A 72,089-nucleotide genomic window follows, 5' to 3' on the forward strand; every position below is an offset into this window, starting at 1 on the left:
CCAAAAGAAAGTCATCTACAACAAACCCTAATTATTACAATCCTGCTGTAATCTTAGACAAAGATAACTATGAACGTCTAGTACTCAGACTAAAAAGGGAGGATATTCAAGAATATCATGTTGGACCATGCTCCACAAATAATGAGCCATCACAAGCTCATTCCAACAACTGATGTTGGGATTCGGAATTTCCTCAGTTGTGTTTGTTAAAATGGGGAAATTCTTAAAAAGGAGCACAAAAATGTGAAGAAAGTATAATTCTATACTCTTGAATATCTAAAGTATTTTTCTATTCTTGAAATATCTTTTCTATGTTTAGAAAAATACTTTCGATTCTTGGAAAGTCAATATGAAAAATTCGAAAATATATTTGAGAACAGTTAAAGCATGTTCGGAAATTCTCTTATGATGTTTCCGAAATAGTGTGTTTTCCACAAATAAAATACCGCGTTTAGGTATCTCATTCTTGGAAACCGAGCTTGAACTCTTATATAAGCCATCTATAGAACCAGTTCTTGTGTTCTGTCTATGGTCAAAGATGGGTGAAAATACTATAAACATTGAATCTCAACTTCGAAAACTTGAAACCTTTCCAGTTGAATTCAAGTGCTACTTCTCAAGCGAACATAAAAAGAATCATATTTCTTTTGAGCTGATGCTTATGTTAATGAGAGATTTTGAAGTCGCTCGTGACCTCTTGGAAGCTGCAGTAGTGAATGAAAAACTACTCGAGTCAAACCTCTTGAAGTCGATTGTGGAATTGAATCTTTTGAAAGAGAAGAGAAGACTCAAGAATCAAAATACCGATGAATCTTCGGTAAACAATGGGAGGTCTCATAGAGATTAAGTTATTTGCTGTAATACTTAATCTAGAAAAATAGGCCGCAATTATTGATTTCTTTCATTGATTGTATTAAATCTATTATGAATAAAGTTATTTGATTTATAATTTTTCTTGTGATAGTTTTTGATTTACATAGCCTGTGCTTGAATGCTTTATTTATTGCTATGTATGTTTATGAGATGTTTGATTTCGGTTTTATTACCTTGATATTCGATCTCATATGTTGTGAACCCTTATGGTTTGGGTGACTTTTTGATTTAGCAAGATTAAGTTCTAGCCCATGTTGGTAGGCTTTATCAAAGGATCATGAGGGGTTCTGATAGAAACAATATGTGAAAAAGTCACAATATGTTGAATCGGTTTTGGTTTAGCATAAAAGCATATGTGTTTCATGGGTTTTCAACTTTTGCTTGCAATAGTTAAAAACCGCTTTTCAACCTTTCTCTGGTAAAGGTTGGTTGTTGTTATTCTTTTGTTTTGCAGAAGGATGACAACATAATGGTATTTCGATATCAATTCTCCCTGGAAGAAGAAGATGCAAACATATTGGAGAAGTGGATGCGAAATTGAGGTAAAAATCTTGTTAGTTAATTGTTTTCCTGTTTAAGAAAAGCCTAATTTTATTGCTCATATCTTTTTGCTTTTGCTTAACAAAATTTTGGTACAATTGATGTTTTATTCCATTATGTGTGTATGGATGCGTGTGTGATTCAATTGGTTCCGGTTAAGAAAAACTATTGTTATCTTACTTTGTTTTGTGGTATCAATTGTTTAGGCTTACAAAATTTTCGGTGCAATTGCAGTGCTTTAATGTTTATGTTGTTTCAATTGCTTCCGGTTGAGATGAATAATTATGCAAGTTGATTTGTTTTGGTTTGTATGAATTATTTATGGCTTGACAAAAGAATATGTTTACGGGATGAATTGTTTAGTCCAATTCGATTCCGGATAAGAGAAACTAAGTTAATTCTGATCTTAGTTAGACTTATCAAAGTGGAGGTTTCGGTTACTCAAGTCTAATCGAATGCCTTAACAAGAAATGCTAGTTAACTAACCTAGTATTTGGCTTGTTTAAAACTTAAAGGTCTAAGTTATATGAATAATTAGAACCTGATGAGAAAAATAGAGTTATCTTTATTTTGGTCTTATCGAATGAAGCGATTGTATTTATACAATCGGTTTAGCAAAGGAACTAATGTGATTAGTTGATTTTTTGGTTTTCTAAACTAGTTGGGAAAATTTCTTCGGGCAATTATTTCCATGATAACATATCAAAACATAATCACTTTGTAGTTTCGGTTTTGATATTGGTTATCAAAAATGATGTGTGGAACCCTCGTGCTTGACTCAACAGGTTGCAAGTCTATTTTGAGATTTGTAAGATCCTTTTCGTGTTGTCCTTTATTTTTTTCGTTTCTTTGTCATTTTGTGACAAAAAAGGGGAGAAATATATGGAGTAAACAAGTGATGCTGGTGTCAATTTTATATTGATTGGTGTCACTAGGGAAGAAGGACATTGGTGCTTGAACGTTTATCTAATGAAATAGTAAAAGCATAGACTAAGGGGGAGTAACATATCATATGATTTGGTATAACAAAGACGCGAGGATTGAAAATCTACCTATCTCACCTTTAGGGAGTATGAGCTTTGTTATTATAATGTCAACAACGACAATTTTAAGGATTGAATGTATACAGATTATGTGCTGCTGAATTCGGGAATCAAGCGTATGTGTAATGAATTCTTGTAATTTGTTTATCCATATGATGTAAGAGTTTTGTCACTAAAATTGAAAAAGGGGGAGATTTTTAGAGCATAACTCGGTTGAACCCACCAAGCGTTGGTATGTCAAGTTTGGTTGTCATATTTTAGTGAACCAAAACTCATTTAAGAGTCGCTTGATTAAATGTACTAGAGTCAACTTCGTATAGGTTAGCTTGAAAGTATTAATATATGAGACATTACAAGTATTGCGAAGACTTGAAGAAGTGAAGAAGTAAGGAGCTACAACCATAACATCATCCTTCCACTTTAGGTTAGTGATATTTGACTTGAACTGTTTCATTCTCTAACGTATCTTTCAAGTCGTGCATATTGAAAACAAAACTGCGAAGCATGAACACTCTAGATAGACATAGTATTAAGGAATACAATACGAGGTTTATTGCTTAACCATTAAACTTTTTAGATAAGACATCAACATAATCGTTTAAATGCTATTGTGATTATGTATGGGTATGAGGTGATGATTTCATCCTAGGAAACAATGTTTTACATATGTTTTAAGGAAGTAAGTTCATGAACTTAGTTTGTGAATCAAAAAGTGAAAAAGAGGGGGTCTAACAACCACACCCAACAATTCGATTAGCAATCTGTATGGAAAAACTCCAATATACTTTCTAGAGAATCAACTAGACAGTCAGACTCAATCTAGATAAAATTATATCAAAGAGTTTATATCTCAATCTCTCGATTTGATCTTTACTCAAGCAAATAGAAATCTGCAAGTCTTTATCAAAGAGAGATAACTTGGATGGTACCAAAGACTAATATCCTAGTGTCAATCAATTTAAATCAACAACCAAAAGGTCGGATATTATAATTGATTGAACTAATGCACAACCTGTATTATTTCAATTAAAAAGATAAAACAATATAATGCGGAAACTGAAATAACACAAACACCAGAAATTTTGTTAACGAGGAAACCGCAAATGCAGAAAAATCCCGGGACCTAGTCCAGATTGAACACACACTGTATTAAGCCGCTACAGACACTAACCTACTCCAAATTAACTTCGGTCTGGACTGTAGTTGAACCCCAACCAATACCACACTGATCCAAAGTACAATTATGCTCCTACGCCTCTGATCTCAGCAGGATACTGCGCACTAGATTCCTTTAGCTCATCTCACCCACAACTAAGAGTTGCTACGACCCATAGTCGAATACTTTAATAAACAAATCCGTATCACATAGAAAAGTCCACGGCAATAGATTAATCCGTCTCCCACGAATATACCTATGAGTTTTGTTCCGTCTTTTGATAAATCAAGGTGAACAGGAACCAATCGATAATACCAGACTTATATTCCCGAAGAACAACTTAGTATTATCAATCACCTCACAATAATATTAATCGACGCAGCGAAAAAAGATATTGTCGAATCACAAATGATGAGACGAAGTTTGTTTGTGATTACTTTTCTATCTTGCCTATCAGAGATATAAAATCTCGAGCCAATTATTACAATCGTACTCGTAACGATAAAAGATGCAAGATCAGATCACACAACTACAAGAAAAGTAGTATCGGTCTGGCTTCACAATCCCGATGAAGTCTTTAAGTCGTTAACCTGGTTTAGAAGAAGAAACCAAAGGTTAAAGGAGAATCGACTCTATCTTAGCACAACTAGTATCACACAAAATGTGTGGGGATTAGGTTTCCCAGTTGCTAGAGTTCTCCTTTATATAGTTTTCAAATCAGGGTTTGCAATCAATGTTAGCTTGGTAACAAAGCATTCAATATTCACTGTTAGATGAAAACCTAATTATATTCAAGCTAATATTTCTCAACCGTTAGATCGAAAACTTAGCTTTTCACACACAAATGAAATGTCCAATTCTAGGTTTATGAACCGTACCCAAACATTAACATTTGTTGGTTCAATAAGTCAACCAAATGGTTATCCATATGATTACTTTCATATCAACCATATTCTTCTTCACCATAACTAGTTCAAATGACTCAAATGAACTAGTTAGAGAGTTGTTCAATTGCTTAGATCTTCTGTAACTACACAAGACACAATCAAAGCAAAATCGGTTTGATTCACTCGAATCGGTTCATGAACTTTATAGCCACGGTTTGCAAAAGCATTCCTTAGTATATTTAAACATTAGTTCAAGAACAACCGGTTTTAGATATAACCTGCTCAAGTTCGCGTACTGGTTCGCGGACTTAAGCTCATGGAAGGAGTTTACAAACTCCAGCAGAAATTCTCGGGTCGAGAACTTCCGTCACTTCGCGGACTTAGTTCGTGGAATTGGCTCACGCCACTTCCATTTCTCTTGATCAACAAAGTTCGCAAACTTTGGTTCAAGGAATAAAGACTTATACATATATGTGTTTCCACAACAATGCTTATATTCTATCAATGGTTATGTAATCTAAACTCTCATTTCAATCATTGAAACATTCTCAGAGGACGGATATAGCCGTTATTCACATACCATTTTTCGTCAGGGAAATTTTCAAAGTGGTTGAAACATAAAATGACTTTCGTCACTAGGTAAAGATGAATTCGGCTAAAGCGAAAGCTTACCAACACATATTTCGAGAAATAGATAGGCGAGATAAACTCGGCTCGAAATAGCAAATGTGCATAATGAAAGTCTATATATCAAAACGACTTTTATCTCAAGAGTAGGAGATATAATAGATAGAATTTTGAGTGACAGATAAGTTCAAATCTCCACATACCTTTTAGTCGACGAAGATCCACCAGTTCCTTGAGTAGTCCTTTGTCTTGTATGATGATTTCCATGGAGTTCTTGAGCTCAACTACACTTTCTATCCTAGTCCGAGACCTTTAGCTATGTAGGCTAGAAATCAAGACTTATAGTTTTGATCACTAATATTGACAAACATGCTTGAGATAGCAACGCATGCGAGTTCGACCGAGCAATGATCTAACAATCTCCCCCTTTGTCAATTTTAGTGGCAAAACTATTAATACATATGGAATACAAAAAATAAATAAATTAACTTTTGTAGCTCCTATTCCACATGTCTAATCTTCAATTTACTCGAAATCTTCGTCACTTCCAAGTACTCCAATGATCCCAAAGGTTGTAAGTTTAGCATCATCGTTGTTGAAAATACGTATCTATAACAACAAGAAAACAATAGTTCTTAATCATTGTTATACAGTGTCATAGTATCATTACACAACGTCAAAGTTCAATTGTATCACAACTTCAACAACAATACTATGGTGATATGTATCACTCCCCCTTAGTCAATACTCCATCTCACATGGAAACCACTCCCCCTTACATAATGATCCGAAAACCATATGTATTTTTAGTGCGAACTACATATTAATTCTCCCCCTTTTTGTCAATAAAATTGGCAAAGGTACAAGAACGGGATCCTCATGAAATTTCCGAAAGATACATTTCTTGACCAAAAGAAAGCAAAAATATCAACTTGTTCTTTAGATGCAATCATAAAGCCGAAGCTAAATGCATTCATCAAGGAGTTTAAAGATACAAGATAACCCCTATAATATTCCACCTCCGCAATTAAGCGCAAGTTCAAAAAGAACTCTCCCCCATATAATGTCATTCCCAAGGGAACAACAAGAGCGACCTTAATTTCGAAAGAGAAAAGAAGGATTTCTATGGACATAAAAAATCACATACAAGTATGAATTTGAATCCAAAGTATTAAATTAACCACAAGAAGTTCACGATTAATTTAACACAAAATGCTCAATACAAGTAAACTTATGGAGACTTAAGAGCGCTCAATTAGATTAATCACAAGTAAACCCATAATTAATATAATCGAAATACACAATCAAACTAATCACAAAGTAATCAATTTAATTGGTCATACTCACATAAGAGAGTCTATGGAGCAATGACTAAGTTAATCATGAAAACAATCAACCCAGTCATGAACGCTCAACATAAGCAGACTTATGGAGTCATAACTAAATAACCAAACAAGATGATTAATTTAGTTCAAAATGCTCGACATAAAGTACCTTACGGAACAACAACATAGCTAATCAAAAATAATCAACTTGGTTGTTTAATGCTCAACATAAGACACTTTTACGGAGCCTTACAGTAATACATAAAATATGGATCAGAGAAGATCAATTACTGTGGAATACACAAGGATTCATTCTATTTTCCATCACTATTTGCATAACGACATTCAATAGACATAATCCTTGCAAACAAAAGATTTTAACCTATGTTTCATCAATAAATGACAATATAGGCTCAACTTTTGTATTTTTCAAAAGTCCATTCATTCTTTCATCAATACATGCATATTAATTCATGAACGACTTTACTTTTGACAAGATATGGGACAATCAAGTTCACGGATGCAAACACACATATCCCATAACAATATTGAAATATATAAAACCATAAAGATTAATACTGCAAAAATCATCTTCCAAACAAGTTTAGAATTTAAACCAATAAATCTAAAAACATGAAGATGAAAACGTTGGACATAACTATGTGTAATCACAATAATGGCTATTCCAACCTCTAGTTACTCTTCTAATAAAAACAAGAAAATATAAGATGTACTAGAAAAATAAAAGAAATAAACAAGCTAGGGAACAAAAGCAGACTCCAGTTCCATGGCCGAACACGAACTAAGGTCAAATAGACGGTTCAGGATCCTCACGAGTCTGAATGTCTTTGAGCTTGTGATTAGCAGCATCCATTGCATCTTCAGAGAAGAGATTCTCTTTGTGAAGATCATTTATGTGATATTTTATGAGACCAAGGTCAGATGAAACCTTTTTCAACTCAGTTTTCAACACATCAAGACTTGTCAGAGTATCAACGAGATGCAGTTTTGCTTCCTCAAAATACTTAAGAAAGTCATGGACCACTTCAGCAGAAATCATATCATCCTTATCAACATTCTCATGAGTATACGCATAGTAACACGAGGCATTGGGATGACTTTCATATACAAGAGTTCTTTTCTTCCTCCCTTCGGATTCAAAACCAATACCTTTATCAAGAAAGCCTTTAGCAAAACCACACGATTGTGAAGAGGAAGACATTCTTGAAAAAACAAAATAACCTAGAGTATGCAAACGTGACTCAAGGGTTTGGTATTTAAAGGTTTCTTAAGGAAGAAGACCTTTAGGGTTTCCAAACGGTTGACTTGTGATGGTAACAAGTGTACACATACGAATACAACATGGCCCATAAAGAATAAAACAACAAAAGAACTTTTGCTACATGAGAATTCATAAATGGCTCAATAAATTCCTTACCATAGGAGAAATTTAGAGCACACTTGTAGCTGCTCAGAAATATGCAAAAGAAATGCAAAGAGAGAAACGATAAAACAAAAATACATCCTAGGAAATATTGTCTGCAGGCACTAGTTCAGCTATAAACGATAAGAGGATAGCTCAACTAAGAAGAACACCAAATTGCCATAGTATACCTGATTTTTACACATCTTGCTCAACAGTATTTTTATGAGCAAGTTCTCAACCCTTGTGATTAATTAGCACAAGTATGAGCTATGAGCTCATTAAAAGAACTGTGTTTATGATCGAGTCTCTTTTTCCTTCTGAATATAGAGAGAGATTACCTTTTATGTGATAAATTATCATAAAACTTACTGTCATCAAAATACGAGACATAGTTAGAGTCCTTACAAGAAGAATTTTGACTTGCGGAGGATGAAAACCTGTCAACGATTTCTTTATATCCTTGGATCATCTCTATCAGGTTATCATCAATTTTTCTTCTTTCTCCTGCAATTTCGTTCACATTAAGGGAAATGTTATTTCCATAGGAAACGACTTGATCCTTCCTTGGACGATTCTTGTTCAGACTACTATTCTGCTTTAGAGCATTTGAGGAACTCATTGAATTGACCTTCCTGGTAACATACACAAGGTAAGTACGAAAACCAACTGGTTTAGACATACGAATGTCAGTTACACCTTTGAGAATTAAGTCTAAGGTGTGTTGAAGTTGAACAAGGGAGGTCTTATTCAACCTAGAGTTTCTCTTTTGTTTAGCAAAGCCTTTGTGACAGTACGAACCTTTTTCACAGGTTTAACTGGACCCTTTAGTCAAATTATGCACTTACAGTGCCTAAGAGCATCCACAGTGGGCGAGTATAACCAAAAATTTTGGATGAGATCGTGACGCAGTGGGACGGAGTAAAGATCAAATCCCAGCCAAAGATCAAATTCCAAACCATATTTGGTCGCGACCAAATACCAAATCCTAATATAGTCGGGCGTAAATTTAAAGTACGCTTGTTGCTGGGCGTAAATTTAAAGTACGCTTGTTAACGGGCGGAGATTTAAATTACGCCCGATGAAAATTCAAATTAAAAAAATAAAATAAAAAATGAGGCGTAAACTTAAAGTACGCCTGTTGACAGGCGTAAACTTAAAGTGTGCCTGGTGATTGATTGGGCGGACATTTGAGATACGCCCGATGAAATTTTTTTGGGGCGGAGATTTAAATTACGCGCGACCAAATTTTAATCGGGACCGTTACGTGACAACACGGACTAAACCCAAAATTTGATCTTTTTTTTGATCTTTGATCTTTGGTTTTGATCGCACCACTGCATTTGCTCTAAGACTCTAATACTCAAGTGTTCACAACATTTTAGGGTGCCCATATAATAAATGTTAGTACCCAAATACATGAAAGCCTGCCTTATCTTAAACTGTTGGGTGCTTATATAGTTAAGCATGCATCTAGACAGGTGCCTACACATGGAGTTTAGTGTTCTTGTTTTTGGACGCGTGGTGTTTGGCCTTAAAAACTGAAAACACCGACTATTCTTGGGGAGATTTTTTCATCTTCTTCCTTCCTCCTTTTTCCCTTTCTCTGTTGAACAGACTTATGCATGAGTAGCTTTACAGAAATCTTATTAGATGGAGACACAAAGGTGTGGATGTAGTTGGTTTGATTCGTAGTCGAGATGGAGAATCTCTTCTTTATATTCTTGAATTGTAAGATGTTGAAGTAATCATTTTCTTACTGAATTGAACATTGAGATCCATGTCAATTGATGGGTTTGTATAACTACGTTGATGCATGCTTCGATTTAGTTTTCTGTTATAATTTCTTCTCTGAATAGAAACTTATGTTCATATGGGAACTAGGGTTCTCACTTTATTTCCTTTCATCTAACTTAAGTAATTTCAGAAATTGGTTTTGGAAGATGGGGAACGGCAGAGGATTTGTTTGAGAAATCAAATGAATCGAGCTTGGAATATTATTGATTCATTGTTGCTAATCTTTGTGTCGTTTTCATGGAAGGTATGGAACTTCCTCTTTATCTGGTTCTACTAAATTTAATTTAGTTGTGTTTGGATATGTTTTTCTTGAATTGAATATGGGTGTAGACCAATGGGTATCTAGAAAAGAGCATCAATTAAATGATTTGATGAGTTCATATGGAAATTTTGAAATTTAGGGTTCTTCAAGAAAATTAGAGATTTTATATAATCTTGTATTTAATCATCAATTCAGGCAAAACTATAAGATAGGTTTGTAGTGTTTCAATACTAATCATGTTCATGTGTGAACTGGTGAACAGGAAGCTTGGTTTGGATGATGGAACCGTAATTTGAGTTTTGCAGAGAACCATACTGCTGAATGTAAACTACATGGGAGAGTTTTTATACTAAAACGAGGCACTTAGATTGCATGGATTTTGTTAATTTTCGGATATGAGGAATCCATTTTTGTGATTACTAATCTGTATAAATTTCAAACAAAATGTACCATGGTAATTACACCAACTAGGGGACTTTCTCCAGTTACGCCTGTGTAGTTCAGTTTGGTTTGATCATATTAAATAAGTCATAAATCAACATCTAACCATTAGAACTCAACTAATTTTAGATATGTTATGCATAGATATGCCTGGAAAGCTCGGTTAAATTTTCAGTATAAACGGATCAGTCAAACTGGTAGAAACTGCTGCAGTACAGAGAACCTATCATCAGAATTCGTATAACATGGCAAACCTTTTAGGGTAAAATGAGGAACTTATACTACTAGGATTTATCTGATTTTTGGATATGAGAAACCCAACTGGGTTATGTTTCATCTGTAGAAATTTCAAAGCAAATGGATCATGGGAAGTACCCCAAACAGGGGACTTTGTACAGTGATGCCTATAGGGAATTCAGTCTCGTTTGAGCTTACAAAATCACTCGTAACTTGATATCTCACTGTTACCTTCTTTTAAATTTTATATACATGGTAATGGTTATAGTTATGTATGCTTTGTAAAAATCTTGTTATGGTACGATCCATGGATTATTGTTTTTCTGTTTTATGATTGAAGTCATATCTCATGAACTATAACGGCTGAACTCGATTGAGTGTTTATTCTCTTCGATTATGTGAATGACTACTCTCAGGTTTGGTCTCACGGATTGTTTAGCTGCTATGTTGATGATCAATTATTGTATGAATTTGTCTTTTGGAAACGTATGCAACGAATTACTATATGAAAATGCTATTTACTGTACCTTGTTATCATAAGAGAAATGTAAACTGGAAGTCCCGCTGCTGACCTGTAATCATTATTATTACTTGTGGATTTGTAAATAATAGCACCCTTGTTCAAGTTTGGTTTCCGGCACATTTGATGTGCATTTCAATTACTTGTATTCTAGATGGTTATTGTGTTGTTCACCCTGAATTTTAGGCCAAGTTTCTTTAGGAAATAGCAAGCTGGAGCTGTAGTCCTTCTACACGTCTTGCTCTGTTGTGGTTGGAGAATCATTTTGTTCATAATTTTAGGTACTTAGATTTGTGTGCTGGGCACAAAAAAGATATGAAATACGCCTATATCATGTTAACCAATATAACCAAGGATCATCTTACTATGTGTCTATCCATTATTCGGTAAGATCTAGAGTAAATTAATGTGCTGGTCACTTTGATTTATTTGAAAGTAAATCAAGTTTATTCCTTATGTCATGTAGATGGATCCTTTGGGTTAGAGTGAGATTTGTAAACTAATATGTATTAATATGTTGATTAAGTTTATTTGATAGAAAATGACATTGGGAATCTATATGAACTGCTGGCTTGGTGAAATTAAGTTTATTTGATAGATAATAAGAGATAGTTGCTACTATGGGTAGTTCATACTATCTATTCATATAAGAATGACGAACTACGTTCGTGCTTGATCCCTTCGAGCAACGGAGAGGGTACGTCGGCAGCCGCTATGCAGTTCAGCACAACCATGCAAGGTTGTTCATATCATATGAAAGTGTTGGTTGCTGCTTGACAGTTCATACCATATATTCGGAGATGATTGCAACCCTAGCAGTTTATAAAATGTTTTGGTAAGAGGTAGTTGCAGTACTGGCTGTTCATACTACCTAATAATGAGATGATACCTAATAATGAGATGATTGTTGCGTCTTCGAGATAATTCATACCATTTGATAACCATACAGTCTGTGAGACAAGAGATGATTATTACCATTTAAGGTAATTCATATCATCTGCCTCGGCTAATGAGTTAGGCAATGGTTATTATCGTGCGAGGTAACTTATATCATCTGAAAAGGAATGGTTACTGCAAGGCAGTTCATACCATCTACTGGGCCATAATTGGCACCCCCACTATATCTGGATGAACCGTATGGGACGGTGAGATTGTCAGGCCCACTGGGGCACCCCACCTATGGGTGGCTACCCGGAAGATCGTTGCGGCAACGATGACTGGTAACCAGAACTACCCTGACATTGGCACTGGCCATTCCTCACCCGTCTGATGCGGTGTGTGTTGTCAGGCCCACTGGGGCACCCCACCACTTTGGTGGCTACCCGGAAGACCATTGGCACTGGCCGATGGTGGCTGGTATCCATAACTACTCTGACATTTACTTGACCCTTAATCGAATTGGTCCGAAATTTTGAAAGTCTAGTTTCTTGAGTGGCATATCAGAGAGTCGGAACTGGCCAAGCGGGTCGTAACCCGACCCATTGGAAGCAAAAATTCTCTGGTCCGCTACAGTTGGTATCAGATCAGTTCCGGTTCATTCGGGACTGTGAGTTGCGGACTCGTCATTGCTTTTGTTGTGATGCGAACATAGGTAATCTTCCTTACTTCTAAGTTTTATTTTGAACTTTGCGGACAAATTTCTTTTAAAGGGGTTAATGGTGTGACGGTACGAACCTTTTTCAGAGGTTTAACTGGACCCTTTAGTTAAATTATGCACTTACTCAAGTGTTCACAACATTTTAGGGTGCCCATATAATAAATGTTAGTACCCAAATACATGAAAGTCTGCCTTATCTTAAACTGTTGGGTGCTTATATAGATAAGCATGCATCTACACAGGTGCCTACACATGGAGTTTAGTGTTCTTGTTTTTGGACGCGTGGTGTTTGGCCTTAAAAACTGAAAAGACCAACTATTCTTGGGGAGATTTTTTCATCTTCTTCCTTTCCCCCTTTTTCCCTTTCTCTGTTGAACAGACTTATGCATGAGTAGCTTTACAGAAATCTTATTAGATGGAGACACAAAGGTGTGGATGCAGTTGGTTTGATTCGTCGTCGAGATGGAGAATCTCTTCTTTATGTTCTTGAATTGTAAGATGTTGAAGTAATCATTTTCTTACTGAACTGAACATTGAGATCCATGTCAATTGATGGGTTTGTATAACCACGTTGATGCATGCTTCGATTTAGTTTTCTGTTATAATTTCTTCTCTGAATAGAAACTTATGTTCATATGGGAACTAGGGTTCTCACTTTATTTCCTTTCTTCTAATCTTAAGCAATTTCAGAAATTGGTTTTGGAAGATGGGGAACGGTAGAGGATTTGTTTGAGAAATCAAATGAATCGAGCTTGGAATATTATTGATTCGTTGTTGCTAATCTTTGTGTCGTTTGCATGGAAGGTATGGATGATGGAACCGTAATTTGAGTTTTGAATTTCATTGATCTGACATATAAATTGAGTCATAAAATGAGATCTAACCGTTGAAATCTTATGATTTTTGGATATGTTATACACTAGAATATCAGTGAGACTCGTCTAAAATTTCATAATGATCTGACTTAGGGAAGTGGTATAAACTGATGTTTTGCAGAGAACCATACTGATGAATGTAAACTACATGGTAGAGTTTTTATACTAAAACGAGGCACTTAGATTGCATGGATTTTGTTAATTTTCGGATATGAGGAACCCATTTTTGTGATTACTAATCTGTAGAAATTTCAAACAAAATGTACAATGGTAAGTACACCAACTAGGGGGCTTTCTCAGTTACGCCTGTGTAGTTCAGTTTGGTTTGATCATATTAAATAAGTCACAAATCAATATCTAACTGTTAGAACTCAACGAATTTTGGATATGTTATGCATAGATATGCCTGGAAATCTCGGTTAAATTTTTAATATAATCGAACCAGTCAAACTGGTAGAAACTGCTGCAGTACAGAGAACCTATCATCAGAATTCGTATAACATGGCAAACTGTTTAGGGTTAAAATGAGGAACTTATACTACTGGGATTTATCTGATTTTTGGATATGAGAAACCAAACTGGGTTATGTTTCATCTGTAGAAATTTCAAAGCAAATGGATCATGGGAATTACCCCAAATAGGGGACTTTGTACAGTGATGCCTATAGGAATTCAGTCTCGTTTGAGCTTACAAAATCACTCGTAACTTGATATCTCACTGTTACATTCCTTTAAATTATATATATATTGTAATGGTTATAGTTATAGTTATGAATGCTTTGTGAAAATCTTGTTATGGTACGATCCATGGATTATTGTTTTTCTGTTTTATGATTGAAGTCATATCTCATGAACTATAACGGCTGAACTCGATTGAGTGCTTATTCTCTTCGATTATGTGAATGATCTCAAATTTGGTCTCACGGATTGTTTAGATGCTATGTTGATGATCAATTATTGTATGAATTTGTCTTTTGGAAACGTATGCAACGAATTACTATATGAAAATGCTATTTAATGTACCTTGTTATCATAAGAGAAATGTAAACTGGAAGTCCCGGTGCTGACCTGTAATCATTATTATTACTTGTGGATTTGTAAATAATAACACCCTTATTCAAGTTTGGTTTCCGGCACATTTGATGTGCATTTCAATTGCTTGTATTCTAGCTGGTTATTGTGTTGTTCACCCTGAATTTTAGGCCAAGTTTCTTTAGGAAATAGCAAGCTGGAGCTGTAGTCCTTCTACACGTCTTGCTCTGTTGTGGTTGGAGAATCATTTTTTTCATAATTTTAGGTACTTAGATTTGTGTGTTGGGCACAAGAAAGATATGAAATACGCCTATAGCATGTTAACCAATATACCCAAGGATCATCTTACTATGTGCATATCCATTATTCGTTAAGATCTAGAGTAACTTAATGTGCTGGTCACTTTGATTTATTTGAAAGTAAATCAAGTTTATTCCTTATGTCATGTAGATGGATCCTTTGGGTTAGAGTGAGATTTATAAACTAATATGTATTAATATGTTGATTAAGTTTATTTGATAGAAAATGACACTGGGAATCTATATGAACTGTTGGCTTGGTGAAATTAAGTTTATTTGATAGCTAATAAGAGATAGTTGCTACTATGGGTAGTTCATACTATCTATTCATATAAGAATGACGAACTACGGTCGTGCTTGATCCCTTCGAGCAACGTAGAGGGTATGTAGGCAGCCGCTATGCGGTTCAGCACAACCATGCAAGGTTGTTCATATCATCTGAAAGTGTTGGTTGCTGCTTGACAGTTCATACCATCTATTCGGAGATGATTGCAACCCTAGCAGTTTATAAAATGTTTTGGTAAGAGGTAGTTGCAGTAGTGGCTGTTCATACTACTTAATAATGAGATGATACCTAATAATGAGATGATTGTTGCGTCTTCGAAATAATTCATACCATTTGATAACCATACAGTCTGTGAGACAGGAGATGATTATTACCATTTAAGGTAATTCATATCATCTGCCTCGGATAGTGAGTTAGGCAATGGTTATTATCGTGCGAGGTAACTTATATCATCTTAAAAGGAATGGTTACTGCAAGGCAGTTCATACCATCTAATGGGACATAATTGGCACCCCCACCATATCTGGATGAACCGTCTGGGACGGTGAGATTGTCAGGCCCACTGGGGCACCCCACCTATGGGTGGCTACCCGGAAGATCGTTGCGGCAACGATGGCTGGTAACCAGAACTACCCTGACATTGGCACTGGCTATTCCTCACCCGTACGATGCGGTGTGTGTTGTCAGGCCCACTGGGGCACCCCACCACTTCGCTGGCTACCCGGAAGACCATTGGCACTGGCCGATGGTGGCTGGTATCCAGAACTACTCTGACAATTCTGACATTTACTTGACCCTTAATTGAATTGGTCCGAAATTTTGAAAGTCTAGTTTCTTGAGTGGCATATCAGAGAGTCGGAACTGGCCATGCGGGTCGTAACCCGACCCATTGGAAGCAAAAATTCTCTGGTCCGCTACAGCCTTTTGTATTGCAAAAGAGGCATACTTTCTGATTACAAAAGTGATTATACAAAGCAGTCTTAACAATCTCGTTAGGATATTTCTTCCTTCCATGTGATGTGGAACATCCTTGATCACTAGGTAATTCAGACACATTCTTTGCAACAGGAAGGGATTCCAATTTTACTTATGTAGCTGGAACTTTTTAGGCTTAGCAGAAGTGCTTGGTATATTAGACTGCTTAGAGCATCCTTGAATAAAGAGTTTACTCAAGCGATGTTAAACTTCCAAAGCATCCTTTTTGAGGCTAGCCTCAGGAGTCATACATGAAGAATGATCTTCAGTATTTTCTTTGAATTTGTAGTCTCTTATTACACCAAGCAGAACATCGACATGGTGTTTTAACCGATTAAATCTATCAGCTTGGATTCTAGCAAGATTTAGAATCAAGACACTCTCTTCAGTTGTTTCCCGTTCATTTAGAGAGATAGACTATTTTGAAGGGTAATTGGAACTACTCATGTCGGAGCATGTCTGTCTTGTTGGAACACATGGTTCGTTTATATTCGAGATTGAGGAATCTTTCTCTTTAATAGAATTAGACAAGACAGAGCTTTTATTTCTGGTGACGCGTTTATCAGAGATACTGTGGTCCATCCTCAGATCGCTACAAACACAGACTTGTAAGGTCTTGAACGTGTTTTCCTGCTCTGATACTAATTGAAAAATCGAGGGTCTAACAACCACACCCAACAATTCGATTAGCAATCTGTATGGACAAACTCCAATATACTTTCTAGAGAATCAACTATCCAGTCAGACTCAATCTAGACAAAAATATATAAAAGAGTTTATATCTCAATCTCTCGATTTGATCTTTACTCAAGCAAATAGAAATATGCGAGTCTTAATCAAAGAGAGATAACTTGGATGGTACCAAAGACCAATATCCAAGTGTCAATCAATTTAAAACAACAACCAAAAAGTCGGATATTCTAATTGATTGAACTAACGCACAACCTGTATTATTTCAATTATAAAGATAAAACAATATAATGCGGAAACTGAAATAACACAAACATCAGAAATTTTGTTAACAAGGAAATCGCAAATGCAGAAAACCCCCGGGACCTAGTCCAGATTGAACACACACTGTGTTAAGCCGCTACCGACACTAGCCTACTCCAAATTAACTTCGGTCTGGACTGTAGTTGAACCCCAACCAATACCACACTGATCCAAGGTACAGTCATGCTCCTACGCCTCTGATCCCAGTAGGATACTGCGCACTTGATTCCCTTAGTTGATCTCACCCACAACTAAGAGTTTCTACGAACCAAAGTCGAAGACTTTAATAAACAAATTTGTATCACACAGAAAAGTCTACGGTAATAGATTAATCCGTCTCCCACGAATATACCTATGAGTTTTGTTCCGTCTTTTGATAAATCAAGGTGAAAAGGAACCAATCAATAATACCAAACTTATATTCCCGAAGAACAACTTAGTATTATCAATCACCTCACAATAATCTTAATCGACGCAACGAAAAAAGATATTGTGGAATCACAAACGATGAGACGAAGTTTGTTTGTGATTACTTTTATATCTTTCCTATCGGAGATATAAAATCTCGAGCCAATTATTAAAATCGTACTCGTAACGATAGAAGATGCAAGATCAGATCACACAACTACAAGAAAAGTAGTATCGGTCTGGCTTCACAATCCCAATGAAGTCGTTAAGTCGTTAACCTGGTTTAGAAGAAGAAACCAAAGTTTAAAGGAGAATTGACTCTAGCTTAGCACAACTAGTATCACACAAAATGTGTGGGGATTAGGTTTCCCAGTTACTAGAGTTCTCCCTTATATAGTTTTCAAATCAGGGTTTGCAATCAATGTTAGCTTGGTAACAAAACATTCAATATTCACCATTAGATGAAAACCTTATTAGATTCAAGCTAATATTTCTCAACCGTTAGATCGAAAACTTAGCTTGTCACACACAAATGAAATGTCCAATTTTGGGTTTATGAACCGTACTCAAACGTCAACATTTGTTGGTTCAAAAAGTCAACCAAATGGTTAGCCATATGATTACTTTCATATCAACCATATTCTTCTTCACCATAACTAGTTCAAATGAACTAGTTAGAGAGTTGTTCAATTGCTTAGATCTTATGTAACTATACAAGACACAATCGAAGCAAAATCGGTTTGATTCACTCGAATCGGCTCATGAACTTTATAGCCACGGTTTGCAAAAGCATTCCTTAGTTTATTTAAACATTAGTTCAAGAACAGCCGCTTTTAGATATAACCTGCTCAAGTTCGCGGACTGGGTTCGCGGACTTAAGCTCATGGAAGGAGTTTACAAACTCCACCAGAAATTCTCGGGTCGAAAACTTCTGCCAGTTCGCGGACTTGGCTCACGCCACTTCCATTTCTCTTGATCAACAAAGTTCGCAAACTTTGGTTCAAGGAATAAGGACTTATACATATATGTGTTTCCACAACAATGCTTATATTCTATCAATGGTTATGTAATTTGAACTCTCATTTCAATTATTGAAACATTCTCAGAGGACGGATATAGCCGTTATTCACAGACCATTTTTCGTCAGAGCAATTTTCAAAGTGATTGAAACATAACATGACTTTCGACACTAGGTAAAGATGAATTCGGCTAAAGAGAAAGCTTACAAACACATATTTCGAGAAATAGATAGGCGAGATAAACTCGGCTCGAAATAGCAAATGTGCATAATGAAAGTCTATATATCAAAACAACTTTTGTCTCAAGAGTAGGAGATAAAATAGATAGACTTTTGAGTGACAGATAAGTTCAAGTCTCCACATGCCTTTTAGTCGATGAAGATCCACCAGTTCCTTGAGTAGTCCTTCGTCTTTTATGAAGATTGTCATGGAGTTCTTGAGCTCAACTACACTATCTATCCTAGTCTGAGACCTTTAGCTATGTAGGCTAGAAATCAAGACTTATAGTTTTGATCACTAATAGACAAACATGCTTGAGATAGCAACTCATGCGAGTTCGACTGAGCAATGCTCTAACAAAAAGGAAATCGCCAGGCATTATTGGGACTGCTATTTATTGCATATCTTATGAACGACCAAAATGTGTGATTAGTACACAACCGTTCATGACTTGTTTGTGTTCTTAGTAAAACTATTTACATAAGGCCTGACTTATGTATTGGTATGACTTTTATTAGTGAAACCGATCTTAAGTAATCACCTGATGGTATGATCGAGTTTGTGTAGTTTGTAATACCTAACTATGGGTAAAGGGGAATCGATCCTAGTAAGAGGTGAAACACATCACAAAGGGGAATCGATCCTTGTATGAGGTGCAACAAGGTTTATAGCAGAAAGGGGAACCGATCCTATGGACATGTGCAACACGTTTTTAGGAAAAGGGGAACCGATCCTATGGACATGTGCAACATATAAGTTAGATACCATATATATGTGGGGAACCGGTTCTAGTACCTAGTCAACCGAATTTTGGGAAGCTAGTGTGACTATGCACAGTACTCACATGGAGGTAGAACCGAAACTTGTTTTGGTAGAACCGTTAAACCCATGATTTTTGATTGAGTGTTCTTGATCACTCACATAGCTCTTGAAAGTCAGATTAACCAATTCTAAACTTGTTTGGAAGCGTGGTAAATCAGTTTCAAGTGTGTAAGTATGAAAGAGGACTTACAAAGTAAGGATGTCGACACACTTTGAACACGTGCATTAATGCGTATCTTTTATTGTTCAAAGATATTCCTTAACAGCTAAAAGGAAGAAAATCCCAGAATCGAAATTAAATAAGTTAAGACTCTTTTAATGAAGGTTTGTAATTATATATATGGAAAATAAGAATTAATAATGTGCATTTACTAGTTAAAGATTTTTCAAAGAGATTTTCGATCAATATTTTGGACAGAGCATTCTCAGGAATTATGAAAACCCAATTTGGAAATTATTATTGAATATCTTGAGAATATTTTCGGTTTTGGAAATTCCTTGGTGTCCAAACTTCCTTGTCTATAAACACTTGAAGTTTGCATTTCTAGAAAACTAATCCTTCGTGACAGTAAACTTCCTCTGTTGTACTGTTACCGGTGAAGCCTCCTATTCGGAGAGGAGAGTAACCTAATTAGGGGAAATCTCTTACGACCGCTCAGTTTAAAGTCTTCTATGGGATTGAGAAGCTCTATTAGTACCGTTGGTGGGAAACTAGATAATTGCGGTTTATCTTTTGTTTTCGATTGATTTGATTGACTAACGGTGGTTCAACTTTGATTGCACCTAGTTTTTTTATACTTGAGAATCTTCTCTTCTGATATAAAATTCACTCAAACTAGTTCAAAGTTTCGACAGGGATCTTTAGACTGTTGTTAGTTCTAAAGACGATCTTGTGATAATCCATTATTAACAAACTCCGTTCTGTATGTGATTGATCACAAGATATTCAAGTAGTTGTGTGCAGGTGTTTATTGAAGATCTAAGAAGATTTGAAGACAAAGAAGAGATAGAAGATTTCTGACTTGGTTATATAAATCTTTGGTGTGCACAATACTTGTTTCGGTAAAAAGAGGATCCAAATATAATCGGTTTATCCTTGTGGTAGATTGGATTGATTAGTTGAGTAGATCAGCATCAATACGGTTCTTTGTGATTAAAAGTATTGATTGCAAAATATTACGATTACCTTGGGTAATTGAACATAAGATAGATCTAAGGACCTGAAGAAGGAGTTTATTGAGATAAACAGAAGAGCCTTTCTCCGACTCATATCACTTGGTTAAAGAGAGTTGATACCAAACAGATTTGTTGTTCCTTTACTATTTGGAATACGAACCAAAGGAATTGTTCCAGGTAAGTGACTTATTCATAAGTTGGAGGCGTGGGAATACATACAGAACTAGGTGAACTATAGGTTTAGTTGCTTGGTCTCAACTATACGAAGTTGGTTTATTTTGTATAACGGCTTAATCATGAGAGTATTCAACTTTGGACAAGGTCCCGGGGTTTTTATGCATTTGCAGTTTTCCTCGTTAACAAAATATTACTCTGTCATTTACTTTTATTTTCCGCATTAGAATTGTTTTATTATAATTAAAGTAAATTACACAAACGTTAATTCCTTTTTACTTGATAAGCAATCCTATTGTGTTTGGTTAAGTCCGAACCTTTGTATCAAGTAAACATACTTCGTTGTTGTATTGTCTCGATCTCGTATCCGTAGACGATCACACGAAGTGTGAACCGTTTAGTTGTATTGTCTCAACTTAGTCCATAGAAAGTCACTTTCGGAGAAAGGACTTATAGGAAGGAAAAGTTTTAGTTTGAGGTATATTTGGGTACCCTCACCTTTTCAGATGGAAAAACTAACGATGAGATTGAAAGACATAAGCTGAGAAACTTGCTAAGTCTTCTTCTAGAGAAAACTTATGACCGCGAACTCTGATAGCCATTTTTTTGAGATTGAAAGATTTTGAGATCGAATGAAGAAGATTGAAGTGAAATTATGAAGAATTTGTAGGTGAGGAAGGTGGAGAAGATATGATTTTGGAGTTTATATCAATTCAATTTAGAGGGAGGGGATTGATAGCTATTGGATGGACTAGCCGTTGCCGCCTAAGTCTGAACCGACCGGCTTTGTGTGAGCCAGTTGGCCCTGATTGATCCGATCACCGCAGGTTGATTCGTTCGACTCAATCAGAGACACAATGTACAAAACTTTTATTTGAGGGTTTGTTGATCCGTTTTAATGGTTTGTTAGGCCCATTACAAGTGCAAAATGGGCAAATCTACTTGTTTGTACATTCCATTGGAGTTGCTCTAATGGGTCGTAAATTTGGCAAACTGGACCAAATTTCAATCATAATCATAAAAAGAAATCACAAGCATAAATCGAAAATCACACACACACACACGCACTAGGCACAGAGGCGGTATCCAATGTAAGTTTGAATATGCGGGTTTGAATATGCCATATTTTATGATGTTTTCTTGATGACCATACCGCCATGCAATGCCCTTGGATGTGTTCCTAGTGACCGCAGAGAGGTTGTACGAGCATCAAAATGTTACTCGAAACGGAACCGGGACAAAGTAGGTACTTGCGTTGCCAATTCGAGAATTGTCGTGAAAAAGCACAGTGGTTGGAAGATGCAATCAAGGCCAAAGATGATAGAAAGGTAAATGAACTATGCAAAAACTTCAAAGACAAAGGGATAATTAAGGTTGAACACGAAAAAGTGGCGCCATGCTCAATCCCTGGTTGTAATATTATTATGAAACTGCATCGTTCTAGAGATAAGAGCACATTTGGTGAGCATTTCTGGAAATGTCCTGGGTGTCAGTTGGTGGAATGGGATGATTAAGTCTATTCTATGTTGCTCAATAATTTTTGGTGTGTTATTATGTGTTTATGATGTAATGTTTTATCCTGTGTTTTAGTTTAATCAAGACATGTTTATGATGTAATGTTTATGTTTTATGTTTATATAGTGTTTATGATGTAACGTTTTATGTGAGGTCGTATGTTTTAGTTCGAATTAGCGATCCAAAATAACGCTTATGATACTAGATGTTGTATGGGTATGCTAAGGTTTCTGAAAAAACCTAATTCACACCACGTTTTGTTTATAGCTACATTTCTCAACTACATGAATTAATGACTATCTGTTGATAATTCAATGTTATTGATATGATTCAAATAGTAGGTGTCTCTTTAAACAGTTAGCGAATTTAGTTAACAGTTTTAGTTTAACAACGTAGTACACTTAAATTAAAACATAGTTTAACAACGTAGTACACTTAAACTCAAATCCCAAATATAAGTGACAAAGATGCTTAAATAAATAAGTTCATTTTATTCAGATAATTTAACAACGTAGTACACTTAAATTAAAACGATACTAACAATGGTGAGCCCATAAAACCTTTTAGTATCTAACAACGATGCTACCTTGTCGATGACCCATCGCAACAAGACCATAATCCGAAGGGATCACCTGTAGAACAAACATCAACTGAAAATATTTTTTTTTATATGTTTTTGGAATCACATTTGATCAAATACTTGAAATAAACCTTTTCCATATTGGGGAATGTTACGTTTATGTAAAAGTTTGTCCTGTCGGGAGAAAATATTACCACATTCTTCAAAACTAATGCTGCTCCCACCCTTATTTGGTTTCCATACTCAGGATGTTCAACCACTTTGCGATGGACGTTTGCTGACATTTTACCATTAGGATCCTGCAAGAATATAGAAAATCCAACAATGAGTAATGGGTGTGATTAATTAATCACAAAATTATACTGATTTACTAAATGGATAACCCAACAGAAGTAAAGAATCACCTTCACCGTCAAAATATAGTCATCAAGATAATCTCTTTGCTCCTCCACCAATACAACCAACCCGATGATTCTTTGGTTTATCGGTTTTATAGATCCCAATGCAGTTCTCCACTCTGCGTAAAATTGTTGTGCAAGAAACCAAGGGTTGCTTTGGAAATGAATATTATTAACACCTCCAGTTTCATCCCTTGATAATTATTGTAGGACTTGTGTAGATACATACATCTTCCTCTCCCATTACTCTCCTTCTATGTCTAAGATCTTCTAACTCTTTGTGCTCTCCGGCCGGACCATGATTTTTTTCCGGCTACTTGAGGCACCACGGGTGTTAGGGATGAAACTCTCCGATTGTTTTACCATTGGACATGGGGTTATGTCAACGACAACTGATTTATTACGGTTATCATATGGGTTTGATGTGTTACCCAAAACCAGTGTGTTTGTTGAGAACTTTATTGAACTTTGATGACTGACCTCCTAATAAGTATCTAACACCGCTGCAAGCTCGTGTTCATCAAAACCTTCCCAAGGATCAGCATCGGCCATATGTTGATGATGAATATGGTATTACTAAGCCAAAAAAAATCCTTCTGAAAAAAAAACTTATTTTGAAACTATTTTTTATTTGAAGCAATTGTAATTCTCATTGTCGACGAGTTTGAGTTTTTATAACCAAAAAAATAATAATTAGGTAATATAGACATTGATGAAGATTCCTAAAAACATATTGACAGTGAACCTAAAAAAAAGGTAGAAAAATAACAAAAAAAATAGAAGAAGAATGCTTGTAGAAGTATCTATTTTCTTTTAGAAACTAGGTGGGTGTGTATGTGTTCCAATTTTATGTCGATTTATAGCTAACCATCCACATTTCAAACCTAACTGAAAACTAGATTTTCTATTTTACTCCACGTGATTGATCATAAAGCAAAAGCTCCAACTGCATAAATCAATGACTATCTATAGACTATTCAATGTCATCGAAGTGATTTGAATTATCACTGCTATTGGTGGACAACTCACTGCGACGTGCATTGAAAACTCACTGTCATGGACCATTGATGTTTATTGAAAATGTAAATGGCAGAGACTCCCGTTACATCCCCATCTCCATAGTGGGCACTGCGGACCCATGGTTTCTAAACAACTGCTCCAGGTGACACTCTCAAATCCATCTGTCTTTTAGCGTTGTTCACGGAATGTTTGCCAGCGTTTGTTTGTTGCATACGCTCTTTATGGGTTTATTTAAATATATTAGTCGCATGGTGCATTTCTTCCGGTACAAATGATCCCATTTTGAGTAATGGGTGAGAATTACGAAAGTAAATATAATATCAATACTCTAATATCATCCACATTGCTGACATGTTATTATCATCACCACTACAAACCTTGTCCGAGTTGTTTAACAATCTACCATAAATAAATGAGCCCCAATCATACCTACCAAGGTTTTGTAAGCTTTCGGAATCTCCCAAAACAAGAAACCATGCTTTTGAAACGTTAGACGAAGTCGTTCCGGTGAATGCTTGACCAATAACCCAAAGAAGAAAAATCCTTATTAATTCCTCCCAGTTATCAAAGTTTTCCAAGTTTTTCCTACTTTTTATATAAGATGAAAGGTGAGAGATACATAAAACTGAGGATTTACTATCCCAAGGTTTTTTATAAGTTCTCGCTTCTTCGGGGGGGGGGGGGGGGGGGGGGGCATCATCTTCAGAATTTTCTGGTTGATGTTGTAGGTTTGGCGATCACACCGCTGAAGTACAAATCATCTAAACTTTCACAAACTTCTCTGGATAACCTCCTCGAGAAAGTGATAGTCTCACATATAGGAATTCCAGTTGACATTACAAATTGTAAAGGTTTCAATCCTATTTCAAAGCCTGGGAAATGGAAAGTCTTGGTTGTATGTCGCCATCTAGATACTAGAGCATTTGTGAGTTGCACATTTTAATTCTTAAAAATAAATGAAAATATCGAGGAAAACCCACAATTATCTAGTACATGAAGTGCGCGAGGATTATTCAGTACAACGATATCATAATAATCCTTAATTCTTCCCCAAATAGTCGTCATTTTCATCTTCGGTGCTTCTTTACCCGATATATGTCCATCTCTACCTTTTTCAGACAATTTTTGGTTCATCGGGTACTCCGTATCATTATCTAAATGCACAAAACCAACAAATATTAACGTATGAATATAATTGTTTGAAAAACACAAACATATGTCAAGCTTTTGGTGCAAAAACTTAACTTGATACTCAAAACATATCTTTCTAGCAAATTAGGATTCCAACATTGTAACAATTGTGTATTGTCAAAATTACAAGACATGCAACATCATTAGGATTATTTACATATCAATGTCACTTGAAATCAACCATGTTCATCAATAACTAACCAAAACTAATCATGTTAAACAAATTTTAAACAAATACAACGCACTAACTAGTAGTGGTTGCATTCAATTTGTGTTAATCAACTCTAAATTTATTTTTTTTTAAAATCAAAAATCAAACTAGGGTATAAGGTTACGTTGGATTACCTTTAATGATTGAGTTGATACAACGCCTTGAAATCAAGTGCAACTATAAATTCAACGTTTCTTCCACAAACCCGAACAATAAAATAGTGGAAAGGCGATGGTTTTGGATTGACAGAGGGGGTGAGAAGAAGAACTGGGAATAAGGAAAAAATTGGGGAAGAAAACTAACTCTGTCGAGTTCTCTGGATGTTTTGAGGTTAAATTTGAAAACGAGCAATGATTAGCCGGTTCAATTGGGTTTGACTGGTCAAGATAAGGATAACGGGTAACGGTTGACCTGTGTAAGGATAACGGACGGAGGATGGCTATCTGTTATAAGAGAAACAATTGATGAGTTATCGTTTGTTTATTGGCTAAGAACGACTATCCATTAGCCGTCCCTAGATTTCTCATGGATTTACCGCTAGACCCTCTTTCCAGGCTGAGGTGTAAAGGCATTTGTGAAGAGACTGGAGATCTCCATAAGACCCAGTCTAATACAATGGGTGATGATACCCTTGCATACATCCCGAGATAGAATTTATAGAAAATGCCGATGCCAGTGTAATACAAATGGGTGATAAAACCAAACCCTTGTACTGTATTATGTCCCTGAGCCTTGGAACCATTGTCAATGGTTAAACTGAACCGTTGTCGATACAGTCATATTTACCCTTACAACCCGCTAGTAATTCTTTTTGAACGATTTTTTGGGGACCATGGTTTTTTTGGGGGACCATGGTTTTATTTTGGGTAAAGGCATTAGAAGTAATTCTAGGTCACCCCATATCTAGTTATTTATTTAATACCTAATCTACCCTCTTAATTAATTTTAGGTTATGATTAGTGAATGATTAGTTAAAAACAATTAGTGAGATTAAATTAAAAGATGGGTTTATTATTAGTTGAGTAGAATTATTGAGAGAGAGTAGAGTTAGAGAAGATGAAGGAGAAAAACATGGAAAATAATATTTTTTTCCAATTCACTAAGTTTGAGTATTCAAATGATGAAAACTCATCTGATTCTTCATCTCCATCCTCTCCTAGAATATTTGTTAATCTTCAAAATGATCCGGATTTGAACTGGATTTTGAACAGTTCGGTTACTTTATATGAAGAACAAGTAACCGAACTCATCTGAAGTTGTAGTTCGGTTGCCCAGTGAGATGAACAAATAACCGAACTCATCTGAAAGTGTAGTTCGGTTACTTGTTCCAAACACGCAGGTTACCGAACTCTCTAATAATTTCTAGGAGTTACAGCGTTATGTTCGGTTGGTTCTCAACTAACCGAACTTTGGTGTACAAAGTTCGGTTGGTTCGCAAACTGCATGCACTTTTTATCTAACCGAACTTTACGTAATATAAGAGTATATAAGTTTACAAAGTTGAACCTAACAGCTAACCAACCGAACTCTGAGTTCGGTTTTTGCAATAAAATTGTGAAGTTACCGAACTTAACAAACAAACAAAAATGTGAAGTTCCAACATCTATTGGCTAAGTTCGGTTACTTTGTAGTTTTAAAATTTTTTGCGAACAAACCGAACTCTATTGGCTAAGTTCGGTTATTTTGGAACTCAACATAGTGGCCACAACAACACAGTTCGGTTAGACTGGATTTGTTTTTTTTCGGTTCTAAGGGTGGAGTTCGGTTACTTTGTAATTTTAAATTTTTTTGCGAAACAACCGAACAGAGAGTTCGGTGACTTAGTTTTAAATCCAATAGAACCGAAATGTTCTTCGTGTTCAAGTTTGGTTAGTAAACTAGGGTTTTTTGGAAAATCGACCTAACCGAACATGGCTCTGTAACTCCTATTAAAACCCTATTTTGATGATTTCTGTTCGATTGAAGCAATCAAAATCAAATTAAAGCGAAGGGTTTGTTGGAAAATACCTCCGGAGTGGTCCCATGGCAGAATCAGGTTGCGGCTGGCGTCTTTTATACTCGATAAAATTATTATGTAACCGAACTTAATTGTGATTGCATTGGTGTTGTTACATTTCTTAAATAGGCGGTGGTGGTGGTGGTGGGAGGAGGTGGTGGTAATCGGTGGTTGGTGGTGGTGATAATCGGAGATGGTGGTGGTAATCGGCGGTGGTGGGCGACGGTGGTGATGGTGGTAATCGGTGGTTGGTGGTGGTGATAATCGGAGATGATGGTGGTGGTAATCGGCGGTGGTGGAAGGAGGTGGTGGTTATATATGTATAGGTTGGTTATTAGGTTGGTTTTAAATTAAATTAGGTTAAGAGTAGGTTAGTCATTTCAACGTTTTAGAACACCCCTTATCATTATAGGGAAGGTGGCCTAATAAAATCATGCTCCCCTCAAAAAAAAACATGGTACCTAAAAAATCATTCTTCTTTTTCTTCTTCCCTGTACTCCAACTTCATCTCTCTACTCCAACAGCCCGCTAGTAAAACCCCTTCCATTTTGTACACAGGGCAAACCTCATTTAGTTTGAAGTCCTCTTGTTCAACTCTTAGGTCTCCAACATTCAACTCGCAAATAAACCCTAGAAAAAGGTTAGGAAGCATCATACAACAATCCCGATATTCTTTTTCGGATTTGGATTTGGATCCTCCAAGTAATTTTCTATCTTTAAGGTCAGTGATTATATAGATTTCTAGGGTTTTTCTCAACCTTTTAAACTCTTCGATTGAGTTTGAAATTGATATATCTATTTTTATTTAATTTGTGATTTATATAGGAAAGAAGTCAGGTCTACTGACGGAAGATGTGACGAGGCTATACAGAATTAGGCTCACAGTCATGCAGATGTTCAATGACCGAGGTTATCTGGTTGGAGACTTCGAAATCAAGGAGATGAGAGCTCAGTTTCTATCTAAATTTGGGGATATCATCAAGAGAGAAGATCTTGATTTTAGAAAACAAATGATGATCAGGTTTTGAAGCTCAGTAATCCTTACTTTAGGCATTTTTATAATCTTAAAAATAAGAACACACTGAATTAGTATGGTTATCTAGTACAGATATACGTTTTTCTTCTATGAGGAACCGAAAGTTGGAGTTAAGACTATGAAGACTTACACCAGCCCGATGAAAAATGATGATGTGCGTCAGGGCACTTTTGTGTTCAACAGAATTTAACTCCCTTTGCCAGGACATGCATTAGCGAAATTTCTTCCAAATTCCATTTGGTGGTCTTCCGGGTGAATTGCCATTTTTATTTTGTTTCATTGTTATACATTTTGAAGTATTTTTTGTTGTTTTTGTTTTGAAGTATTTTATGCATATATGCTTATAATTTAACTCTTTTCACAAAACTTTTAGGATGGTTAGTGAGTACTGGCTACATCTATATACTGTGGAGATACTAATAGGATTTGTGGGCTTACCTTGTAAGCTGCAATTTTGCTGACTTCAGTATATTGTGTGTAGCAAGTGATGGAACACAATAGTGCTTTGGAATTTGATCGTGTAACATGGGAAGAGTGCTTACACTAGGGGCAGGACTCAAATCAAATAAGGGTTCATTATCTTGACTTTTGGGTTTTTGAAGTATTTTACCTTGGTAGCATATTGTCACTTTTTAGTATAATGACTATGCTAAAGCTAGAAGTCACATGATTATCATCATTATTGTCGCTTGGTTTGTGTTTATGTGAATTGCACTATGGTAGAAAAGAGAATACATGTCTTTTCTGGAGCTATGTCTATTGTCATAGGTTTGGGGAAAAAAAATTAGGCTTGGGAATTTAGTTTCATACATTGTACCTCAAATTAACTAAGCATATTACTAAAGACCAAAGGTTTTATACAGAGGGCATGGAATGGTAATTCTTGCATATATATACTGTTGCCATCTATTTGAGTAGTGAGATGAACTAAAATTTTCTAACAATCATGTTGCAGAAAGCAGAGCTTCTCGTGGACATCAAAGAGCACGTTCTTGTCCCTGAATATCAAGTTCTTACACCTGTAAAAAAGAAGACTTTGCTGGAGCGGTATATGCTGAAAGAAACACAGGTTTGTGTTGATTGAATATGCAATATTACCTGCTATGGTTCATTTTTGTTTGATTATATATCTCGCATACCAAATTTGTATGCACAGATACATACATGTAATGCATCTTCAAATGTTATTACAGTGATTAAACCATTATAAATGCGGGCATCTTCTAGTTTATGGATAACATTAATCCGAAACCTCAACATGGTAGTTGCCATGAACATGCTATACTGTTTGTTTTGGTTGCCTGATGGATGTTGTTGTATGATATTTAAGCTGGAGGACCATTTCAACATTTTCCTGGTTTAGAAGGCTAAAGGACCATCATTTTGATCTTTCAAAGGGGTTGTGTAGTCGTAGATTGTAGTTTGCATTCGGAATGGTTAGGGATATAGATGATTTAAAGTGTCCATAAGGTACTAGGGCCAAAAATAACTAGTTAGAGTAGGCATAAAGGGGTTAGATGTCTTTCGGCTACTGGACTCTCGCCATCCAGGGTTTTCCCTATCATACCAGGAGATTTTTGCTTAAAAGGATCATGTGCCATGCACCTTTTGATCTTTTTGAATTCAATCTTGAAAAGTCAATTGGTTAGAGAGCTGAATTATCGAGGCAAATTGTTCAAGTTTTTGTTTCATTTGTTAAATCGCTTTCTTTTGGGTCATTCAGGTTCCAGGCTACTGCTCTTTAAATTTAACTTTTCTTCCTTTTCTTTGTTTCAAACAAGGGATTCTAATGTATGTACTCTTGTGATGTCAATTGTTGTTGCAGCTTCCTCGAATTCAAATTACGGATCTGATTGCCCGATATTATGGATTAAAACGTGGGCAAGTACTGAAGATTATCAGGCCCAGTGAGATGGCAGGCAGATATTCCACATATGGCTATGTTGTCTGAAAAAATTTCCTCATAGAAGATATGTAATATGAATTTTCCTGAATTTTCAGTTTGATATGGGCATTTCACCTCCCAAACACGACTAAGACTAACACCAAGTAGATGATTGTGGTACATGTTGAGTCTACATGACCAACACCTTTTGTACCTTTACTTTAGTTCCTATCATGAAAGCCAAGTGTTGGTATGTCAGACGATATGCAGATCTTAGGTAATAATAATTAGAGCTTGTATTGTCAGCAAGTAAAAGTACATCTGCTTTTCTTCCCGTTTAATGATATCAACTGAGCAATTACCTTTGGGTTAAGTTGCACTCTGTTTATACTAATTTTGTACAGTAACTGCTATTACCTTTGGGTTATAGTTATTTGTCAGTGGATTACATTAAAATATCATTTCGTTTTCCTAATATAATTACGTGGTCTAGACCATGCGACCAAATGCCAGTCCCAGAATGCCGTAGGTTGTAGCTGCTGTCAAATTGGAAAAAAGAATCTGCTTAACAAGAATGTTCGCACACACTGGCGCCATCACTGGGGAAGCAGGGTTCATAAAATAGCTAACATAACACTGGACATGTTATCCATAATCTGTGGATACAGCCACCCTATCGTTAGGCTGATGTGTCTCTTTTGATTGGTATTGAAACCCAACAGGAGGAATACCGAATTTATGAATAGAATCAAAGTTTTTCCCCCAGAATTTATGAATATCTGTATGTCGGTATGAATGTACGAACATACCAACAACCAAGATCTACAAATTTAAATTTCGTCAAGAAGCAACTATAGTTCAGCTCCGCCTTTAGAAACAAATAAAATATGAAGAATGGAACTCCGGTATCGAATCGAGCCATAACTCTATGGAGCCAATCCAACGCGACGATGTCATTTCAATCGACAATCAAGTCAAAGGAAAACCCTCAATTTAGCTAGTGAATGACCTCGCTGATCACATACGCTATCTCTTAAAATGCTCTCGCTACTTCCAGAAACGGCCTACATTCCCAGTCAAGGTAAGCTGCAAGGTCTCGATGCATAACCAGTTCTGAACAATCCATCCATCAGGTATATGCCATCCTTGCATCTTTCTCCAAATTGCCAAATGTTTCTCATCTAACATACTCTCACATGTCCAACATCTTACCAGTTCATATTCTCTATCAGGTTCAACTTTGCTGTCCACGTCTTTAGAATCCACCTCATTTACATTATTCATACCCAGTGAACTTCCTATTCATTAGGGAACTCATCTTCATTTGATTACCATTACACCTGAATCTTAATATGGATATTACTGGTAGCTTAGACAAGAACTTATTGACAACCTCCTTTGGTAGATAGTGCTGATTTCAAATATTGCATGCCAGTTTCTAGGGACTGTGTTCACTACTGCAGGGCCATTGAGCATAGTTATGGGAAATGAACACAGCAAACATAAAAAAGAAAAAACACAACAGTAGAGATTTTTGCAGAACTTAAAACTAGAAGAAATACTGATGCAAGGCAACTAACACTGGGCAAATCATAGGAAAACCGAGAGATTTATTCTCAAAGATAGAAAACCGTACTTGTCGTCCACCACATTGTCACTCAAGAAAGAATTAGAAAAGTAAAAATTATTGACTGCCTTTAGCAATTCATAGCTAGAGAAAGCTGAAAAGGGAAATTGGGACTTTTTTTGTTTTTTCTTTTCTTTTCTTTTCTGCAATGGGTATTGAAGAATGATCTTCTTAGCCTTTCACTCAATGCTTTGAGTCTTCTTCTTCGCAGAACTTGGAGTACTGATCAGAGTCCATCAAAGAGCTAACTTCACCAGAGTTGCCCATTTCCACTTTCATAATCCATCCTTCTCCATATGGACTCGCATTAACCTGAACAAGTAAAGTATCTTACGAAATTTATTTATGTGAAAAGTGAAATGGCAAGTGCCAAAGGCTTAAGGATGAGAGTCATAAGACTAGTACTACCTAATGCTGGTAAAAGTGCAACAACCCTGGTAATGGTTCATGTCTTATCAGTGTATTTCAGACCCATAATTCTTTTTTGCAAATGGTGTCGTCTATAGGCCTGATTGCAAGCCTGAATTACCTAGTGAGCAAAATTGACCACTGCCAAGGCAGTGATACGACTGAATTTTGTGGCAGTTCACTTAAGGCCTACAAGATTCTTGCAAAAATGGTGTCCATAGGCCTAACTGTAAGCCTGAACTAACAAATGAGCAAATTGACCATTACCAAGGCAACCGTTATGACTGAATTTTGCTTCAGTCACTTGAGACCTACAAAATTCTTGCAAATGGTGTCCATAGGCCTAATTGCAAGCCTAAACCACCTACTAAGCAAAATCGACCATTGCCAAGGCAATGATACGGCTGAGTTTTGCTTAGGACATTTTTACAAGCATTTGATTGAATATGGTAAATCAAGCTTCACTCCTAACAATTTCAAATAACAATATCCAATAGAATAATAAATTATTCCTTAAAACTTACCAAACCAGGAGAGCTGTTGAGTTCTTCATTAACTTCAACAACTTTCCCTGAAACCGGAGAGTTTATATCACTGGTTGCCTTAACACTCTCTACAGCACCAAAACTCTTTCCTTGTGTTACAGTAGTTCCAACTTCTGGCAATTCAACATACACAACATCTCCTAAATGATCCTGAGCATGATCTGTAATTCCCACTGTTGCAGAACCACCATCAACTTTAACCCATTCATGAGAGTTGCAATATTTCAGATCCTTCACAACTGCAAATTTAACACAATACACAAATATCACATAAACGTTTATGATCCATAGATCTAACAGGTGACAAAGAGAGATTTTTACAACTAGGGGAAATGCCCCACATCTTGTTCTGATCAGTGCAAATGGAAAAGCAAGAATCAAAGGGTTATATAAGAGATTTGATCCTTACCAGAAGCAAACCCTCTGTGAGCAATAGAGAGTTTGAGATGAGAAGCAACTTTTGATACCCATAGTCTAGAAGCCATTGGAGATTTTTTTAAGAGAAACCCTAAGTTCGATTGAGTAGAGTGGGAGGAGGGCACTCTGTAGTCTGCTGCTTTGTAAAAAAAAGGTTCTTTTCGCCTCTCAAAAGAGTCCCCTTTGATTGTAAAGTCTAGAGAGTGGGTGGGACGTCGAGTGGGCTGGTGAGAATGAAACGGTTCCAAACTACTAACGTGGGCCTATGTCTTTTATTGGGGGCTATCATAATTTTGTGGGGTTTTTTCGAGTTTACCCCCTAAACAAATTAGTGATCAGACTTTACCCGTGGTGTTAATATCATTACTAGCATTCCCCCTTAAACTTAAATATTGGACAAAAACATGCTTCTGATCTAACCATTAAGTCTTACATGGGAAGAAACCATATTATTATCCATTCTCTCTCCTCTCTCTCTCACTTCTTATTCTTCTCCAACAAAACCATCAAAAACAATCATCCCCTGCTTATATTTAGTCCATTTTCGGACTAAATCTGAGCAGATTTATTCGTTACTCCTTGCTTTCTAGATTAGTTAGTAGATTAGTTTAGTTTTTATTATGTTTTCTACTTATCTACACCGTTTTGGTGATTTTATCTACTCTTTTGAGGTTTATTTTCGCTTTAATGGCGATTCCGGGTTATTGGGTTGGGTTTTAAGATCAATAGTGATGCTCTCCAACGACGAAATCTCCATCTTTGTTGTCTTCGGCGACAAACTCTTCATCGGAATCTTCATCATCAACTATCTGGCGACGAAATCTTCATCGGTGGTCTTTTTGACGACATAAGCTTCATCACTAGTTACAAGAGATTTGAGCAAATCATTCCTACTTTGGGAGCATTTCTTTCTAAAGAAGAAAAATAAACTAAATTATTGGAATTTAATTCCGAGAAAAATCATCCTTCTTCCGATTTAATCGGATCTTATTCATACTTGTATTTGTCTTACTCCGGTAATCCTTCTCTTTCTCTTGTCGGATTTCTCGGTATTGTACTTTTACGGTATGTTCTTGCTACTTTGTGTTCTCTTATTTTCGATCTTAAACTCATTGTAACCTTGAAATCTCATTAATGAAAAGGTTCCTTGTTCAAAAAAAAAAAAGTCTTACATGGGAAATACATGACTCAGATGGACTTAGGTCACAAATAAATAGAAAAAGCTAGGGGTTTTGATGAGGCGGAAAGTTTTTGTGTTGATTGTGATTTTGTATCAAAAAAGGGATTATAAATTAATTGGAGTGTAAGGAAATGAAATTGACAGCATGATATTTGTATCAAAAAAACGATTAAAAATTTGTGAAGTTCATAGTATTCCATTTATTATGATGCACCAGAGATAAATGGTACATCTCCGGAGACGCTTGCTGTTGTTGATAGGTAATGACGATATATATAGGTCATGCACGTTCTAGTCACAACAATGATAACACCTTTCTTAGAATAATATGAAAGAGAGTTTGTTTTCCATTGTACTATGTCCTTCCTTTTATAGGCTTTTCCCCAAATTCCTATTCTCACGACAATATGATACATGTCACGGTTTCTCATACTATTGGTTTTAACTGTCCGACTCTCATTTAAGAAAAGTGCTATGAGAATCCAAGTCTTTCCTGTAAAGATAACACAACGACTTTCTACAATTCTAAAAAGAATTATGTCATACGAACAAATGACTGCCTTGTTGATCCAATGAGTAAGAAAACTTCTTCAAACATTTCTTCCGTAACTAAAGGAAGTGTTGGATCAAAAGCGTCAATCGTTCCAGAGTACATTCAAACCAATAATCGTGTTTCAGAACTAAAAAGCAGTATAAATAGACTCAAGCGCAGCCAGGAAGTCGGCAGTTTCAGGTATCTCTTGTCCTCCTCTTGTTAATTCTCTTGTGACCAATCCTATTGACTTTTCTGAAGATCTTCAAGAAAGAAAAAGGAAAAATGTCAATACCCTTGATGAGGCATATGTTTGTCAAATTAAAACTTGACTGCTCACAAGTGAGCATCCTCGTTGAGACCAGGTGAGGATGCTCATAATTCTCAAGAAACTTTTCGTCTTGAGAAAGTGGTCTTTGTTGTATCTGTTTTTTGTTTAGAAATGAAATGATCATCTTATTGTTGATCCCTGCTCCGGTTAATTATTACATATTGTAATATTGTTGATCAATAACTCTTGGGAATTTTCTCCTTGTTGCTTACCTTGAAAACTCTTGTTTTCTTCCTAATTGGAAGGCCTTGAAAGGGTATATATAAATGAACGTGATAAAACGGGGGCCTACAGTAATACCGCAAGTGCACGGTCGTCGGTTGTAGCTAGTGCAGGTACGGGTCGATCCACAGAGATCGGGTGTGTTTTGGAAGTGTTTTAGCTATTTGGGTTCCTAGATTGTTGTTGGGTTTTGAAGCCTTTTGGGCTTAAAGTACTAATGGGTTTGTTCACAATAAAAGGAACTGAGCTTGGGCTCAGTTGGTCTTTGAAATGCAAATTGGGCTTTGGCCTTACAGTGAGTTCAGGTTTTTGGGTTAAGCCCACAATTAAAGAAATTTGGCTTTAGCTCTAACCTATCAATACACTAGACTTTGGCCTTAATGAAATTGGGCTTGCTTTTGGTTTTAGAAACTGGGCTTGGTTACTGAGGACTGGGCCTTAGGCTTCACTGAAGTGAATTGGGCTCAGTTGGATTGGCCTTTGCTTGGCTGCAGGAGTAGCAAGTCTGCACAGCAGCAGCAGCAGCAGGAACTGGACTTGGCTTGGCAGGAGAAGAAGTGGCAGGGTAGCAGCAACAGCAGCAGCAGCTTGGCAGCAGCCTTGGCAGAGGAAGAGAGCAATGCAGCAATTTGGAAGTGGCAGCAGGAACTGCAGAAAGGCAGCAGCAGCAGCTGCAGGACAAAGGCAACAGCAACAGCAACTGCAGAGCAAAAGCAACAGCAGCTGCAGCAGAGAAATGGAAGTGGCAGCAGCAGCAGCTGCAAGAGAAGGAAAGAAAGCAACAAACAAAAGCAATACAGAACAAGAATGAACCAAGGCCTAAGGCCAAGGGCAGGGTTGTGGTGAAGCTGACAGAACAAACATAGAAAAGAAATTGTGGAGGGGAAGTGCAGGGAGATGGATGAGAGTTTCCTTTACCTAGCCAGTTCACCTAGGTTAAGTTCTTGTCAAATGTCTAGTTAACCAACCTTACAGCCTTAGCTAACCCCTAGTATTGGCTGTCTGTTTAAGGCACAACCAATCACAGACTAACTAGGCAGTGGCTTACTAACTAATGTAGCTAATAAATTCCTTAGAACCACCACTGACCCCTAGCATTAGTGGTCTTCTTACAGCACCACTAATCACAAATCAGTTGGGCTTTTAGGAGTCTAACTAGCCTAAACTATTTTAAGCTCAGCAAAAACCATCCTAATAGCTATCCATCATGGTTCAGTTGTTTTCTCATCCTATAGGGGAATTAGAACATGTTGCAACACACAAACTAGTTAACACAAATATGACATGAACACTACAATCACACACAAAACACAAACAGGAGACAACATAACATAACAATTTTTACAACATAACAGGAGCATACAAATTAACAGGAGACAACAGCATTAACAGAACATGGACATTAACATAAAATGAAATTAACAAATGAACTGAAATTAATCATGTGAACTGAAGCTGAAATTGTAAATTAAAATTTAACAGAACTTGAAAGTTCTGGATGCAGGCTAATCCAAACATGGTTTTTACATCATACCCACACCCATATATATAGTCCACAACACAATTTCCTAAATACAAAATTAGGGTTCTTCCCCAAAAATCAGTTAAATTAGGTTTACCTAATTTCTTTGAAATTGATGCTTGAAATCGTCGACCCATGCTTTGTAATTGCTCCTACTCCATTCCCATGCTCTAATTGCAACTCTAGGTTACCTAATTTATCAATTTTTTCACGCCTAGGGTTTCAGGAAGAGAAGCGTGAAAAAATGAGAAATTAGGGAACTAGAGGGCTAGGGGTGAGATGGGTTTTGGTTGTTGGGTGATAGGGTGATGATGGTGGAGGTGTGGTGGTGGCAGTGAGTTGGTGGCAGAGGTGGAGAAGGTGGTGGACATGGTGTCTCTGCTGTGGAGATGATGGAGGAGGGGCTCGACTGTGTTTGGGGTAGGGGGCGTGTTTGGTTAGGTGGTAGGGCTCGGGTGCTAGGGTGTGAGGCGGCTTCATCGAGTCTTGATGTTTTGTGACTCTGAGCTGCGAGATGCGAAGATGGTAGGTGGATCGGACGGTGATGCGGAGGCAAGCGAGGAGCGACCGTCGGATCAGGAGATACAACGAAACGAACGGTACTTGATGGAGTTAGGTACTGTAGTGTAGGGCGGAGATATCAAACGTTGATGAACAACAAGGGAGCGACCGTTGGATTCAACTACCATCTAATCTGAAGGCTTGGAATTTCAGCGCTGTGGTGCTTGGCAGAGACTTCAGATTTTGATGCTCTATGAAGGAGCGACCGTTGGATGCTCCTGAGAACTGATCTGATGGATGAGAAAGGAGGCGCTTTTGTGTGTAGAAAATGAGGTTGTGCGCACCATTCTTCGCGGCTTCCTTGCGTAATTTCTCCCGGCTTTTCACTACTTTTCTGCTCTTTTCGCTCCGCGATTCATCCGAACTTTATTTATTACCTAAAAATGCAAAATTAATTAATAAAAATATTTATTCTTGAAAACAATGAAAATACAGAATATGGGGTAAAATGTAGAATTAATGCATAAAAGATGAGTTAAATTGCCAACAAAAAGGGATAAATATATACAATATTTGGCACTCATCAAATACCCCCAAACCTGAATTTTACTTGTCCTCAAGTAAAACAAAACTAAGGAAATCCTAACTATACCACTGTCGCTGGTCTCTCGAATGCATTTAGCGTATGCACTAAGCCTTTTAAACCACTAAGTGTCCCTAGTGGACGAGTTGAAGTCTCGTGAAGGTTTGCTTAGAACGTACCTACAAAGTTCTAGGTCAAAATATAAGCTCATATTCCATCAAATGTGACATGTGCAAAACAGTTTAAGCTCACAGCAAAATGGAGATGTCAATCTAGCTATCGAAGGCACAATCCTAGCACTGATAACAAAAAAAGACATGTGATAAGAGTGTAAAGTGTATCTACACATGTGTAAAGAAAGATCTGAAGTCATGACTACTAATCACCAAGAGATAGTTTCTCAGGCTAAGAACTGAGGTCGAAATCTAGCTAGCTGTCCGGACTTTACGAGAATTGTGAATGAGTTGGAGGTATTTCACAATTGCTCGCGTTGTACATCAATGGCATACACCCTCCTTGCTTACACACAAACAACAATGACTATTTACATGACTCTTATTTACATTGACTACCTCTTTTATTTTTGGAACAAGAGATGATGGAATTGAAAATACTTGATTTTTTTTTTTTTTTTTTTTTTTTTTTTGAATATATACATCGTTTTTTTTTTTTTTTTTTTTGAACAACACTTTTGATACATAACAAAAGAAACAAAAGATTACATGACACTTTGCAAGAGGTAGCCCTTTTTGATGCACCCAGTTAAATTCGATGGTTGTCTTTCTTAATGTAACCTCCATCTTCTATCCCAACCAACCAAAGAACAAGCTAGTCAAGTTTCGTTCAGTATTCTAAAGTGATTGGCAATCGTAACTTCCTATCAAACACCTTGAAGATCGAGGCCATACATGTATTGGTAGATCGTGCGCGTGCAAATTTCTTATCACTATGTGAATTGTGCTAGAATCAGGGTGCCTAAATATCTAGACTAAGACTCCTAATAAAAATACATATTTGCACAAGAGTCAGCATTTCAAGGTAAATGAGCTCCATTTTTATGATTTTTTCATTTTTTAATTTTTTTTTGATTTTTTCATTTTTTAATAAATTTTTTTTTGGAATTTTTCAATTTTTTCAAAAAGAAGAAGGAGTTCGTTTTTAATTATGGCAAATTATCATGGTATCTACTCTATACCCCCAAACCTAAACTAAACATTGTCCTCAATGTTTCAAAATATGGAAAGAATTAAAATGCATCATATGGAAAGGGACATGATGAGTAGAGTAAAAGGAGAGAGAATACCCGATTTCGGCGAAAGCAGAATTAAAACTCCGTTATTCAAGGAAAAATCCAACATATTTCAACCGAGATCATATTGGATTAGCAAAATATATACAAAAGGAACACAAGGGTTTTTAAAATTTTATCTACTGGATTATATACAAAAAATTCACCATACACTAACATTCTAAAGAGTTGAGGATCAACCCAAAAGACGAAGTGTAGAGACAAAGGAAGTTTTAAAACACTAAAATTGGACTTAAATGGGAATGAGAGTGAAAAACCGAATGAATCACCCCTAAACCTAAATTGTTCAACAGGTTTACTTTTAAGCACAAAATCTTTTAATTTTAAGGGTTCAGGATTCAAAAGGTCTAACTCATAATGGACTGTTTTCGGGATGGGCAAACATGCAATTTCCAACTGTGGCTCTTTAAAAGTGTTATATTTTGAAGCAAAATAGTCCAAGAGGACTTGGGAAGCACACAGTTCCAATCCTAGATTAGGAATTTTCAGAAAAATTGGTTTGACAATATGGGTACAAACCAAATCTAGGTTGGGTGGAAGGCCATCAGATTGTGACTTAGGTAGAAGAATAGGCATATCATTATCAATCAAATCAAAATCTTCTAACTCATCTACACATGTCACATCATGCTCACAATCATCAATCACATTGGCAAGATCACAATTAACATCATCAACAGATTTATTTTCGTGTATCGGCACATCAGGGGAAACATCACATGGAATACTAGAAGAAATATCATGCATTAAGGTCGGGGCAGAGAAGCCTAATGTATTTTAACCCAAAGGTTCCATAACATTTTCAGTATAGACATGTTCTTCATCATAATCATCATCATCATCATGATAGGAATTTTGCAATCTAGGATAATTTTCAATCCTAAGGTCGGAGCTATTACAAGAATAAAACTCTAATTCATGAGGGTGACTCATATCATGTGGTGTTGTTCCTGTTTCCCTAACGGATTCCCATTGATGGGTTTTTTCTGCAATCTCGGCTAAAAAATTCCATGCATCATCCACAGATTTATCAATAAACTCACCATTACACATAGATTCAACCATGGTTCGAGATTTAAAGTCTAGTCCCTCATAGAGGATGACGACAAGTCTCCACTTCTCAATTCCATGGTGCGGACATTCACTCAACAAATCATTAAAACGTTCAAAATAGTGAAAAACAGTTTCCTCATCCAATTGGACAAAACAATTGATATTTTGACGAATAGCGATGGTCCTATGGTGTGGAAAAATTTTTTGGAAAAATTGATTAGTGAGTTGTTCCCAAGTGGTGATTGATTGTGGTCTCAAACCGTAAAACCATGTTTTGGCCCTTTCCTTTAAAGAAAATGTAAACAAACGCAATTTCAGAGAGTTTTCGGACAAATGATCAGGTTGCATAGTCCGACAAATTTGTTCAAACTCCCTCACATGAGTATAGGGGTTTTCAGAATCGAACCCTCGAAATATAGGAAGTATTTGTATCATGTTTGCATTTATTTTAAAAGGGTCATTGGTTTGAGGTAATACAATACATGATAATGGAATTTGTATTGATGGATACATGTATTCATGGAGAGCACGAGGTTGGTCCATTTTGAAATGACACAAAGCCCACTATTTGGTTTTAACGGGTTTAAAAATTTGGTTTTTGATGGGTTTGGATTTTTGGAAAAATTTGGTTTTGGTGGGATATATTTGAAAGAAAATTTGGTTTAAAATTGGGAGCAAAATAAAATTTGGTTTTTTTGAAATGGGAGCAAGCCCACTGTGCAAGCCTCTGATGAAATGAAGGTTGCGGCCTACGAAAATCCAAGTTTTAATTTTGAAAGTTTAATTTGGCCCAGTTGGTTAAGGCCCGACGTTTGTTTTAAAACTTTGGTTTCGAGGTCCACTTTTCAAGTCCACAATTAGTTATAAGCTCAACTGGGTTTAAACCCAGAGTCCAAAATACAAGTCCAATGGAAGAATTTAAACAAGCCCACACAAAATAAATACAAGCCCACAAATTAAACAAACAAGCCCAAAAATAAATTATTACAAACCCAAAATAGAAAAATAAAAAGCCCAAAAAAATTGGGTTAATTATTACAAGCCCACAATTAAAAATTTGGAAGCCCACAGGTTGGGTTCTCTCAATGAATGGGTTTAGGCTTACCTTTGTAGCACAGCCCAGCTGCTCTGATATTGTTGCAAAAACCCAGTTGGGTTTTGGTTCTTTTCCTTGGTGGCGTCCCAGCAGAAGAAAAACAGGTTCAGAACAGCAGGTCCAACAGCAAATGAAGTGAAGCAGATGCAGATGCAAATGCTATGCAATGAAATGCAAAATAGCTAAAGAAAAACACAGATAAAACACAGCACCAATCCCCGGCAGCGGCGCCAAAAACTTGGCAGGCCTTGAAAAGGTATATATAAATGAACGTGATAAAACGGGGGCCTACAGTAATACCGCAAGTGCACGGTCGTCGGTTGTAGCTCGTGCAGGTACGGGTCGATCCACAGAGATCGGGTGTGTTTTGGAAGTGTTTTAGCTATTTGGGTTCCTAGATTGTTGTTGGGTTTTGAAGCCTTTTGGGCTTAAAGTACTAATGGGTTTGTTCACAATAAAAGGAACTGAGCTTGGGCTCAGTTGGTCTTTGAAATGCAAATTGGGCTTTGGCCTTACAGTGAGTTCAGGTTTTTGGGTTAAGCCCACAATTAAAGAAATTTGGCTTTAGCTCTAACCTATCAATACACTAGACTTTGGCCTTAATGAAATTGGGCTTGCTTTTGGTTTTAGAAACTGGGCTTGGTTACTGAGGACTGGGCCTTAGGCTTCACTGAAGTGAATTGGGCTCAGTTGGATTGGCCTTTGCTTGGCTGCAGGAGTAGCAAGTCTGCACAGCAGCAGCAGCAGCAGGAACTGGACTTGGCTTGGCAGGAGAAGAAGTGGCAGGGTAGCAGCAACAGCAGCAGCAGCTTGGCAGCAGCCTTGGCAGAGGAAGAGAGCAATGCAGCAATTTGGAAGTGGCAGCAGGAACTGCAGAAAGGCAGCAGCAGCAGCTGCAGGACAAAGGCAACAGCAACAGCAACTGCAGAGCAAAAGCAACAGCAGCTGCAGCAGAGAAATGGAAGTGGCAGCAGCAGCAGCTGCAAGAGAAGGAAAGAAAGCAGCAAACAAAAGCAATACAGAACAAGAATGAACCAAGGCCTAAGGCCAAGGGCAGGGTTGTGGTGAAGCTGACAGAACAAACATAGAAAAGAAATTGTGGAGGGGAAGTGCAGGGAGATGGATGAGAGTTTCCTTTACCTAGCCAGTTCACCTAGGTTAAGTTCTTGTCAAATGTCTAGTTAACCAACCTTACAGCCTTAGCTAACCCCTAGTATTGGCTGTCTGTTTAAGGCACAACCAATCACAGACTAACTAGGCAGTGGCTTACTAACTAATGTAGCTAATAAATTCCTTAGAACCACCACTGACCCCTAGCATTAGTGGTCTTCTTACAGCACCACTAATCACAAATCAGTTGGGCTTTTAGGAGTCTAACTAGCCTAAACTATTTTAAGCTCAGCAAAAACCATCCTAATAGCTATCCATCATGGTTCAGTTGTTTTCTCATCCTAGAGGGGAATTAGAACATGTTGCAACACACAAACTAGTTAACACAAATATGACATGAACACTACAATCACACACAAAACACAAACAGGAGACAACATAACATAACAATTTTTACAACATAACAGGAGCATACAAATTAACAGGAGACAACAGCATTAACAGAACATGGACATTAACATAAAATGAAATTAACAAATGAACTGAAATTAATCATGTGAACTGAAGCTGAAATTGTAAATTAAAATTTAACAGAACTTGAAAGTTCTGGATGCAGGCTAATCCAAACATGGTTTTTACATCATACCCACACCCATATATATAGTCCACAACACAATTTCCTAAATACAAAATTAGGGTTCTTCCCCAAAAATCAGTTAAATTAGGTTTACCTAATTTCTTTGAAATTGATGCTTGAAATCGTCGACCCATGCTTTGTAATTGCTCCTACTCCATTCCCATGCTCTAATTGCAACTCTAGGTTACCTAATTTATCAATTTTTTCACGCCTAGGGTTTCAGGAAGAGAAGCGTGAAAAAATGAGAAATTAGGGAACTAGAGGGCTAGGGGTGAGATGGGTTTTGGTTGTTGGGTGATAGGGTGATGATGGTGGAGGTGTGGTGGTGGCAGTGAGTTGGTGGCAGAGGTGGAGAAGGTGGTGGACATGGTGTCTCTGCTGTGGAGATGATGGAGGAGGGGCTCGACTGTGTTTGGGGTAGGGGGCGTGTTTGGTTAGGTGGTAGGGCTCGGGTGCTAGGGTGTGAGGCGGCTTCATCGAGTCTTGATGTTTTGTGACTCTGAGCTGCGAGATGCGAAGATGGTAGGTGGATCGGACGGTGATGCGGAGGCAAGCGAGGAGCGACCGTCGGATCAGGAGATACAACGAAACGAACGGTACTTGATGGAGTTAGGTACTGTAGTGTAGGGCGGAGATATCAAACGTTGATGAACAACAAGGGAGCGACCGTTGGATTCAACTACCATCTAATCTGAAGGCTTGGAATTTCAGCGCTGTGGTGCTTGGCAGAGACTTCAGATTTTGATGCTCTATGAAGGAGCGACCGTTGGATGCTCCTGAGAACTGATCTGATGGCTGAGAAAGGAGGCGCTTTTGTGTGTAGAAAATGAGGTTGTGCGCACCATTCTTCGCGGCTTCCTTGCGTAATTTCTCCCGGCTTTTCACTACTTTTCTGCTCTTTTCGCTCCGCGACTCATCCGAACTTTATTTATTACCTAAAAATGCAAAATTAATTAATAAAAATATTTATTCTTGAAAACAATGAAAATACAGAATATGGGGTAAAATGTAGAATTAATGTATAAAAGATGAGTTAAATTGCCAACAAAAAGGGATAAATATATACAATATTTGGCACTCATCACTAATGACGAGTGGGTTGTTGTTTATCAACAATTATCTTATATTCTCTTGAGCTAATATTGTTTGTTATTATGTTTAGAATTTGTCTTTGGTTTTTATCAAAAGTACTTCTAAATTAGGCTCCCTTGCTCTCTTGGTTTTGAACCTGGGTCACAACCATGAGCATACGTGTACCCGACCCTTACCGAACGTAAACGAGTTTCCCTAGGATTTTCCTATGAAGCACTCATATATATGTATCGTGGTTTTTCTCTTCTCCTAATACATACACGTTCTGTAACATCAAAAGTTATCTTGAATCTTTGAGGTGTACACAATGGATGGATGCTCACACCACCAATTCCGGTACACAACCTATGTAAGTAAATAAAGTTCACTTGCAAAGGCTCAACAAAGAACAAATATAATGTAGAGACATTCTTAATTTTTAAAGTAAAAGGTGATGCTTTCTTTGTAATTTATTTTTAATTGACATACTCACTCGTACGAGGATTTCGATTACCTTATGAGAGTGGTTACTAACCATTATTTTTGTTCGAATGAATTGAAGGAATAGAAATTGGATTCCCTTCAACATTAAGATAAAAAAGTAAAAGGTTATGGGATGATTTAAATTAAAAGAAGGAATGAATCCTAACTAACATAAAAAAAGATAAAATGTTAAAAAATCTTCTTCAAAAATAAATTAAATTTGTTTCCCTTCAAAAACAAGTTAAATAAATAAAAATCATGGTTGGCGATTTAAATCAAAAGAAGAAATAAATCCTAACTACTAACTACTGGAGCTTGACCGTCAAGCATGCACGGAATTTGACCCTTCATCTCTATTGGAAGTCACAAATAAAGTATGATGATTAACATAAAATATAATGATTAACTAAAGTACAGAACCAAATACTCATCTATCAAACGAAAAGATTCTATGTCCAAAATAGCAAGGTTGCTAATAGGGAATACAAAATTACTTGGGAGTGTACCAAAATACACAACTGACAAAACGTCCATTGCCTTTGAATTGGTACCCCTTATTAACAATCTTGCAAAATAGTTATCCCCATCAAGGAATTTCTGAACCTTCGCATGGTTGCAGTTTCATAACTTTTGTAGCTAGGAACCTGTGGTGACAACATTTTCTTTGTCCATACAAAATTGGATTGGTGGGCACTTCCATTGGATTGACAATGAGAAAGAAAGGCTTACATCGGTTCATTGTACCAGTGCCTAGTGGTATCTATGCTTTTCACAACCTTAATGGGAGAGCTCGTGGTTTTACTTTATCTTAGAGAATAGTACACTTCAGTTACGGTCCATGTCCATCCAAGAGAAGAAAAGGTAAGTCAATAAAGTCAGTGCTTAACTTTAGTGAGCCTGTTACGGCGGCAGATTATATAATACTGGTAGGGGGATAGGAAGGCATGTTTATGCACTAGTTAATCCATTCCATGGTCGACAGAAGAATAGCTTTTTCTATTTGTCCATATTTTAGATATAAAAACATCCATGGAAATAAACGTGCTAGTGATTTGTGAATACCATGAACAAGAATGCCACTAGCAGTGAACAGCTAAAGTGAGTGTGCTGCAGCTGCCGCCTAAACCCCTTTTTCTTTTCTTTTTTTCTCTCTTTTCTTTTTTTGGATCAAGAGTCTCTAAAGTAAAGGCTGCAGTTGATTTAGGTATTGGTTGTATGCTCTAATGCATTTTTTTGTAAAAGATTTCACCCTTTTAATTGGGTTATTGTGCTACTCATGCCACATGTCGGGGAAATTCGCAAGAAATTTTTAAGCACCGACGCGGACACGACATGAGACAGAAATAGGAACCTGCAAAATTCAAAATCATCACCACACAGACACGTTTATATATATTAATTAAATAATTTTTATGCACTAATATCATAATATTATGGTATATCAAATATATTAATCGCGCAAATACATGAAAAAAACTCAATTTTATGCTGTTAGGTTAGCCCACCAGTACAAATACTAGTACGATCGTTGCCACGGTGGGAGGGCCGACCGAAGAAGAATATGAAGATGGGGTTTGTCTGTGAATAATTTCGTCCCGTTCAAAAAAAGTGATACTTTCGCGACGTTTCAGAAAAAGTGATATCTTCCCCCCGTTTCAAAAACGAAGCGAAAGTATCACTTTTTCTGAAACGGAGCGAAAGTATCACTTTGTCTAAAACGAAATGTGAAAGTATTACTTTTCCAGAAACGAAAAATTAATCGATCCAGAAACCAAAATATGGTTACACGATGTGTTATGCATCTTTTGTGATGGTTTGCATAATAACTATGCATTCAATTTTCTAGAATTGTGCCTAAAATAAAAATATCACTTTTATTGAAACTGATGGAGTACATCGTTTTATTAGTAGCAAGTTGCAACGAAAAATTAGTTGATACATAAACCAAAACATGGCTACGTGAAGTATTATGTATTTGCGGTGGTTTGCATAATGAAAGTATTATGTATTTGGGGTGGTTTGCATAAGATTTTAAAAATATTATGTATTTGCGGTGGTTTTCATAATGGCTACACGGAATATACATCTAATTTTCTAAAACTGTACCTATAATGATATGTATCTCCGAATTTTTCGTAAAAACTCTAAATTTGATATTGTTGTTTGTACTCATTGCGTAGATTTTTGTATAATTTCCAACGAGATAATATTTGTAAAATTCTAAGGCATGGATTTTTAGATATATTATATTAAAGTTTGGTTGCCAATTATACCCCTAAAAAAATAGGATACATAAGAAATTATAATACAATTTAACACTTATATCTATTTGCCCTTCCTTTTTGGTTTATTTACGAAAATTTTTAATACCTTACTACCATTCCTCTTTTGTTTATTTACGAAAATGTCTAATACATATTGCTCCTCCTCTTCAGTTTATTTACGAAAATGTATAAAAGAAAAAAAAAGAAAATTTTGATTTAGAGGGTCATTTTTGGTTTTTCGGCCCGGACCATTTCCAATCTTTTTATGTCAATTGATCACTTAGGTTTTACAAAAATGTGGCCATATAAGGTCCTCCCTCGCTTCGCTCGGTCGGCCCAATTAACTATTATACCAATTTTCGTAACTCATTTGATTACCCAATTAGTAAAATGAGGTATAGATTTCTATACGTGCGTCGTGTCGGTGTCCCATGCGTGTCCTGTGTCCGACGCGTGTATGACACGAACACGGTACCAATTCTGGCGTGTCCATGTTTCATGGGGTTTACTTAATAAATACTTTTATTGATTTCCAAAGAGTTTAATGGATTTACAAAGTATTGTGTTGTTGGTTGTATATTTTTAAAATCTCTTTCAGAGTTTATGTTACTCGTTGTAGATTGTCAAAAGGTCTTCTAAAGTTTGTGTTACTCGTTGTAAACTTGAAAATTCAAAGACTTTGCATACTTACTTATTTTCAAGACTTTGAGTGATTTTTGTGTATATATTTGCCTTGATAAAAGTCTTGCAAAATATGTAAGATTTTGGAATACCTCCAAATCTTTTATAAAAATGTTTTTTATAACAAAATTTATTTATTTGGAGAATATATTTTTAATTAAATCATACAAACATTTTGATTGGTAGCCTAGCGACAAGCTGGGCTCCAACTCCTTTTTGAATAGCAATGCCTAATCTATAAAAAATAAAACTACCAAAACCACTACTAGCATCGTTGCTAACTAAACAGTTCTTCAAACGCTTGAAAAAACACAAAGTATCTTCACCAAGTTCCCTTAAAGTAGAGAAAGCTAGGACACCCATACCGTAACCATGTGAAACACACTTGTCCAAGTATTTAGTACGTTTACGTGAAACCGCACTAGAAATAGCTTTTCCTGTGACGAAAGAGAGAATACCATCACCAGTGAAGGGCGAGACACCTGTGACATCCATACAAACATCTTGTCCATTTTCCCAGTTGAGAACCAAAATATCAGCAGGCCTCAAGTCTTTGTCATCATCAGACAGAAAACAAGAGAAACTTCCTTGCGTGCAGGCACACCGGCTTTGTAACAAATGTCAGCGATAATACCACGAACAAGATAATGTCGAAACTTAATTCCAACATTTTTAGCATAATGAAGCGCATGGTCCCAAAAGATGTCCATAGATCTAGGGGTGCACATACCCTATCCATACCCGCCAATCTCACCCTACCCGTCAGTTTTTAACCGTATCCTATCCTACCCACTATTTGGCGGGTAGGGTGACGGTTAGAAATTTTTTACCCGCCGTTAAACGGATGGGATAACGGGTAAAGCACGAAATTATCTTATCCTACCCGCCTACCCGTATAATACGGAAAAGACAAGTTAATCCTTCTATAGATTTTTCCCCCTGCTGAATGTTTTCGTTATTTTAAAACACATCAGGGGTAAAATAGAAACTGCCTTTTCCTCTCCCTATCTCTTTTCTCAAATCGAACACAGAAAATCCCAGCCCCTTTCTTCCCAGTTTTCTCCTTCAACCATTTCTCCTCTACCTTACTCTTCTCGATCTCATGTTCGTCTTTCAGAGTCTCGTTTAAAACCCTTTAATCGGTTGGTTCAAGGTAGGATCCAATTGCAAAGTTGATTTTGTTTCATTTTATTTTTTTGCGTTAAATTGATTGAAAAATCCTAGGGTTTTTACTATTTCATGCATGTTGCGGGATACGATCTTAGATAATCTTAATTGATTATGACAGTTCCAAAATATGATTTCTAGCTAAAACCCATGTCTTAGATGCATAGATTTTCAATATTTCAATCAATTTCAGTGAGATTTTGATTATGTGAGTAACCAAGTATTCGCAATTAACAGGGAGGGATAAACCAACAAAGAATAGTGAAGAGTAGAGAAGAAACAGAGAAGATTAGAGAAGAAGATCGGTTAGCATCTGAAGAAACTCCATCAAGAGCTGCTGAAGCTGCCCACAAAAGGTTTATTCTCTATTTTTCTTATCCTGGGTTGTTTGTTTTCTTACCTGAAGGTCCTGAATCTATTGTTGAATTATTTTGCTTCTAGGGTCTTATATTGAAAATTATCCAGAGCCACCAGCTAACACTACTACGGAAACCCCAACTGATATTGCAGAACAACCCAAGCTCATGAGTAGTGCTCTGGTTAAGGCTGCAAAGCAGGTAAAGTAGAGCAAAAAAACATTGAATCCCATTTGCTGAATGCGAGAACCCTTAGGAATACGTATTCATTTGTTACATTGATGGTGTGATTGGATGATTGGGTAGTTTGGTTGTATTGTTTCAGTTATAGTTGATATACCTCTCAGTTTGATTGCATGGATTGGTAGTTTAATTCAAGACTTTGGAAGAAGATTCATGGTTGTATATACTGATTTTTGATTAGTTTAAACATTGAAAAATGTTGATGTTATCACTTATCTTATGAATAAAAAAGATCATAGTCAGAATAGTAGTTCTTGATAGATATTAAGATATACAAACTGCTTGAAGATGTGGAAATTTGATTCGCCTCATCTGTTTATATGGAGTAAATAGTAGTTGACATGTTTTTGATTAGTTGACTTGAGGAATTTTGTAACTGTACTGGTTTTTTTGCTGCTGTGTATTTTTGGTTGAGCTGATGGCTAAGTAATTCTTTGTATGAATAATAAATGACGGGGAAATAAATTCTAACTGAGCTGGGGGTTCTTGTTTCAATGATGACACTGGATTTTTTTTTTTGTATTCCAGTGTTTTTCAGAGTTAGGGTCAAAGAAGCCTTGGATTTTCAACATGAGGAGACGTTTGATTGATGGGGATCGCAGTATCTAAGATATCAACACTTGTAGTCATGTAGTTTGTAACTATGTATTACCAAAAAAGCCTGCCTAAAGAAATTTACAGATAAAGAAGAATTTTACATAATTAACTTCCTTTGTCTAGAGAAACCAGAGTTACAAAACCTTGAAATGTTTCTACAGTGGTCCCATATTGTTACAAAACCTTGAATGGTCCTGCAGTTAATGAATTGGCATCAGATTTTAGCTTACACTTTTAGGTAACGTTGTTCTACTATCCCTTGCAAGTATTAAAACTTTGTCCCATTACACTGTTTAAGCACATTGTTATACTGCTTTAGCTTAATGGGTGTCCATAAGGTATTCATTTTTTAGTGAATCATCTGTGGGTGTTATTGTTCTTAAAATTGCAAAGCTGTCTTGTTCTTCTTGCAAAGCTGTCTTGACCATGAGTACATATTTACAAAATTCTGTGTAGGTAACTTCCATGTTTCGAGAATATAGGCTGGTTTGTGATACTATCTCCAGTTTGTAGGTAGCCCTGTGTTACTTTTTATTTGTATTCCATCATCGTAGATGATGATTGAAGAAGGTCATACAAAGAGCTTTTGGTGATGATACTCTTATCTGAAGAACAAGGTTACGTGAAGAATATGGAATTAAGCTGGGATTCATCATCGATTTTGAAAAGAATAAAACTTTTGTATCTTGAGTCTTTGTGTTGTTGCAAGATCTTTTGTTTGTTCTTTTGTTTGTTCACTTTTACCTAGTTAGATTGGCAGTATCATTGGGTACATATTTAGCTAGATTGGCCTTTGTGCTTTTGCAAGATCTTTTCTTTTTCTGAAACATTTTTGTGTGCAGTCAAGGCAGACCCAAAAAAAATAATAACAAAAACGGTTATACCCGCCACCCTATTCTACCCGACCCGCCAATTAATGGGTCGGGTAGGATCTTACCCGTTTAATGGCGGGTAGGGTGGCGGGTAAAAATTTTCTTACCCGCCAGTAAGCGGGTAGGGTGGGGAAATAGGCCATATCCTACCCACCCTACCCGTTGTGCAGCCCTACATAGATCTGTTACAACTTGTGCATAGACCACCCTCAACAAATAGTGGGATGCCCAGGCGATAGCAAAGCACAACTCTGAACTGTCTAGGCCCGAGGCACTGACTAAGATCACTAATAGGTATAGCTAATAAATAATCTTGTGCATGCTTGACACGGTTACACTGTCATAAAATGGAATCTCTCGCAGACATAAAAAATTAGCCTGGGATTTGCTTATTAACTACATCAAAATAAGTGACTGCCAGGGAGTGCATGGAAGGTGGGGCAGTATCATCGATACAATAAGTAGAAGGTAACCCACATACCTGGATAAAGTTCTGAAGAGCCAATTGATAAGCAGAAACTGTTCTCGTTGAGAATAAATTACCAAGGATTGCCTTTTGCACCGAAGTTGTCTGACTTTGAGAAGCGAGATAACAGTAAGTGTTGGTGTCAGCCATCGTATAAATGCCAAGTCCACCATCTTTGATAGGCAAGGTAACTAATCTCTGTTGTAGACGACCAAAACCCGCGCCATCGCCAGTGATTAGTAGTCTCAAGTACTTAAGTAAATAGTCATCAAAAAGATCAGTGGCTGGTTGCAGAGCTGCAGGGTTAGTAGTTCGCATTGCAAAATATAGTCTAGACACACCAGTTCAATTACGAAGTAATAACATCTCTCTTTGAGGGTCTTTGATTGCAGTCATTAGTTGAACAGTCTTGTTCACCCTGCTCAACATCACATCACTAATAAAGTTCAAATCCAAACTCACAGGTCCACCCAAAAGTTTAACACCATTAGCAGGTCAACAAATATCATGGGGGAAAACACTATCAGTTGTGCTTCTGGGATCAATAGAAGGCCAAAAGACTTCCGTTTTCTTTATATTAAGATGTAAACCCCTACTTGGTCCTTCAGTTTCTATTATGCTCAAGGCCTTGGATACCTCCAATGTGTCACCAATAATTGTACCATCCTCGAGGTACCACGCATGTAAATCGAGTTTGCATCGAGAAGCAATACTTCACCAGGGGTGAAGTGCCAACGCAAACAGCAAGGGACCGAGAGGGTCACCTTGTTGAACTCCAAGTGCAGAAGACAAAATATATTGATCGTAATAGAGTTTAGCAGGTTGCAATTAACAAAATTCTACCCAGCGATAAATACCTGGACAATGAAGACGAACTTCCTTGATGAGCTGAGATCTGCTCACCATGTTGAAAGCATTAGAAAAGTCAATGAGCAACAGTGACATTTTTTCTGAGTGACCTTTCATCTCCAGTAAGCGATTTACAACATGTAAGATACTCTCTCCCGCAGCCGGTACACCAACCCCGAATTGGTAGTCACCTAGATAAGAAGTCATATCTTTTCCGACAGAGAAAGCAGCCACTTTAGAAACCAATCTTTGCCAAACCGTACCAACTGCAATGGGCCTAATACCACCCCAAGGCTTAAGTAACGGAGTTAAGGACGCACTGGAAATGAACTCTCCTAAACACTTGGGGAATTTCCCGGCCAACCAAAGATTGACAACCCCAGTAATCGAAGCGAGTAAATCGTCCACAACTACTGTTGTTGCCCCACTCATCACATCAACTAAGTGTTGCGCACGTAAGTCGTCACGGCCACACAATGTGCCTTTTGGGAAGCTCTTGATAGCTCCCAAAACTGCCCGAGAGTCCACCATGACTGAATCAACCATGACAGCATCGACGATAACAGTTGGAGGAGGCGCAGGTGGGTGTTTAGCTTGCAGATCATTCTACGTATCTTCATTACAAGGCACCACCCCAGATGAAGATAACACACGGATTGCGGCAGCAAAATGGCCGCAGCTTATCTTTTTCTGGCAAGTCACTATATTAGCCACTCCCTGCTTCTTCAAATCTGTCTTCTTAGTCCTCAAACGAATAGGCTGATTTAGTAGTTTGTTCACCAGGACAAAGCACCCATTGGGCTCTTTCCAAACCGAAAGTCCTTGATTGATGGCAGTAATTTGTAATCACTTTCTGTTACCAGATTTTTCCTCAGCAGAACTTCTCGGTATGAATAAGGTTAGAGTATAGATAGGAAGAATAACAAGATGCAACCAAGTTGTAAGATTACCTGGGTTAACAATGACCCTGTCGAGACAAGCCTTCAACGCCCTTAAGAAAGCGAGCCTGCACTGATGGGGTATGCAGGTAACAGTTGTGAACTGTCGTTGGAGCACGACGTTGAGTAACTCAGTTGACATAATTCCTACAGCAACACCATGGTCTCCTGTTGAAACATCAGAAACTGCAGAGGAAGGAATACCACTATCCTCCATAGAAACATCACAATCTGTTGCACTTGCAGAAGCTAAGAAATCAACTCTTTCCTCACCTGGTTTAGCTAACCCGTGAATGAGAAAATCAACACCTACACCATTGAGAGGTCCTGAGATGACATCTCCATGCACAACTCCTTCTCGGCCCTTGCACACATCTTCCAAGCATGTAGATGCATACATCTACAGCACAACCACATCCGTAGACAAGAGAGAGCTTTCTACCACGCAAGATAAATAATCAAATTGTTCGCAATCATCTCTCGACAGATGATTTTGTTGTCATCAGAGAACAAATGCATGTCGTGCAAATGTTTCAAAAAAGAACCCTTAGCATAGCCGCGAACATTAACTCCATCCCGACATCCATGAAGGTTCTTGAAAGGGCAATGACAACATCCAACATTTATTGCTACGTCTGTAGATGAAGAAGAACTCAAGGGCTCCTGGGAAGAAGGGGTTGCAGGCAGGATGCATAAAGAGGCTCTAGGCATCTCGTCTGAAAGAAAAACCCTAAAAGAAGAACAGGAACCCTAAAAAGAAAAAACCAACAGAAATAAAAAGAAAAACACCGACCAAGATTGAAAAACCGTGGAAAGAAAATCAAAAAGAGATCAAAAACGAAAATTAATCTCGAAGGTAACATGGTGATTCCGGAGAAAGAATCTGGCTTTCATTCGCCAGAGAAAATCGTCGGACGCATCCATGTTAATTCTACTGAAGTAACTGATATTTCACTGAATCCCACCGCTAAATTATTCACTTTTATTTTATTTCATAAATACACTATCTATAAAACTTCTATTATAGATGAGTATAAATTATATGATATGATTAAACATTTTTTTAATTTTAACTATTATGTACAAATATACAATAATAATTATTTTAATTTATTGTTACACTTTATTGTATTTTATTGAACAACAAAGGAAATAAGTTATATATATAAAATTATACTATAATAAATAAGCTACAATAAATTTTGTATTTATGTCTATCATGCATATTTCCATGTAAAATTTGTTTTTACAACTCTTCAGGACAACTCTGCATAACTCCGTAAAATTTTGATCAATTCTGTATAATTCTCGCGAAGTTATTTTCATGACTATTTTTAAATATCTACCAGGGAGGTAGTCAACTGAGATTCATATAAATTTTCATAGATTTCTTATTTGAGTGTCGGAGATTCTCTAAAAATATAGAGATTTCTAGTGATTCTATGACAGTATATTATAGATTCTTTGTGACTTGTACAGATAAAAAATTGATATTTTTAAAGAGTCTATGTGGTTTGTAGATATTAAAAAATGTACAATATCTAATCAAAAATTCAAAACATCTACCGGTTACTTTATTATGCACGTATAATTTAAATAAAAGTACCATGAATACATGGTAAAATACGTGTTCATTATCAAAATAAATCTCCTTGTTGCCTTATGCCTATGTTTTTATTTAATTTTTTTTTATTTCACTCATCCCACATTCATTTTACTTTCTATGCAATCTCGCCAGTGGTTTACTCCGTAAATGGTGTGTTAGCTTATCTTAATGGAAATGATCCTTATTCCATTTTTTTAAGGTTGATATATTTACCACCGACTTTGCTATCAAATTATCTCCTTTTGATAGCTTAGTTTGTTCAAAATGTTTTCTTGTTTGTTCTCTCAATCGGGTGCTAGGTACACACACATGTCGTTTAACTGGAAGAGTATTGCACGGATAGTTTAGGTACTGCCTACCAAACTTGACCACTTTATCAAATTCTTTCCGTTTTTCAACTCCATCCAAGACATATTTATCATGTCCTTTTATTGACTTGATTATCCACTAAATTATGAAAAGAAACAGGTTATCGATTCTCTAAATTTGCATAAGAAGTTATTTTACTGCATCACCAAAAGAAGGCAACTCTTTTGAGTAGATAAAAAAAGAATTCTACCAAAACCTGGACCTCTCTTTGCCGGAATAATATTTGATGGTTTAAATTGTATGACCCAAAGAAGTGGGGTTCAATAGGGCAGAGTGGTGGTGGGTACACAGACGCATTAAATTGACAACTCTGTTTAGTGTATATAAATACTCCAGCCATTTATTATTGTCTTACAACTCAAACCTCTCTTCTAATTACTTCTTTCTGCAACTTCATGACAGGTTTCTCACTTTCTTGGTGCCAGACATTTGACTGAACCCACAAATCAAACATAAACCCAGCAACCCCCTTTCACTAAAACCAGCTAAGCAAAAATGGTGGAAAGTAGAAATGATCATCAGAGATCATCAACAACAACAACGACAACAGTTAAGAAGAGGGGAAGGTTTGGATGTTTATGCAGGAAAGAAGATTTCTTTCCAGAAGATTCATTCCAGAGCTGGAAGAGTTATGCAAAAGCATTAGGAGAAACAAAGATGAGATTGAAAGATAGATTAATAACAAGATCAAGTGGTGAACAAGAAGTAAATGAGATGAGTGATAGAAGCCAGCATCAGATGAAGAAGACTTTGAACTGGTGGGATTTGATTTGGTTTGGGTTTGGTGCTGTTTTTGGCGCTGGAATCTTTGTGTTAACTGGTTTAGAAGCAAATAGAGATGCTGGACCTGCTATTGTTATATCTTTCTTGGTTTCTGGTGTTTCGGCCATGCTCTGTGTCTTCTGTTACACTGAGTTTGCTTGTGAGATTCCTGTTGCAGGTATGCTTTTGTTTACTCTTAAACACTGTTCTTTATTCCCAATAGCAAGTATATGTATAAATAGTCTCACAAGGTCATTGCACACAGCCTAGCTAGTGAAACCTTTTTTGAGGGGTATATATTGCGCCGCCACTTCTCTACTTGTTGCCAATTGATTTTGAGTTGAATGTACGTCCACTGTTAAGTATAACAGTGTCTACAAGGGGCAAATCATGTTGTTTCCTGATAAAAAAATTTACCCAGATTTTCTTTGTGGGGCAAGATGTAATTGGATTGTTATTTTACAGGAGGATCATTTGCTTATATAAGGGTGGAGCTGGGTGACTTCTTTGCTTTCATTGCCGCTGGTAACATACTCTTTGAGTATATTGTTGGAGGAGCAAGTGTTGCCCGCACTTGGACATCTTATTTCGCTACCCTTTGCAACCGTAATCCAGACGATTTTCGTATATATATTCCAGCTCTTGCTGAAAACTTTAACCATCTTGACCCGCTGGCTGTCGTCATCCCAATTCTGATAGGTAAATATTTTGATTCTTCATAAATTTCAAAGATATTTAGTTTCATATGTTGTCCATGTAGCCCTGCAAAGTGGTGAAAGAGAGTAATTGTTGTAAGCAGGCAGGCTCTAGTGTCTAATTTGTTGTGTTTTCCCTGTACAGGTACTGCTGCTGCTCTTAGTACAAAAGGATCGTCCCGTTTCAATTCCGTGGCAGCCATAGTAAATGTTGGAGTTATTCTACTGATTTTAATAGCTGGTCTCATGCATGCAAACACTGAAAATTTTACCACCAACTTTGCACCTTATGGTCCAAGAGGAGTATTTACAGCTTCAGCAGTTCTCTTCTTTTCTTACATTGGATTTGATGCGGTAGCAACGATGGCCGAAGAAACAAAAAACCCAGGAAAGGATATCCCAATTGGACTTTTGGGTTCCATGAGTTTCATCATATGTGTTTATTGTGCACTATCTGTCACCTTATGCTTAATGCAGTCTTATACTGTGATAGACATTAGTGCACCATTTTCCTTGGCATTTCAAGCTGTTGGAATGAATTGGGCCAAGTACTTAGTAGCTATAGGAGCTGTAATTGGTATGTCTACAAATTTACTTGCTAATATCATCGGTCAATCGCGATATTTCACGCATATCGGTAGGACTCACATGGCCCCACCGTGGCTCGCAGCAATTAACGAGAGAACAGGAACACCGGTGAACGCCACAATAGTGATGACCCTTGCAAATTGCCTTGTAGGGTTGTTCACTGATCTCAGTATTCTGTCCAACCTTCTCTCAATTGCTACGTTGTTCATATTTTCCTTAGTTGCAGTGTCACTCCTCATTCGAAGATATTATGTCTCAGGAGTGACTTCAAATGCTGACAGAAATAAGTTCATTGGTTTCCTAGTAATGATTGTATTGTCTTCCATTGCTACATCCATTTACTGGGCAGTCAGTAATGGTTGGGTCGGTTACATACCAACGGTTTCGATATGGTTTTTATCCACACTCGGTTTGAAATTGATGGTCAAGCAAGCTAGACAGCCGAAGTTGTGGGGAGTTCCATTGGTGCCTTGGTTACCATCAGCTACAATTGCCATGAATATGTTCTTGCTGGGTTCATTAGATGCAGCTTCTTTTATTAGATTTGGGATTTGGACAGGGATTTTGCTTGTCTACTACTTTTTGGTTGGGCTTCATGCATCCTATGACTCGGCAAAAGAAGTAAGTCGAGGGAAGGAAGCAGCAGCACAGTTGAAGAATTTAGAATCTGGCCAGCCTGTTAACGCAGCGATTCCAGCTTGATCTAACCTGAACTGCAGTAACAATGTGTGTGTGCTTATGTATGCGAGAGAGATGTAACTTAATTCTTTCTCTTGTTTAACTTTGATTCATAATGATAAAAAAAAATTGTGGCTGTCAGGTTAAACTCCCTGCATACCTCCTCTGACTCTGACAACTCCACATCTAATTATTAACCTTTCGATAGGACGATGAATCTCTTTTACACATATCTTTGTTGATGGTCCTCCGCATCAGTTAAAACTTTTGTTAGTATTTTGGATAAATAATTGAGAACAAAGATTATAATCAAAAGGGAGCTAACTCATAACAAACGAGCATGAAAAAAAAACAATAAACCAATCAATAATCGTCCTCATTTTCACTATTATTTTCCTAAAAGCACGAAATTTGTAATATACCAAAGTAGGGGTGTAAATTCAGGCAGGCCAGGCCGCCCGACCCAAAAATTAAGACAGGCCGGCAGGCCAGGCTTAATATTTGTGAGCCCGTAAACAAATTCAGGCCGGACAGGCCGAGTAAAAGTAGATAATTTGCTACCCAAAGACCGCTTTTTATACGGGCAGGCCAGATCGGGTCGGACATGCCACTATTTTGAATTTTTTTTTTAAGTTTAAATTTTCAAATGAATGGTATTAAATGTATTTATTTTTAATACAATATCCTTTCCTTTCTAACATTGCATATCGTAAGTGATAGTATTATTTTATATTTAAATTATAATGACAAACTTTTAATTTTAGCCTATAATAGATAATTAATTAGAGTACAATAAACTTTCTATAAGAAAATTTATTACCGTTAATGTTTTGAAAAGGCTAATTATAAGTAAAAACAACTGTATATTTTATTTTTCTTGACACAAAATTGACAATTATAAAATGGTAACTTTTAAGTCTTTTAAGAGGATATTAAATGATTAATGACACATAGAAGGCTTTCAGGTCGGGCACCAGGCCGGGTATCAGACCGGACATCATAATTAATTGCAAAGCCCGAGACCGCCCAATTAATTAATCCAGGCCAGGTGGCCCATGACGGACCATAACAGGCTTTGGGCTACTTCGGGTACGGGCGGACTCGGACGGGTACAGGCAGGCCGAGTATTTTCGGGTATTATTTACACCCCTGTACCAAAGTGGGGATTTGGAAACTCTAAAATTAGAGAGCTTTTCGTTTTGTTTTTTTGGTAAAATAATCCTCATTTTATGGAAATAATTCTATTCCTAGACGATTCAGGAGATGCACAATATTTATTGGACAAACACCAGCAGAAAATAAATGTTCCACATTCTAAATATATGAAATATAGCCAGAAATAATTATATTTCCATTTTTATGGGATTTTCGAATTTCGTTGACTCTCTATGTAAAGCTTTCAAGCAAGAGCTTTTTTCTTACGGATTTTTTTTTTCCTTTTCTTGTGATTTGATGTTTGTTGTCTGATCTATTTTGTTGTTTTTTTTTTGTTATGCAGTACCGTGTAATGGATTGGCTCTAATGGGAGCTTGAGCATTAAGTTAGATGTGAAACAGGAGGATAATATCAGTCCTTTTGAAGCTTGATGGTATCGATTTTGAACACACACATATACCTCTATTTTTTTTTTTTAATTATCTTAACTGTGATATGATGCTGTGCTAATGCACGATGAGGCGATAGTAGTCATTTCGTTTCGTTTATGTGTTTGATCTTATTTTGTATAATACGCACATACTTGATATCAAAAATCGATACACAGTGCATACCTCTCACTTTCTCGGCACAGGTTTATCAGAGCGAAGTAGTATTTTTTTCTATCTAAATCTTTTTATAATATGGAGTTTCATTTTCCTATATTTTTTTATAGTACGCTGAGATTTGATATCAAAAATAGATACACAATGCAAACCGAGACTGGTTTTCATAACGAAGTAATATTTTAACTTTCGGTTGTTTTCTTTCTTTTTTCCAGTTAAATTTTTTGATAAAATACAATCTTGAGATTCTAGGGTATATGATTTTTTTTTTTTTTTGAAGCATATGGTATTTGATTTGATGAAATGTAGAGTTTTATTTTTTGTTGATTTATGGTAAATTTGTGACTTTGCAAATAAAAAATTAAGATTGTCGGTGTCTATTTTGCTCTCCGTTGGTGATCGGTTCTTACTCAATTTTGATTTTTCTTCTGTGATAGATCCTGATGAATGAATAATTAGTGAAATCAAGACACTCTAAATTGTCCCTCTCAAAAATTCCGATAATACAATATATACTGGTCTCAATGGGAGCTTGCTTTTCCAAATGAAATGCTAAGACATTCGGACAACTCATTTGCAAGGCGTACAATATATTAATTAAATATATTTTTTTACCATTGATCATTTATGTCAAGTTTCACGGGTTCGGTTTCACTTAATCCTAATCAAAAGGTCTCTTTGTGACAGTATAACCGAGAGTGCTGCCGGCACTTGCTGAGGTTATACATTGGCATTTTTCCGCTTATATTAGTTTGCTTCCTGTGTTACAAGTGATGGCGAAAGAGTGTTTATCCATGTAAAACTTAAGGATTTTATCTTCTTTTTCAGAAATTTGCGACAACGGGAACTGTGCGTATGGAAGGGGTGTTAAGGAAGTAAGTGTCGCACATATTATTATCTAGTAATTTCATTTGTAATCGTTTATCATCGTTGTTTTTATATTTTCATTTCCGCCATAGTGAAGGCTCTTAAGCATTAGTCCAATAAAACATTTATTACAGTTTGTAAACACCCAAATATTATTATAGGGTAATGGAGACTAATCCCAACACACAATACAATTATCTGGAGAACCTTAACTCTCTTTGGTAGGATTCTCTCCTTTTATAGGCAAAGCCTTACATGGCAGTACCGTACACGTGTACTCTAATACCTTTCTTAGTAAGTCTTTTATTCTCAGCCGTACACATGTACTATTACAGTTGTGATTATTTAGGCGCCCGCTACTTCGTTACCGGGCAATCCACTCATGCCACGTTACGTTGTATGGCGACCCCGGCTTTCCTGATGGCGGCTCTGGCTCACTTCCACGGCTCCCGTTACCATCTTCGGGTCTTGACCAAAATCATGTATTTACACAGTTTAATGATATCAAATATGATCTTATCCACAGTGAATGCCGGTTAATAACCTTTCTGGAAGATCCTCACCAAGGCAAGAGATACACACAAATTTCCAGTTGGAGAAAATCATTCCGCTGACATTAATGAATGTACGTTTGTGCATCTATTAGACGAGGACAGGGGAATGACATAAATTTAATTTTATATTGTCCAAAAACTCAGTATCTAGTCGGTTGATATAATTGGAGATTATATATTTTAGAATTTGGAAAAACGGCTTAGGGATGCTTTTAAGGTATGACTCATGGTGAGGATGAGCACCAGGAGTGGTTTCATACGGTATTTGAGATTACTATATTGCACTATGTTCTTCCCGTCTCTGCTTTAAATTTTCACCTACGGATTAATAATATTTATATTCATTTTTCTTAGAGATTAAAATGCAGTTAGATGATGTCCTTTTATGGTTACTGGTGCCAGCCCTCCTGAATCCGAAACAATATTTGGAAAATTGCAGGGATGCATGTAATTTATTGTTGAGAAGTTTCCCTAATTTGTTAATAAACTTAGTAATCGTAATTCGAGCCAGACTATAACTTCTACTTATATACCCTATAGATCAATCTATTGGTTTTCGTTGCCGATGAATTATAAACCATGATGCAATGTGTGTATTTTGTTCAGAAAAACAAAACTCTTTCTAGAGGAAGAGCTCTTTCTGGTAGTAGATAATTTGTATATACATATGTCCAGAGAGAAATGCTATGACCAAATTTAAAAATATCCTTTCTAGAGGGAGAGCTGTTAATTTATATGTTGCCTCTTGAACTCGATCCTAATCAACCCACTCCGAGTATTGGGATCACACTGTATCATTTCAAAGAGATTTTGTGGGATCAATATTATATATATTCATATAATCCGTTCTCTGGGACTCCTTGGTTGCCAAGATGGTACCCTTCGAAGAGTTGAGTGGTGATGTTTAAAGCAAAATCTGCACTGCAGCAAAATGTAATTAGATGAGCTCATGACACAACCTTTATGTGAACACCTAACTTGAGGCCTGTGATGCGAGTATCCATCTAATCTACTTCTACCTGCAAAAGCTACATAACGAGAAATTGATAAACGAGAGATCGGGAAAAATAAAAATAAAAATATAGAAAATATCAAAATTTCTTATTTTAATAGGCGGATTATTTGGAACAAATCAAAATCTAATTTTAAAAAAAATATAAATCAAAATCTTCTCATGCACAAATACTAAAAGCGACAAATTGAAATTTCCTAAATTTAAGGAGGTGAGAAATATTCTCCTTCAACCATAGAATTCTCAACTTATTTAGTTGTGCAGATGTATAAAGTTTATTGGTTGAGAACATTTCGAACCACTAATTATATAACTAAGTATTTGATTCTAACCTTAGATATTGATGATTAGGATGTATACCTTCTTTAATAGAACCTCTAAAATCATAGGATCACTTGAAAAATTTCTAAATGACTGCCGTCTAATTTATCCTCACATTCACTTTTAACATACCAGTTTGAGACGACTTTGCTATTAAGCCCTAAAAAATCCTATGTGGCCTAAATTATAGGAATTTCCTAACGTCCCGTTAGAGATGCTTAGGTTACATTATTACGATTGAGTACACGTGCATGAGAGAAATTGGATAATGTGTATCATGTAGAGATGTAACCTGGGTCATGCCGACACGTTTATTTTATACCACAACACGCTAAAACCGGAGAACAACATAACGTAGCACGTGACCTAGCATAACACGATGCGACATGGTAGTTTTGAGTGTTGTGTTTGGCCATACTAATCGTCATAGTGAAATACTATAACATGCAGCACAAATAAGCATTAAGGAAAGCACACTAAGGAAGCATGTCATAACATGCATCACTAGCTGCACTACAAGATACGGTACAATGTATCACATTTCATGTATAAATTACAAAAGAGTAACCAGCTTTTTAAACTTTATTTTAATTATGTAACTTTTCAATACAACATGTATGATATCGAAGTATTTAAAAAATATTATATTTTGAAAACATATAAGTGTGTCACCACAACACAACACGACATATCATGATTATTTATCTGGCACATCACAACACACCCTCTAACAAGGCACAACATGCCTTGATTTATGACACATCTCAAACAACATTCTAAACAAGTAACTTTATGGGATGAAATGAGCTGGACTGACACACCTTCGTTATGGATTGGTTAGTAAAAGGCTCTTACAGATATTTCCATTGACTTCATTATTTATACATGTTCAAAGTGGTCCATAATAACAAGTAAAATATGAAAAATGAGGAAGTTAACCAGTAAAATATATCTTGCTAGATTCCCACTTATCTTAATAAAATACCAACAAAATTACATGGCATAAACGAAATAGAGGAATTTATAAAAAAAGTAAGCGGTTAAACAATTTTTTTTTACAATATGATCTAACGTGATCTCGATGGCGTTTCTACAGACGCAGTGAACGAATACAATACAATAATTCAATGGACCAAAAGAGGCAAAAGTATATAAAAAATAAAAGTGAACTCTAAAGGGTTAAAGAAGATCATCTTTTGAAAAATAAATCACAAAATGTCGAACTTCTTGAATTTTCATTAGTTTAATTTATTTTTAATGAACTTAATTTGAAAACATGACCCAGTATTTCTTTTGTAAGACTCAGACTCGTGCATCGCACGGGTGAAAAACTAGTAAAAGAAAAAAAGAAAAAACTCAAGAAAACTTAAGCCATGGCGTAAAGAATGATCGAAACCTACCCAATGGGCCAATTTCATGAACTGTTGGTACTGAATGTTGGAAACCTACTCAATGGGCCAATTTCATGAACTGTGGGTACTGATTCAATATGAATATGCATTTTTTTTATCAATCAACAGCGGAAATTGAACCTCTAGCCTAGGTTCAGGAGTTCAACCCCTGGCCAACCGAGCTAATCCTCATTGGTTTGAGGAATCCCATTTGGTGATTATGTGCTTGCACATTCTTTATTCAATTTAAATGGCAGCATAATCCTTGTTGGTGTTCTCATTGTATTGTAACTCTGTGTCGGAGGTGAATTAGTTTTATTCAGCATGTGAAAAGGCTTTCAGGAGAGGAGTATTTCAGATCTTGAGGAGAGCTCGGTTTCAGTTCAAACATCTATTTTTTCCAATTGATGGTAATGTTCGCCTCATAAATTTGCTTATTATTAGCTTTATCAATTGAAAAGTACAACTACTTTTTAGTATTTGGAGTGGCAAATAGGGAAACTACGGGTGATAAATACTTTTTTGTTGTTTTTCCTTACGAAATTCAATTTGAAATTTAAAAACACCCAACGAAATGGTATCTATTTTTAGAAAAAAAAAATATTTTAAATTTTGACACAATGAGCAGGGTTTAAGGACCTTAACCCACAAAAAAAAAACTAAAAGCAAACAAGAATCAACCAACTCACCTGATATGTAATTTGATTTTGTTGTTAAAAATATCTAGCATTTCTTTCTTTCCAGATATGATAAACAAATCTATTGAAGGTGGGCTTCCTCATAGTAGTAATGATTGAACACCCTACCAAAATTGAGTTGCACCACTGGATTTCCTCCTTCCAAGTAGCTCTTTGACCTGTCAAATATGAGAAGAGAAATTGCATTGGGGGAAGAGGTGATAGTCATCTTTAACACCTTGATTGTAGAGCATACACAAAGGAGACACCCAATCCTCACATAAGGAGTCTACTCTTAATCGTAAGTTTGAAATGTGGAGCACTCTAAGTAATGAAATATTGATTGGGTATGTGGAGCTCAAACCAGACCAAATTATTCCAAAATGGAGAATAAAAAATATTCATAAGAGCCTTCTAAGTATCCTTAACAGTGTATCTCCCAGAAGCATTGGGGGATCATATCATATGATCCTTCTCAGTGGAGTCTACATAGATATTACCAATTTGATCAATAAGATCATCAACAAAAGTATCCACATATTGTAAGAGTCTTCAATAGGACAACTAGGACTATTGTCTAACTCAGCTCCAGCCTAGATGTCAACTAGGCCTATTGTCTAACTAGGCTATTTTTGTTCATTATAAATAAGTAGTTCGCGAGTTTACACGTTTTTTATCCCTTTGGAAAATTGGCGTAAGCTCTGCAGGTTGTTTTCCACGTCCTCCGTTCTTCGTGAACGAGAGTGAGATAAAAGTATTTGTATTAGGAATCACAAAGCCAAGTTCGATTTAATCTTCGTGATTGATCATACAACTTGTAATCTAGGTTTTTCACCTCTTGTCTATTCTAAGGTTTTCTCTTATGATATAAAACCATTCAAGAGTTGTTGATCATAAATCCTAGGTTTTGATAGATTTCAGTTTCCGATCGTATACCAACACTTGTTAGTAGAAATCGGAGACTAGAAAGAACTTCTTTTGAGGCATCTCGTAAAAATCCTTGAGAAGTTTTAAACAAGATCTCTAGATTTATTCTAGTTGTTCTTGTGGTAGAATAATTAGGTTTCTCTTCCTTTATTGAAGAGTATAATAATCCCTAATCTACACGTTTGTTTTGATATTACTCTTACCTAGTAATTGTTTTTATCAAAATAAACACAAGATTTCCAAAACCTTGATTTACATCTAAAGGGAAATCAAACCGGTGTTTTGTGCAAACAAAATATCGAATCGTATTAGTACTGGTGGTGTATCTTCTAAAGAGATCCTCGGGTTCTTCTAGAAGATTTGTGTGAAGAATTTCTAAAGAGAATCGATATTCTGCTAGGAGTTCTACAAGTGCTGAAGAAGGTATTACATCTAGTCCGAATAGGTAGTAGGAATTTGGTGTAACAGCTTATAATCAGTGTGTGTTTATTCCGGACTAGGTCCCGGGGTTTTTCTGCATTTTCGATTTCCTCGTTAACAAAATATGGTGTCTGTGTTATTTCTTTTCCGCATTATACTTTATTTATATAATAGAAATATCACAGGTTGTACGTTAAGACAATCAGTTCTTGTATCCGACCTTAGGGTTGTTGAGTGAATTGATTGACACTTGAACATTGGTCTTTGGTACCGTTCAAGTTAATCCTCTTATATTCAATCGGGCTCGCAAATCCCTATTTGCTGATTGCGGATTGAATCAAGAGATAGAGATATAAAATTCTTTGATATACTTTTTATAGATTGAGTCTAACTGTCTAGTTGATTCTCTTGAAAGTATATTGGAGTTTGTCTATTCAGATTGTCAAACGAAATATTGGGTGGTGTTGTTAGACCCCCGCTTTTTCAGTAGTTACTTAAGTTTGTTTGAGAAAGTATTATACTGGTTTTAGTAAATGTAATAGTTCTTATGCTTCTATGTGGCTATGTTTGAATCTGTGATTTAATTTGGAATTAAAAATATTTAAAAGGTGTTTTAAATTTGAGTCTCTTTAAAGATCTCTTAGAGATTCTTAGATTTATAGGATAATGAAAACCTTCCTAATAATTTGTGTTCCTCTTATTTATGTGTCTGTTGGTTTTGGTGGTCTTAAAGCCAGTTCTTTTTGTTTGCTTTACTTGTGTAGTAGTTGCCTCATCTACTGATTTTAGTATGTAATAGTTCTTATGCTTCTCTGTGTCTATGTTCGAAGAATGTATTAACTACCTGGATAGTTGTTTCATGTATGATTGGAGCCTTGTTTTTCGGTAATCCTCGCAGTCCACTTTGTAGAGTTCTAAGCTATCTTCATATCTGATTTTAGTTGTTGTTATGCTTGTTTCCAGTTGTTTGAGAGTGAAAATGATATCTGCTGATTTTGGTAATTTCGGGTGTGTGAGTGAGAAATGAGTTTAAACCCTAAACAATGTACTGCAAGGGAGTACTTTAGATTCGAGATATCAATCTGTACAAATCCGGCCTAAACCAAGAAATGGTCGTTCCAGAATTGCTTCAGTCAGAAAGTGAAGGAGAAGGGTTGGTTTTGGGGAGGGAAGCGAAGAGTGTTGAGTCCAGAATAGTTGATTCTGGAAGAGTAGTTGTTTCACGACTTGTATCAGAAAGTGGGAAGCTAACAGATGGGAATGCTAGCAAATATTTTCTGAGTGTTGTATTCTCATGAACTGAACTTGTTGTTCGGTGGAAATAGGTAAGACCTATTTATACAAGTCGAAGTGAAACGTACTCAGGTCTTGTAAGAAATGAAAAACGGATGAGTAAATGGGAGGAGGTGGTAACCGGTAACGCCTAGAATTGATGTTCCATAAAAGAAAGTGTTTCACCATTACTCCCCATATTTATTAATCGCCTCATCCTTATGACACTGTCTTGTAACGGGCGTAGTGTACGCCGCACGCTGTAAACCGCCAAACCAATACCCAATGAACATCCCCCAGTTTGTGACATGTGTTGATGTCTCGGGTGTTTTCGTGGAAAACATGTAGCATGTTGCTGTTGTTTGGCAAGTTGAGGTTGGGAGACTTGTCGGCTCAGTGGTGACCTTCGACGGTCGAGATTTTGCATCTTGCAAGGAAGGGTAGCCATTGATCATTGCAACTCTTCGTTTGGTAGCCAGTTGCATGAAAACATGGCCGGTATGGCCTAGTTTATGCGCGGCCAAAAGTTAGGGTTTTGGATTTGTTTGGGCGCGACCAAACTAGGTCTTGGTGTCAGGCCAAAGGTTGTCATACGTTAGCTGGTAACCTTGGACGGCTAAGATCTGTATCTTAGATGGAAAATTGGTCGTTGATTGTTGCAAGCCTTCGTTTTGGCAGCCGTAAAGGGAAGGCTGGCATGGTATGGTTTATGCACGGCAAGGTGGCGGGCACGGCATGCCATTGGCACATGTGGCATGGTCGGCATGCCTTGGCGCGGTTTTGGCGTGGTCAAAACTAGGGTTTTGGCGTTGGGCCAAAGGTTACCATGCGTTGGCTGGCGACCTTGGACGGCTAAGATTTGCATATAAGATGGAAGGATGGTCGTTGATGGTCGCAAGCCTTCGTTTTGGCAGCCGCAAGGGGAAGGCCGGCATGGTATGGCGCGACAAGGTGGCTGGCATGCCATTGGCACATGTGGCATGGCCGGCATGCGTTGGCGCGGTTTGGGCGTGGCAAAACTAGGATTTTGGGCCAAGGTTACCATGTGTTGGTTGGTGACCTTGGACGACTAAGATTTGCATCTAAGATGGAAGGGTGGCCATTGATCGCCGCACACCTTCGTTTTAGCATCCGTGAAGGGAAAGCCGGCATGGCATGGCTTAGGCGGGGCAAGGTAGCTGGTGCGGCATGTCATTGGCACATGTGGCATAATCGGCATGCCTTGGCGCGGTTTAGGCGCGGCCAAAATAGGGTTTTGGGCCAAGGTTACCATGCGTTGGTTGGTGACATTGGATGGCTAAGATTTGCATCTAAGATGGAAGGGTGGTCGTTGATCGCCGCACGCCTTCGTTTTGGTAGCCGCATAGGGAAGGCCGGCATAGTATGGCGCGGCAAGGTGGCTGGCATATCATTGGCACATGTAGCATGACATGCTTTGGCGCGGTTTGGCGTGACCAAAACTAGGGTTTTGGGACAAAGGTTACCATGCGTTGGTTGGCGACCTTGGACGTCTAAGATTTGCATCTAAGATGGAAGGGTAACCGTTGATTGTCGCACGCTTTCGTTTTGGTAGCCGCATAGTGAAGGCCGGCATGGTATGGCGCGGCAAGGTGGCCGACATGTCATTGGCACATGTGGCATGGAATGCCTTGACGCGGTTCGGCGTGGCCAAAACTAGGGTTTTGGACCAAAGATTACCATGCGTTGGTTGGCGACCTTGGACGGCTAAGATTTGCATCTAAGATGGAAGGGTGACCTTTGATTTTTGCACGCCTTCGTTTTGGTAACCGCATAGTGAAGGCTGGCATGGTATGGTGCGGCAAGGAGGCTGGCATGCTATTGGCACATGTGGCATGGCATGCCTTGGCGCGGTTTGGCGTGGCCAAAACTAGGTTTTGGCGTTGGGTCAAAGGTTACCATGCGTTGGTTGGCGACCTTGGACGACTAAGATTTGCATCTAAGATGGAAGGATGACCGTTGATTGTCGCACGCCTTCGTTTTGGTAGTCGCATAGTGAAGGCCGGCATGGTATGGCGCGGCAAGATGGCTGGCATGCCATTGGCACATGTGGCATGGCATGCCTTGGCGCGGTTTGGCGTGGCCTAAACTAGGGTTTGGGGCCAAAGGTTACCATGCGTTGGTTGGCAACCTTGGACGGCTAATATTTGCATCTAAGATGGAAGGGTGACCGTTGATTGTCGCACGCCTTCGTTTTGGTAGCCGCATAGGGAAGGCGGGCATGGTATGGCGCGACAAGGTGGCTGCCATGCCATTGGCACATATGGTGCGGCTGGCATGGCATGCCATTGGCGCAGTGGTGCGGCTGGCATGGTTGGCATGCCTTGGCGCAAAGACGTGGCTGGCATGGCATGCCATTGGCACAGTGGTGCGGCTATCATGGTTGGCATGCCTTGGCGCGGAGGTGCGGTTAGCACGGCATTCCATTGACGCAGTGGTGCGGATGGCATGGTTGGCATGCCTTGGCGCAGAGGTGTAGCTGGCACGGCATGCCATTGGCGCAGTGGTGCGGCTGTCATGGTTGGCATGCCTTGGCGCGGAGGTGCGGCTCTCATGGCATGCCATTGGCGCAGTGGTGCGGCTGGCATGGTTGGCATGCCTTGGCGCGGAGACGTGGCTGGCATGGCATGACATTGGCACAATGGTGCGACTAGCATGGTTGGCATGCCTTGGCACGGAGGTGCGGCTAGCACGACATGCCATTGGCGCAATGGTGTGGCTGGCATGGTTGGCATGCCTTAGCGCGGAGGTGCGGCTGGCACGGCATGCCATTGGCGCAGTGGTGCGGCTAGCATGGTTGGCATGCCTTGGCGCGGAGGTGCGGCTGGCACGGTTGGCATGCCTTGGAGGGGTAGCATGAGAATTAGGGTTTGGCATACATGATGTCAGTCATTGTTAAGGGTTATTCCATGGAACATGACCCATGTAAAAAAAAGGGTACCCCCGTAATTCCTACATAGGCATGCTGATTGATCCAATAAATGTGCTAATGGTCATAGTGACGTCATGTCAGATGTACAGTTTTATGATTTTAACCCTAAGCTAAAAACTACCATCAACATTAAGTCCCCTGCTTAGCTCGGAACAAGAACCTTGTTGTGAGGTAAGCATAAGATGATGACAGGCAAGGACAAAAATCGAAACGACGAGTCGTGAAAAGATGGTCAGGAAGGTCCGACTAACCTTTTTCGAGAGGTAAGGAGAGTTCATGATCCTCGTGTATGGAGGCCTTGCATAGATTCTATTTGTGGTGTAGACCGTGAAGTGGTAAGATGAAGATTGTCGGCTTAGTCTTTCCATGCATCACCTTGGATGGGTTAGGGAACATCGAGACGCTGGCTTTGCAAGTTGTCAGTGTTGGTGCGGTTTGGAAGTGAAATAGTGGGGGTCTAACAACACCACCCAATATTTCGCTTAGCAATCTGTATGGACTAACTCCGAAATACTTTGCTAGAGAATCAACTAGACAGTCAGACTCAATCTAGATAAAAAGTATCTCAAGGAGTTATTATATCAATCTCTCGATTTGATCTTTACTCAAGCAAATAGAAATCTGCGAGTCTTTATCAAAGAGAGATAACTTGGACGGTACCAAAGACCAATGTCCAAGGATCAATCAACTACAATCAACAACCAAAGGTTGGATTCGAGAAGTTGATGATCTTAACGCACAACCTGTATTATTTTAATTATATAAAATATAATGCGGAAAATAAATAACACAGACACCAGAAGTTTTGTTAACGATGAAACCGCAAATGCAGAAAAACCCCGGGACCTAGTCCAGATTGAATACACATTGTATTAATCCGCTACAGACACTAGCCTACTGCAAACTAACTTCGGACTGGACTATATTTGAAACCCTATCAATCTCCCACTGATACAAGGTACAGTTATACTCCTACGCCTCTGATCCCAGCAGGACACTGCATACTTGATTCCCTTAGCTGATCTCACCCACAACTAAGAGTTGTTGCAACCCAAAATCACAAACTTGATAATAAACGAATCTGTTTCACACAGAAAAGTCTATCAAAAGGATAAATATGTCTCTCACATTTAAACCCTAGGTTTTGTTCCGTCTTTAGATATAAAATCAAGGTAACAGGAACCAATTGATAATTTGGTCTTATATTCCCAAAGAACAACCTAGATTAATCAATCACCTCTCAATAATCCTTCCTGACTACACAAGAAAATTATCGAGGAATCACAAACAGTGAGACGAAGATGTTTGTGACTTCTTTATATTGATATCGGAGAACTCTCACG

At 37.3% G+C, this 72,089-nt stretch overlaps 2 protein-coding genes, 2 long non-coding RNA genes and 1 pseudogene across 5 annotated transcripts; 4 read left to right on the forward strand and 1 right to left on the reverse strand.

Annotated features, from left to right (window-relative positions):
- Nucleotides 1–9,421: 9,421 nt before the first annotated feature.
- On the forward strand, nt 9,422–10,451 carry LOC113286423. Its single transcript, XR_003329292.1, has 3 exons — nt 9,422–9,541; nt 9,802–9,915; nt 10,196–10,451. It is a non-coding gene; the product is annotated as an uncharacterized LOC113286423 (long non-coding RNA).
- A 2,579-nt stretch (nt 10,452–13,030) lies between these two features.
- Nucleotides 13,031–14,723, forward strand: LOC113286425. Of its 2 annotated transcripts, none has more exons than XR_003329294.1 (2): nt 13,031–13,221; nt 13,410–14,723. It is a non-coding gene; the product is annotated as an uncharacterized LOC113286425 (long non-coding RNA). The 2 variants fall into 2 exon arrangements; XR_003329293.1 differs by having other exon boundaries at nt 13,419–14,723.
- A 14,080-nt stretch (nt 14,724–28,803) lies between these two features.
- Nucleotides 28,804–31,298, forward strand: LOC113291803 (annotated as a pseudogene).
- A 1,104-nt stretch (nt 31,299–32,402) lies between these two features.
- On the reverse strand, nt 32,403–34,008 carry LOC113290122 (glycine cleavage system H protein 2, mitochondrial-like). The gene is made up of 3 exons (XM_026539658.1): nt 33,827–34,008; nt 33,397–33,656; nt 32,403–32,776 (listed from the first exon to the last, which is right to left on the reverse strand). Exons 1-3 carry the CDS (start codon nt 33,900–33,902, stop codon nt 32,648–32,650), a joined length of 465 nt encoding a protein of 154 aa, XP_026395443.1. The 5' UTR covers nt 33,903–34,008; the 3' UTR covers nt 32,403–32,647.
- Nucleotides 34,009–56,229: 22,221 nt separating this feature from the next.
- Nucleotides 56,230–58,747, forward strand: LOC113290123 (cationic amino acid transporter 1-like). The gene is made up of 3 exons (XM_026539660.1): nt 56,230–56,812; nt 57,100–57,333; nt 57,475–58,747. The coding sequence occupies exons 1-3, from the start codon at nt 56,368–56,370 to the stop codon at nt 58,617–58,619; spliced, it is 1,824 nt and encodes a 607-aa protein (XP_026395445.1). The 5' UTR covers nt 56,230–56,367; the 3' UTR covers nt 58,620–58,747.
- Nucleotides 58,748–72,089: the final 13,342 nt, after the last annotated feature.

The sequence above is a fragment of the Papaver somniferum genome, chromosome 6 (assembly GCF_003573695.1).
Source record: "Papaver somniferum cultivar HN1 chromosome 6, ASM357369v1, whole genome shotgun sequence".
Lineage (NCBI taxonomy): Eukaryota > Viridiplantae > Streptophyta > Magnoliopsida > Ranunculales > Papaveraceae > Papaver > Papaver somniferum.

What these genes read in the sequence shown, in the direction of transcription:
- LOC113290123 (XM_026539660.1), top strand. Translation starts at nt 56,368, where the DNA reads ATGGTGGAAAGTAGAAATGATCATCAGAGATCATCAACAACAACAACG. An exon ending in TTGTGAGATTCCTGTTGCAG is followed by an intron (nt 56,813 to 57,099) that starts GTATGCTTTTGT and finishes GTTATTTTACAG; the next exon opens with GAGGATCATTTGCTTATATA. An exon ending in CGTCATCCCAATTCTGATAG is followed by an intron (nt 57,334 to 57,474) that starts GTAAATATTTTG and finishes TTCCCTGTACAG; the next exon opens with GTACTGCTGCTGCTCTTAGT.
- LOC113290122 (XM_026539658.1), bottom strand. Translation starts at nt 33,902, where the DNA reads ATGGCTTCTAGACTATGGGTATCAAAAGTTGCTTCTCATCTCAAACTC. An exon ending in TCACAGAGGGTTTGCTTCTG is followed by an intron (nt 33,657 to 33,826) that starts GTAAGGATCAAA and finishes TTAAATTTGCAG; the next exon opens with TTGTGAAGGATCTGAAATAT. An exon ending in TCAACAGCTCTCCTGGTTTG is followed by an intron (nt 32,777 to 33,396) that starts GTAAGTTTTAAG and finishes TTACTTGTTCAG; the next exon opens with GTTAATGCGAGTCCATATGG.